At 38.4% G+C, this 72,089-nt stretch overlaps 1 long non-coding RNA gene across 1 annotated transcript; it reads right to left on the reverse strand.

Moving 5' to 3' along the window:
• Positions 1 to 43,870: 43,870 nt before the first annotated feature.
• Positions 43,871 to 46,011, reverse strand: LOC127105673 (uncharacterized). The gene is made up of 2 exons (XR_007795102.1): positions 45,393 to 46,011; positions 43,871 to 44,181 (listed from the first exon to the last, which is right to left on the reverse strand). It is a non-coding gene; the product is annotated as an uncharacterized LOC127105673 (long non-coding RNA).
• Between the last annotated feature and the right edge of the window lie 26,078 nt (positions 46,012 to 72,089).

The raw sequence follows: 72,089 nt of genomic DNA on the forward strand, positions 1-72,089 counted from the left end.
ATGGATGGAAAAGAGATTCAAATCCTTGACCCTGGAATTGTTAATATAACTAGGACGGGAGGCATGACTCATAGTGGTCGTGTATTCACTCTAAAGTACCCTCCTAAGGTGTCTCCATCCTCCACATTTGTCCTTTCTAAGGAGAAGGTTCTTCCTACTACTCCTCTGCAAGAAGGGGCATCTGTACCCGCCACTCCGATCATGACGACTGTTCCAGCAGTAACAAAGGTTATTCCCAATAAAGCTGCAGAATTTGAAACTTTCAAAGCTAAAGGGCTGATGATTGAAGATGAACAGGTTCAAGGTCACAAGAAAGGTATCTCTGTTGAGGAAGGCTAAGAATTCCTCAAATTGATCAAGAAGAGTGACTTCAAGATTGTTGAATACTTGTGTTATACTCCTTCCAAAATCTCCATATTATCTTTACTCCTGAGTTTTGAGGCTCACCGTAAGGCATTGTTGAAAGTCCTAAATACTACTCATGTGATGCAAGATATCACGGTCGATCAATTTGATGATGTGGTTGCAAATATCACCTCCAATAAGTACTTAGGATTTAATGAAGCAAAATTACCTCCTGAGAGAAATGCTCACAATAAGGCATTGCATATTTCAGTCATGTGCACAGACTCCCTATTATCTCGAGTTCTCGTCGATATTGGTTCCTCACTTAATGTAATGCCAAAGGCTACATTGAGTCGGTTACAATTTAAGGGGCCCAAGATGAGGACTAGTGCACTGATTGGAAGAGCTTTTGATGGCTCTAGAAGGTAGGTTATTGGGGAAGTAGATTTACCCATTTGTGTGGGACCTCACCAATTTACTATCACCTTCCAAGTAATCGACGTCAATCAAACCTACAGTTGTTTGTTGGGTAGACCTTGGATTCATGTTGTTGAGGCAATCACTTCTACACTGCACCAAAGGTTGAAATTTTTGATCGATGACAAATTGGTCATAGTATGTGGTGAAGAAGACCTTTTGGTTAGTCAGCTTTCTTAGTTCAAATATGTCGATACAGATGAATGGGTCGTTGAAATTCCACTCCATTATTTAGAATTTGAGGAGGTCAGTTCATCTACTTCTAATCATGATCAGTTATCTGCCATCATTCTATCTTCAGTCAGAAGTGCCAAGTAAACTCTGGAGAAAGGTTCGTTAGCCTGTTGGAATCAAGTCGTCAATATGGTAGAGAAGCACGACATATTTGGTATTGGCTATTGTCCATCATCTCGTAAGGCAAGCCCTAGGAAGAAAAAGTTCAATCCTGTCAAGTTCAATAGTGCAGGTTTCCAAGGCGATCACACTGTGGCAGTCATTGGAGAATCTAGTGGCAGCAAGCCGAAGACTCCTAGTTTGGTACGTAGATGTTCTCCAGGATTTAAGCTCACCAACTAGACAACTTCTGTGATTCCTATAGTGTATTTGGAAAAAACATAATGCATTTTGTTTTTTTAATCCCTTGTCTTTGTCAGAGACAAGAGGATAGCTTGTAAGAGCCTCCATGTTTAAAAGTATTATGTGATTAAATAAAGAAAGTACTTTTTTGCATTCAAAATTTGTGTTCCCTTTCTTTCAGTTATTTTACTTTATCAAAAAAATGAAATGGCAAAAGTTTCTCTTTCTTTTTCACTTTATTAAAAAGCATACTAAAAATAAGCTCAAAACATGCAGAGCAAATAAAACCATTGATAACAACATGGCAAGAATCGGCTGTAAGTCTGGATTTCCAATTAACCAAGCTGAAGATGACAGTGAGGAAGGTTGTGATAGGGGTGTTCGCGGTGCGGTTTGGGCGGTTTTGACGATAAAAATCATTCGAACCGCAAGAGAAAAAAGCATGCGGTTCGGTTTGGTTCGATTGATTTTTAGAAATAAAACCAAACCAAACCAATGCGGTTTGGATTGGTTCGGTTAGTTCGGTTTTTTACAATATTTTTATTGAGTCATACATACACCTATAGAGAACAACATGACTTTGTATTTAGTCATTCATACATTACTAAATAACATAAAAACTTATCATATTTAGACAAAAACTTCGCATTCAATATACACAAAATTAGATTAGACAAAAATGGAATAAAAAACATATATATAATAGTAGAATAAAATAATATCAAAGACATTATAATAAAACATAAACATATGAGATGGGAGATTAGAGAAGATGAAAAAAGAACATATGAGATGCGGGATTGAGAAGAAATGTGCGATAAAAACGTAATTGGAAGAGAAAATAGTAACATAAAAGATAAAAAAGAAAGAACATAAGAGATGAAATATTAGACTAGAAAAAGCGAAACGTACATGGTAAAGAAGATGAGAAGAATGTGCGATACTACTAGGAGAGATTTAAGAAGGTTGAAATTGATATCCTAAGTGTGAGTAAGAGAAAATCGTTTTTAATTGTAAGGTTAAGGCATACTAAGTTTGAGTTTTGGATTGGATGTGGGATAATTGAAGTTTGAGTTGTAACATAATGCGGTTTGGTTTGGTTTAATTCGGTTTGAAAAATACAAACCGCAAACCAAATCAAACCGTGCGGTTTTGTTAGAGAATGACCCAAACGGATCCGAACCAAATGCGGTTTTTTGCGGTTTTGGTTTGGTTTGGTTTGCGGTTTTCTATTGGGTTGGTTTGGTTTTGAACACCCCTAGGTTGTGAATTACCGACTGAACTAGCACGACTCCTTGAGCACAGAGAAAAAGAGATTCAACCATACAAAGAACTAGTGGATGTCATTAATTTGGGTTCTGAAACTGATAAAAAAGAAGTAAAGATTGAGGTATCTCTTGCCAAGCATGTACACTCTGAGTTGGTTAAGTTACTACATGAATATGTTGGCGTCTTTGCCTGGTCATATCAAGATATGCCAGGGTTGGACACCAACATTGTTGAGCATCACTTGCCACTCAAGCATGAATGTCCTCTAATCAAGCAGAAGCTCAGAAGGACCAGACCTAACATGGCACTCAAGATCAGAGAAGAGGTTAAGAAGCAGTTTGATGCTGGCTTTTTAGCTATTTTTGAGTATCCACAGTGGGTTGCTAATATTATCCCAGTTCCGAAGAATGACGACAAAGTCAGAATGTGTGTAGATTACTGAGATCTCGATAAAGCGAGTCCAAAGGATGATTTCCCTTTGCCTCATATTGATGTTTTGGTTAATAATACAACTCAATTTTCCATCTTTTCCTTCATGGATAGTTTCTGGGGGTGTAATCAGATAAAGATGTCGCTAGATGATATGGAGAAGACAACCTTCATCACACCTTAGGGAACTTACTGTTACAAAGTAATGTCGTTCGGCTTGAAGAATGCAGGTGGCACACATCAACGTGCCATGGTAACCCTCTTTCATGATATAATTCATGAAGAGATCGAGGTTGACGTGGAAGACATGATTGCCAAATCCAGAATTGAAGATGATCACTTGGAACCCCTGAGGAAGTTGTTTGCCAGGCTCTGAAAGTTCAAGTTGTGTTTGAATCCAGCAAAGTACACTTTCGGGGTCCGATCTGGTAAGCTATTGGGTTTCATAGTCGCTTAGAAAGGTATTGAAGTTGATCCCAACAAAGTTAGAGCCATCCAAGATATGTTGTAGCGGGAAATTCATGATCATCAAGCTATTGACAAGCTAGAGATCAATTAACAAGAGTCGCCACCGAGCTTTTATTGTTTCCAAGGGAAAAGGGAAAAAGTATGAACAAAACCCAAAAGTAAGAAGTTTTCAAATAAAAACTAATAAAAGTCAGAGATCACAGGTAAGGGGGTTGGTTACACAGAGGGAAGGGGATGACTGAAATCACAAATTGGTCAAAGGAGGACTTTTACCAAATTAATATCATTCATTCATTTTGGGAGATGAAATGTACATTCCATCAATCCCCTAAATCCAATGATATTAACTTGACAAAGTCAAATCAACCTTGACTAAGGCCCAACAACAATAAGCAAACTCAAACAAGTCAATACAAATGGTCAACAAAATTTAATTGGCATTTATTCAATTAAAAATAATAAAATAGTGCATTTAAATCAAATATGTTTTGTCCAATTCCTAAAATCTCATCAAAACAAAAAAGAAATGGCCATGAGACTTATCATAGGTCAAACAAGGTCAAAGGACGTTGGAGAAAAAAATTCATAATTTTTGAACACTTAAAAATATTTTTAAATAATTAAAAACAAATGCAAAATCAATTAATTCATGAAAAATATTAATAATGATCCAAAAAATAATTTTAATTCAGAATATGAAAGAGAAAAATATTTGAATTTTTTTGGTGAAAGTCCCATATTTTTTGGATCAATATTGAATTTAATATGAATTATTGAAAATAATGCAATTAAAACAAAAATTCAGATAATCAAAAATATGTGGACCATCAATTCTCCCTCATTAATTGAGGTAGCAGATCTGATGGTCCCTAGCGCGCGTTCCACATGTACATTAGTCAACAACGCTGCAAATGTGGTATTCAAAACCAACGCTCAGGATTAGAACGTGAGGGATGGATCTTGTGGTTCAAAGCCTTGCCAAGTCATCGCTGGAGTCAGAGCTCCGGTCATCTTCTCCAGTGGACCTCACCGGATTGGTCCGCCATGAACCGTCACCATAAAGAAAAACAAGGACATGATCTTGAAGAAAAAATGGCATTGAGCTCGAATCTGACCTCCATTCACTCCAATTCCAAATATATTGAGAGATATGTGGAATTGAAATTTAAGGTACATGAACTGAGTTGCTTCGATTTGACCTCAAAGCAATTCAATCTTCTTGCCTACATTCGTAGGACTTCAGACAACCAAAGAATCAATAGAATTGAGCAAGAATTTGAGAGAATTAAAGAGTTTAAAATTTCTGGAAAATACCTTCAATGAAGGTCTGGATTCGATGGATCTTGATCTTTCTTTTGCTTGGTCTCACTCCCCTTGCTTGCAGAAGAAGGATTGAATGGTTAGAAAGCAATGGATTCCTGGAGAATTGAATTCCAAAACAGTGGAGATTCAAGCTCAAAAACAAACGAAATTATCAGGGTTATCCTTTGAGAAGTGAGGGTTTTCAATGGGGGATCAAAGTTGGCGCCAATATGTATCAAATTCTGAGCAATTGAAGCTCTATTTATAGCTGAATTGGTTGATAATTGCACACTCACTTTCACTTTCCAATTTTGGCAAATGGTGATGTAATCGTGCATGGCCGCGCATAGGCCCATGAAATGATTGCTTGAGGTCCAAATTTACACATCAGATGTGTTGAAGTAAGCTTGGATAGCAAGGCAAATGTACATTGATGTTTGAAGTTTGATCCTTGCCAAGTGATGTCACCTTGTTTAAGCCATGCGCAACCTATGCATTTCATGTCGAAAATGAATGAATTTGAGCTCTTTGGAAAGGTGAGATTAAGAGGAACAAATTTGATGTTGAACACTTTTTCATTTGAATCTTGGAACTTGGAGAAATTTGAGGTGTAAGTTTGGAAAATTTTGACATATCAAATTTTTTCTAAGTGTCAAGCCATATGTCTCAATATTCCACCTTGCTTAACTTTTTATAGGAGCTTCAAATGAGAAAAGTGTCTTCATAAAAGTTGTATATCTCTCAAATACCTTCAAACTGGTCACCAATTTCATTTCATTTGGATTTGAAATGATAGAGTTATGCATTTTTGAAGTTTGGAAAATCACTTGATCAATGGTATAGGTCAAAAGTGACCTATAATGTAGCCTCATATCACATGCTCAAAAAATGTTGAATTAGCTCCCACTCCAAACATCAAAGTTGAAGTAGACATATTGAATTTGATTGTTCAACTTGTAAATCTTACATCTCATAAAAATTGAGCAAGTTATGGCCTTGGGAAGTTGACTTTCAAATTAGGGTTTAGACAAAATGACCTATAATGTTTCAACATAGAAAATGATTTTCCAAGAAAAACTAGCTCTAGGTCTCAACATGAAAGTTGTTTTAATGTCATTTAGAGTAAGTTTTCTCTTGGAATAATTTTCATATGGTGAAAAGTGTAGAAGATAGGGTCTAGGGAGACCCGGTTTTGATCAGATGAATTCATCTGGCCAACCACCATCGACCAACTTGCTAACCTTCAATCCTCTTGACTTTCTTGGCTCATGGTAGATCATATATGCATAATATGATGAAACTTGAAGTGTCCCTTGATAAATTTGATCAATTGGTGAGATAGCTTATTGGAGAAGTTACTCAAGATACCTAGTCAAACTAGGGTTTCCAAGGCAAATCATCCTCAAACTCTTGAAGAAAACTTGATCAATATAACATGTAGAGAACACTGGGACTCATATATGATGCTCATAACCATTCTTGGATCAATTCTTGGTTGTGCTCTTTGTTCATGAGGGTCTCAAACCCTAGATGTGATCTTGATGAATCAATGAGATCATACCCTACCTACAAAAGAGTTAGGAAAATACAAAGACATATTTTTGGATTTTGGTTAGTAAAATGATGATATACAAGTATGATACAATCATATAGTGCTTGGTGATCTCTCCCAAAACAAACCCAATGAAAAGGGGTTAGGAGGATGCTAAGGTATGATCCCAATGCTAATGCTTATGATGGAATTACATGAGGGATCTTAGGGTCAAAATTGGGGTCTTACAACTGCCCCTCTTTAAGGACGTTCTAACTAAGGAGGCGAAGGTTAAAATCTTCATGTCGACTGAGTAGAATGGGCTTAAATAACAACATATAGAAACAAATTTTGGTCCCTAAGAGACCTCATGATGCATATGATATGAATGCAAAAGTTAATGCTTTATGGGGAAATATTGCCACAAAGGAAAAAGAAATCAGGGAGAACGAAAGTCCGCAGGAGTATAATGCATTCCGCAAGGAAAACTCACTGGGGAGATAGAGACTCTAGGGGGATAAAAAGGATTTATGCGTACGCCAGGTTACGACTTAAAACTACTAGGGGACTCGAGGAAATACATATAAAAGATGGAAAGACTCAGCCGGGGAAACAAAATATCTGCATGGGATACAAATAAGTCAGGATAAAACTGAGGTACTCGAATCATGCAGGACAAGCGATTTCACTAAGGAAATGCACACTCGACTCAATTGGGGAAAAATAAAATTTCAACACAGGAGGAGTAAAAATCTATCATCTATTACCTGCTACTGGGTAAGGAGATAATAAAGATCTAACAGAGAGAACATCCGTCATCTGTTAAGATGAACATATAAAGGATGAATCACTGAGGAAATTCCAAGAGAGAGTATTCATTATCGGTTACTGGGTAAGAATAACCTTGCTGGGGAAAACTAAAGAAAATAGGATTTACAACTACCAGTTACTGGGCAGAAGACCAAGGGTGAGAGTACCCGTCATCGGTTAGGATGAACATATCAAGGATAAACTCGATAGGGAAGAAAATTCGTCGTCCGTTAGGATGAACATATCAAGGATAGACTTGCCTGGGAATGTCAAGGAGGATACCCGTCATCGGCTAGGATGAACATATCAAGGATATACCAACTGAATAAAAAGGGTGGGAATTACATCTACCGAAAGCTGGATAGAAAATTGTTGGAGAGAGAATCCGTCACCGGTTAGGATGAACATATCAAGGATTAACTCTATGAGGGGACAAAGTAGGATTTACGACTACCGATTACTGGGTAGAAAACCAATCAAAGAGAAAATCCGTCACCGATTAAGATGAACATATCAAGGATAAACTCTAAAAAGGGGAACAAAAATAAGGATTACATCTATCAGTTACTGGATAGAATACCAAAGAAGAGAATATCCGTCACTGGTTAAAGTGAACATATCAAGGATAGACTCTGCACAGGGGAAAAGGGTAGGATTTACAACTACCGGTTACTGGGTAGAAAACCACAAGGAGAAGAAAATCTGTCATCGATTAAGATGAACATATCAAGGATTAACTCTCTGAGGAACAAAATAGGGATTACAACTACCTTTGTATTGGGTAGAATACCATAAGTAAGAATATTCGTCACTGGTTAAAGTGAACATATCAAGGATAGACTCTTGCGGGAGAAAGAAAGATATCTGTCATCAGTTAAGATGAACATATCAAGGATGTACTTTCTGAGGAATGGATCCGCTGGGGATTCTATTGAGGGAAAAAAAGGGGTACCTCTGTCGGGTATTGGGCAAGAAGTAACAAACTGCAAACTAAGAAGAATATTACCAGTTACTGGGTAATAGACTCTTAGGGGACCAAAATATCTATCTAGGTAAGAGATAGAAAGAAAACGGTCGATCAAGACTCAAACCAATGAGGACATAACTCAAGAGGAGTGATTCCATCCAGAAAATTTGCTGGAGAGGAAACTGAAATAACAATCATCCACGAGGATACAACTCAGTGGGGAAGAGGATAAAGGTTAAAGTCTTTCTGCTTAAGGGGTTGACACTCTACAATTGAAAGAGGACAAACATCAGATTTGGTATGGGGATAAAGTACCGCCATAACAAAGAATGAGAATCTCAAAAAAATCAAATATAATGATGCAGGATATGAAAATTATGAAATTATATGATTGTATATGTATGATGATTATGCTGACAACACGATCACAAAGGATACAAATGTGTCGCAAAGAAATTGAACCACCGGTACAATCCTCGGTCAATCCACAAAATATGGAGACAAACCGCCGGAGAACAGAGAGATAAACATCCCAAGGGCTCAACCCTAGCTGAGGACGAAGGAAACCTGCCGAGGATAGATCATCCAATCTGTGGGGAATTTTAGGCAACACCATAAAAATGGGAGACAACCCTACAGAGAAATAATCAACAAAAGCTGCTCAGGAACCAGGAGAAAGCTCTGACTGGGAGCAAAGATACATGGCAATTGGTGGGGACACCAAAGCGATCTACTAGAGAAGATCAAACATCTCCTGATGACGATCCACCTATTGAGGAAATACGAACTCCACTGAGAAAGTTCGAAATTCTGTTGGGGACAAGGACACACCGCCGGGTATCTGAATCAACCAACTGAGCTAGGGATAAAGAAATAAGCTCTATCGGGGATCAAACACTCCATCGAGGAACTAACGTCCAGGGATACCACAAGGGTTAACTGCTTGGGGAACCATAGATGTTTCACACTTAAGGACTTGCTTTTTACTTAAATGCTGTTGATATTCCTTTTACTTGTTTTGGAAAAAAATCTTGCTTTTATATATTAAAGAAAACTTGTTTTTGATTTAAAAATTTAATTTCAAAATGATCATAATAAAATTTAAAACTATTGGCTGAAGTAAATAAGAGTAGAAACAATTGGATAAAAGCTCAACTTTATTTAATAGAATGGTAGTCTGTAAATGACGAGACTCCATAGATTTTACAAAGTTGAAAACGGTAATTTACATGGAAAAGGGTACATTGAATACAAATGATCCTTAATCCTCTACCAAATCTTGATATCCACTGTGCTCTTGACCGCTGCTGGGATGAACCGATGTCAACCCTTGTGCTCAAATAAGTCTTCAAAATCACTGAAGATCAGCAGAATGCAGTTACTTGCCATAATCCCTAATTTTTGCATAAGTTGCCCCAAGGTGAGGTGTTCAACTTATCGGGAAATTCTTTTTGTGTTATGTCTCTAATTTTTGCTTGGATCGCCCTTTCGGGTTTTCAATCCACCGAGACACTCATTTTTGCCTAAGCCGCCCTTTCGGGTTTACAACTTAGCGAGTTGTTCTTTTATTTTTTAGGCGAAGTATTTCTTGACTGCATCTGCGTTCACAGGATGAGTGAACTCTTCACCATACATAGTTGTAAGAATCAATGCACCACCTGAAAAAGCTCTTTTAACAACATATGGGCCTTCATAATTGGTAGTCCATTTTCCTCTGGAATATGGTTTGAATGTCAAAATCTTCTTGAGCACAAGGTCACCTTCTCTGAACACTCGAAGTTTGACCTTCTTATCGAAAGCTTTCTTCATCCTTTGCTGATATAACTGACCATGACACGTGGCAGTTAATCTCTTCTCTTCAATCAAATTCAGTTGATCAAACCTGGTCTGACACCATTCAGCTTTAGTCAACTTGGGTTCCATGAGCACACGCAATGAAGGAATCTCAACCTTTAAGGGGAGTACTGCTTCCATACCATACATGAGAGAGAAAGGCGTTGCCCCTGTTGAAGTGCGGACGGATGTACGATACCCATGCGAAGCAAATGGGAGCATCTCATGCCAATCCTTATACGTGACAACCATCTTCTGGATAATCTTCTTGATGTTCTTATTCGCAGCTTCAACAGCCCCATTCATCTTGGGTCTATAGGGAGAAGAATTATGATGTGCAATCTTGAAGTCTTTGCAAAGAGCTTCCACCATATTATTATTCAAGTTCGATCCATTATCAGTGATGATCTTACTTGGCACACCATAACGGCATATGATCTGATTCTTGATAAACCTTACAACAACTTGTTTGGTTACATTTGCATACGATGTCACTTCAACCCATTTTGTGAAGTAATCAATTGCCACTAAAAGGAAACGATGTCCATTTGAAGCTTTGGGCTCAATCATCCCAATCATATCAATTCCCCATATAGAGAAGGGCCATGGGGAAGAGATAACATTCAAAAGTGTCGGAGGAACATGAATCTTATCAGCATAAATTTGACACTTGTGGCATTTCTTCACAAACTTGCAACAGTCAGATTCCATTGTCAGCCAATAGTAACCTGCTCGCAACATCTTCTTCGCCATTGCATGTCCATTGGAATGGGTACCAAAGGAACCTTCATGCACTTCAGTCATCAACATGTCTGCTTCGTGTCTATCCATGCATCTGAGCAAAACCATGTCGAAGTTTCTCTTGTACAGTATATCACCATTCAAGTAGAAATTACCGGCTAATCTTCTCAAAGTCTTCTTATCTTTCAAAGATGCCCCTGGCGGGTAAATCTGACTTTGGAGGAAACATTTGATGTCGTAATTCCACGACTTCTCGTCTTTGATCTCTTCAACAACAAACACATGAGCTGGCCTATCAAGACGCGTCACAGATAAATTAGGAACTTCATTCCAATACTTCACGACAGTCATTGATGCCAACGTTGCAAGAGCATCTGCCATCCGGTTCTCATCTCGAGGAATATGATGAAATTCAACCTTTGTAAAGAAAGTTGAAATCCTCCTCACATAATCTCTATATGGTATCAAACTGGGTTGATTTGTCTCTCATTATCCTTTGATCTGATTCATAACCAAAGCGGAATCACCAAAGACTTCCAAATACTTGATTCTGAGATTCATGGCCTCTTCAAGCCCCATAATGCAAGCTTCATATTCAGCCATGTTGTTTGTACACTTGAAAGTCAATCTAGCTGTAAATGGTAGGTGCTTTCCTTGAGGAGTAATAATCACTGCCCCAATGCCATTTCCATATTGATTAACAGCTCCATCAAATACCATGCCCCAACGGTAACCAGGTTCTGGCCCTTCTTCAAGCAATGGTTCATCACAATCTTTCATTTTCAAGTACAAAATCTCTTCATCAGGAAAATCATACTGCACTGACTGATAATCTTCAATTGGTTGGTGAGCCAAATGGTCAGCCAAGATATTGCCTTTGATTGCTTTCTGAGATCGGTATTCAATATCATACTCTGACAACAACATCTGCCAACGGGCAATCCTCCCAGTTAAAGCAGGCTTCTCAAATATATACTTGATTGGATCCATTTTGGATATCTACCAAGTGGTATGATTCAACATATACTGACGCAGACGCTTAGCAGCCCATGCCAATGTGCAACAAGTCTTCTCAAGCATAGAATACCAAGTCTCACAGTCGGTGAACTTCTTACTGAGGTAGTAAATTGCAAATTCTTTCTTTCCAGTCTCATCCTGCTGACCAAGAACACATCCCATACTATCTTCGAGCACAGTAAAATACATGATCAACGGTCTTCCTTTAACTGGCGGAGACAAAATTGGAGGTTCAAGCATATATTCTTTGATACTATCAAACACTTTTTGGAAATCTTCAGTCCAATCACAAGACCGATCTTTCCGAAGAAGCTTGAATATAGGCGCACATGTGGCAGTCATGTGGGAAGTGAATTTGGAAATATAATTCAAGCGGCCGAGAAAACCTCTGACTTGCTTTTGAGTTTTGGGCCCAAGCATCTCTTGTATTGCTTTGACCTTGGCAGGATCAACTTCAATCCCTTCTCACTGACAATAAAGCCCAACAATTTACCAAAACGAACACCAAAAGTACACTTATTGGGATTCAAGCGGAGTTTATACTTCCTCAAACGCTGGAATAGCTTCAACAAATACTCAACATGTTCCTCTTCATCAATAGATTTAGCAATCATGTCATCGACATATACTTCAATCTCTTTATGCATCATATCATGAAAAAGAGTAGTCATTGCTCTCTGGTAAGTTGCACCAACATTCTTTAGACCGAAAGGCATCACTCTATAACAGAATGTTCCTCAGGGTGTAATGAATGCGGTCTTCTCCATATCTTCGGGTTCCATCTTGATCTGGTTATATCCAGAAAATCCATCCATAAATGAAAAGACTTTGAATTTAGAAGTATTGTCTACCAACATTTCAATGTGTGGTAGAGGGAAATCATCTTTCGGGTTGGCTTTATTCAAATCTCTATAGTCAACACACATGCAAACTTTTCCATCTTTCTTAGGCACTGGAACAATATTGGCTACCCATTGCGGATACTCAGATCTCACAAGGAAACCGGCATCAATCTGCTTCTGAACTTCCTCTTTGATTTTCACAGCCATATCAGGATGCGTTCTTCTCAACTTCTGCTTGACTGGCGGGCATTCTGGCTTCAACGGCAATCTATGCTCCACAATCTCAGAATCCATACCAGGCATGTCTTGATAGGACCAAGCAAACACATCTGAATACTCTCGAAGAAGATCAACCAACCCCTTCTTAGCCTCTGGACACAGTCGAGACCCAATCTTGACTTCCTTCACATCATCTTCGAAACCTAAGTTGACTAGCTCAATCTGCTCTTTAAACGGCTGAATAACCTTCTCATCTTGCTCAAGAAAACGAGACAATTCATCACTCACTTCTACATCACTTTCCTCCTCGGCCTCAATCACAGGGAATTCAAATTTTGGAGAAGGAGAAGGATCATTATATTCAATGGGGTTAGGAACCATTCTGCATAATGATTTGATATTTTGATTTTAGAGAAGTGAATTTGTGACCAAATATTATGCAGATGGACAATTATATTATTTATTTATGTTTTTTGTGATTACCATTTTCGGAATAAAGCAAAAAGTAAAAATAAACATCAAAGATGTGGATGAATAGAATTAATTTTATTGATGATCAATTGAAAATGCCCAAACAATGTTCACTTCTCCCTTAGGAATAGTGTTGATTCTAAGTGTTGGCAGCAATTTTGGTAAAACAAAGAGTGTTCACAAGATGTTATGTGTGATGTCTTAACATGAGATATCCTATGTACCTGCTGGAGTTCAAGAACATGTTCATGCAGGATTGTTTCAGAATGCCACATACAATGCCATGGCTTCTGATATTGGATGTACCTGCTGGAGCTTAAATGAAAGACATGTTCATGCAGGATTGTTTCATATGACATACACAAGGTCATGGCATCTGATATGGTTGTACCTGCTGGAAGTTATAAAAGGAATTATTGGATTATGCAGGATTTTTCCATGATGTCAGACCCGATGTCATGACATCCTGTACACAGAACATTCAGTATGAATGTCTGGTGTTTTGTGATTGCACATTTAATGGCAATCTTTGGATGATTGAAGAAATGATTAGCTGGCGCATTCAATCATGGATTACAACCAGATTTACTTATTTTCCAAGGAGATCTAACCAGCTGTTATAAAAAGATTTGATTGGAAAATAGATTTAGGGTTTTCAAGATGTCCAAGCCCAGCTGGATGCTTCTATAAAAAGGGACTTAGAAAACCTGTTTGAACACACAACCAATACTAAGCGAAATATAGAGAGAGAGCTAGGGTTTGTGTCTGTTTAGTCTTGAGACTTGTAGGTCATTCAAGTCATCCATTGATGATTGAATTGGACTGATTTGTGGTTGTAATTTATCACTCTAAAGCTATTAAGCAAGAGTGTGTGTCTTCTTGATCAAAGTTGTGAAGCAAGATCAAGAATGTGTCTTCTTGATTGAAACTATGAAGTAAAATGAAGAGTGTGTAATTGAAAAGTATTTTCTTTTCTCAAGGGATTGTTGTTTAAAATCATTGGTGTGTGATTGTAGGGAAGTGAGTGGGTTCTCATATCTAAGAGTGCTTAGGTAGAAATTGCACGGGTAGAGATTAGGTGAGAAAGACTGTAACTTGTTGAAGTGTACGGAGAGTCTTTGAACTAATTCTATTTTAGTGAATTTCCTTCCTGGCTTGGTAGCCCCCAGACGTAGGTGAGTTGCACCAAACTGGGTTAACAATTGCTTGTGTTATTTGCTTTACCATTATGTATCTTTATCCATTATGTGTTAACAGATATTAGTGTCGTGACATTACCTTCGACATCTTATATCTGATACCAGAATTTCAATTGGTATCAGAGCAGGCATCCTGCTCTGGTTCTGGGTGAGATCTAGGGACAATACTTCCTGGTACAATGGAGAGAGATGGAGGATTATTTCATAGGCCACCAATTTTGGATGGTTCTAACTATGACTATTGGAAACCTCGAATGGTAGCGTTTCTGAAATCCCTTGATAACAAGGCTTAGAAAGTTGTGTTAACAGGTTGGGTGCATCCTGTCATTACTAAAGAAGGAGAAACCACTACTGAGAAGAAACCTGAAGAACAATGGTCCAAGGAAGAGGATGATCTTTCTCTTGGAAACTCTAAAACATTGAATGCAATATTCAATGGGGTAGACAAGAATATTTTCAGGCTGGTAAACAACTGTGAAGTGGCCAAAGATGCTTGAGACATTCTCAAGACCACTCATGAAGGCACCTCTAGGGTAAAGATGTCTAGACTTCAGCTGCTCACCTCCAAGTTTGAAAACTTAAGAATGAAAGAAGATGAAAACATTCATGAATTCTACATGAGTATCCTTGAAATTACCAATGCCTCTGGAGCCTTGGGTGAGAAGATGTCAGATGAAAAGTTAGTAAGAAAAATACTCAGATCACTCCCCAAGAGATTTGCTATGAAAGTAACAGCCATAGAAGAATCTCAAGACATCTCAAATATGAGAGTTGATGAGCTAATTGGATCCCTCCAAACATTTGAGATGGGAATATGTGATGGAGCTGAAAAGAAAGCCAAGAGCATAGCATTTATGTCAAACACTGAAGAGGAGGAAGGTGGTCAAGATATTGATGAAGACCTGGCAAATGAGATAGCAATGCTGGGAAGACAGTTCAACAGATTGATAAAAAAGGTAGATGTGAGAGCAAAGGGCAATGTCAAGAACATCACACCTGACATCAGTAAATCCAACAGCTTTGGTAAGAAACCAAAGTCTGAAGAAAAGCCCAAAGAAGTTCAGTGCTATGAGTGTAATGGGTATGGTCATTTTAAAACTGAATGTGGGACCTACCTCAAGAAACAAAAGAGGAGTCTTGTGGCCTCTTGGTCTGACGGAAGTGAAACAGAAGAAGCTACAAACCATGTGACTGCATTGACAAGAAGATGGGGGTCTGAGGAAGAGTCAATTGATGATGAAAGAACCCTTAAAGAGTTGTGCCACAGAAGTGCAGGAGTGTGCAGACAAGTTGAAAGCCAGAAGAAAGTGATAGCTCAGCTGGAAAATAAAAAGGAAGAACTTGTGGAAACCATCTCAAAATTGAAGGTGGAAGTTGTATTCTTGAATTCCAAACTAGATGAGATGACTAAGTATGTAAGAATGCTTAACAATGGATCTTCCATCTTAGACAAGATTCTCCAGACTGGCCAAATAACAGGAAACAAATCTGGTATTGGATTCAAGGCTGAGTGCAGTTACACTGGTTGCAAACCAAAATCCAAACCTAAGTGCAGCCATGTTAAAAGCAAACCTGAGATGTCACATAAGATGTCACAACAGCAAAAAGGGAAGCATCAAAGATGGAAATGCCAATACTGTGGAAAATTTGGCCACCTGAAGCCCTTCTACTATAAGCTATCTGGCTATCCTGGCCCTGTTCAGTCTCAATACCAATCAAGGCCCAAGCATCACAAGACTGTCAATAAAAAGCAATGGGCTCCTAAGACAAAGGTCACGAGTCTAATAGCTCACGCTCCCCTCAGAGTTTCAGCCAAAGAAGATTGGTATTTTGACAGTGGTTGCTCCAGACATATGACTGGGCACAAAAATTTGCTAACTGAAATTCATCCTCATGCCATGAGTTATGTTACCTTTGGTGATGGTGTAAAGGGGGAAATCAAGGGAATGGGTAGGATGGATTGCCCTGGAGTTCCTGACCTTGATGATGTCCTACTTGTTAAGGGATTAACTGCTAATCTTATAAGCATCAGTCAACTGTGTGATCAAGGCCTGAATGTAAACTTCACCAAAACTGAATGTCTGATTACTAACAAAGAAAATAAAGTAATCATGAAGGGAGTTAGGTCCAAAGACAACTGCTACATATGGAGCTCTCAAGAAACTGGATACTCTTCAATGTGTACCTTAGCCAAAGAAGAAGAAGTGAAGATATGGCATCAAAGATTGGGCCATCTGCACCTTAAAGGTATGAAAAGGATCATATCAGTTGAAGCTGTTAGAGGAATTCCCAACTTAAAGATTGATGAGGGAAAAATCTGTAGAGAATGCCAGATTGGAAAACAAACAAGGATGTCACACCAGAGGCTTAGACATGACACAACTACCAAAGTCCTGGAACTACTTAATATGGACTTGATGGGACCCATGCAAGTAGAAAGCCTTGGTGGGAAGAAATATGCATATGTGGTGGTGGATGATTTCTCCAGATACACCTGGATCAATTTTATAAGAGAAAAATCTAATGTATTTGAAGTCTTTAAGGAGCTTTGTTTGAAACTTCAAAGGGAAAAAGAAAGTCCTGTTGTCAAAATTAGAAGTGATCATGGGAAGGAGTTTGAGAATAACAAATTTGCTGAATTCTGCTCTTCAGAAGGAATTCATCATGAGTTCTCATCTCCCATCACTCCCCAGCAAAATGGTGTGATGGAAAGAAAAAATAGGACTCTTCAAGAATTAGCCAGAGCTATGATTCATGCTAAGAAATTGCCCTATCATTTTTGGGCTGAAGCCATGAACACACCCTGCTATGTTCACAACAGAGTGACATTAAAGAAAGGAACTCCCACAACCCTTTATGAAGTCTGGAAAGGAAGAAAATCCACAGTCAAATATTTCCATTTATTTGGTAGCAAATGCTATATCCTGGCTGATCGTGAGCAAAGAAGGAAGATGGATCCCAAAAGTGATGAAGGAATATTTCTGGGCTATTCAACAAACAGTAGAGCTTACAAGGTATTTAATTCCAAAACTAATGTGTTGATGGAATCCATTAATGTTGTGGTTGATGACCAATAGGCGGATGTCACAGACGATGTTGAGACATCTCTGAATGATTCTCCAGTTGACCTCTCAGACAAAAATAAGGAAGAAGAACCTCCTCAAGCTGAACCTGAAGATGACAAAATCAACAAGGGACCCTCTATCAGAATTCAGAAGGATCATCCCAAAGATCTTATCATAGGAGATCCAGATAAAGGAGTCACTACTAGATCAAGGGAAGTGATCTCACATGGCTGCTTTGTGTCAAAGATTGAACCCAGAAATATCAAGGAAGCCTTGACTGATGAGTTCTGGATGAATGCAATGTAAGAGGAGTTAGGCCAATTCAAGAGGAGTGAAGCATGGGAATTGGTTCCTAGACCTGAAGGAGTAAATGTCATAGGAACAAAGTGGGTATATAAGAATAAATCTAATGAACAAGGGGTTGTTACTAAAAACAAAGCTAGATTAATAGCTCAAGGATATACTCAAGTTGAAGGAGTAGACTTTGATGAAACATTTGCTCCTGTAGCTCGCCTTGAGTCCATTAGACTATTGCTTGGAGTGGCATGCATTCTGAAATTCAAGCTGTTTCAAATGGATGTAAAAAGTGCCTTCCTGAATGGCTACTTAAATGAAGAAGTATATGTTGAACAGCCTAAAGGATTCACATACCCAAATCTTCCATAACATGTGTATAGATTAAAGAAAGCACTCTATGGGTTGAAGCAAGCTCCCAGGGCTTGGTATGAGAGGCTCACAGTGTTCCTCACTGACAATGGATACAAGAAAGGAGGTATTGACAAAACTCTGTTTGTGAAGAATGAAGGAGGAAAGCTCATGGTGGCACAAATATATGTAGATGACATTGTTTTTGGTGGGATGTCAGAACAGATGGTTGAACATTTTGTTAGACAAATGCAATCTGAGTTTGAGATGAGCCTTGTTGGAGAACTGACCTACTTTCTTGGGCTACAAGTCAAACAGATGGAAGACTCTATCTTTCTATCTCAAAGCAAGTATGCCAAGAACATTGTGAAGAAGTTTGGAATGGAAAATGCAAGCCATAAAAGGAAACCTACTCCTACTCATGTGAAAATCTCCAAAGACGAAAATGGTGGCAGTGTAGATCAGAGTCTATACAGAAGCATGATAGGAAGTCTGCTATATCTCACAGAAAGCAGACCTGACATTGCATTTGCTGTAGGTGTTTGTGCTAGGTATCAAGCTGAACCAAAAGTTAGTCACATAAACCAAGTGAAGAGAATACTGAAACATGTCAATGGCACCAGTGACTATGGGATGTTGTATACTCATGGATCTGGATCCATGTTGACTGGTTACTGTGATGCTGACTGGGCTGGAAGTGCTGATGATACGAAAAGCACATCTGGAGGATGCTTCTTTTTGGGGAACAATCTGATTTCATGGTTTAGCAAGAAACAAAACTATGTATCTCTATCCACTGCTGAAGCTGAATACATAGCAACTGGGAGTAGTTGTTCTCAACTGGTCTGGATGAAGCAGATGTTGTTTGAATACAATGTCACACAAGAAGTCATGACATTATACTGTGATAACCTGAGTGCCATAAATATTTCCAAAAATCCTATTCAACATAGTAGGACAAAGCACATTGACATTCATCATCACTTCATCAGAGAACTTGTAGAAGAGAAGATCATAACTCTGGAGCATGTTACTACTGAAAAGCAATTAGCAGACATTTTCACTAAAGCTTTGGATGCCAATCAGTTTGAATGTTTAAGGGGGAAGTTGGGGATCCGTGTTCATGAGAACCTATAGCAAGTAAAGGAGTTTGTGGTTATCCCAGAGGATATTTCTGACTGGGTAAACTGTGATGTGGCAAGGACTAGACTGTGTGGCTGGAAGCTATTCTGATACTGGTGTTTGAAAGGTTGAAGTTTTATTTTGAAAAAGGTCACCTTTGGTCAATTTTGACTAAAAAGGGGGAGAAGTGTTGATATGGAAGCTGTTGTGGAAGTTGTGAGATGTATATAGCTGGAGGACAACTATTATTGAAGGAAGTGCACAGGTGTTAAAACAGAATGTTGTTCTGTTTACAGATGTCAAAAAGGATGTCTGATATGGTCCACAGGTGTTGATTTTGAAGCAGATGTCAGAATGACATTCTGGCTGGTACAGGTGCTGGAGTTACAGTAGCCGTTATGTTCATGGAGGTTGTTTGATGTGTGCACAGATTTAGGGGGAGAAGGAGTACCCTTGTGCATTTGTGTGTCTTACTAGTTGCATCCATAACTAGTAATTCAGATTTTGTTGCACAGATATAGGGAGGGAGAAGTACCCTTGTGCATGTGTGCATTACTAGTAGCCATAACTAGTAATTGTTTTGCTTCTGCTGCTGATTAAACTACTGTTATGTTGTTTAACTGCTGATAGTTTACCTTGTGAACAAAAAAGACATATATATGTTTTAGCCAAAATTTGCCAAAGGGGGAGTTTGTTGATTCTAAGTGTTGGCAGCAATTTTGGTAAAACAAAGAGTGTTCACAAGATGTTATGTGTGATGTCTTAACATGAGATATCCTATGTACCTGCTGGAGTTCAAGAACATGTTCATGCAGGATTGTTTCAGAATGCCACATACAATGCCATGGCTTCTGATATTGGATGTACCTGCTGGAGCTTAAATGAAAGACATGTTCATGCAGGATTATTTCAGATGACATACACAAGGTCATGGCATCTGATATGGCTGTACCTGCTGGAAGTTATAAAAGGAATTATTGGATTATGCAGGATTTTTCCAGGATGTCAGACCCGATGTCATGACATCCTATACACAGAACATTCAGTATGAATGTCTGGTGTTTTATGATTGCACAATTAATGGCAGTCTTTGGATGATTGAAGATATGTTTAGTTGGCGCATTCAATCATGGATTACAACCAGATTTACTTATTTTCCAAGGAGATCTAACCAGCTGTTATAAAAAGATTTGATTGGAAAATAGATTTAGGGTTTTCAAGATGTCCAAGCCCAACTAGATGCTTCTATAAAAAGGGACTTAGAAAACCTGTTTGAACACACAACCAATACTGAGCGAAATATAGAGAGAGAGCTAGGGTTTGTGTCTGTTTAGTCGTGAGACTTGTAGGTCATTCAAGTAATCCATTGATGATTGAATTGGACTGATTTGTGGTTGTAATTTATCACTCTAAAGCTGTTAAGAAAGAGTGTGTGTCTTCTTGATCAAAGATGTGAAGCAAGATCAAGAGTGTGTCTTCTTGATTGAAACTGTGAAGTAAAATGAGAAGTGTGTAATTGAAAAGTATTTTCTTTTCTCAAGGGATTGTTGTTTAAAATCACTGGTGTGTGATTGTAGGAAAGTGAGTGGGTTCTCATATCTAAGAGTGCTTAGGTAGAAATTGCACGGGTAGAGATTAGGTGAGAAAGACTGTAACTTGTTGAAGTGTACGGAGAGTCTTTGAACTAATTCTATTTTAGTGAATTTCCTTCCTGGCTTGGTAGCCCCCAGACGTAGGTGAGTTGCACCAAACTGGGTTAACAATTGCTTATGTTATTTGCTTTACCATTATGTATCTTTATCCATTATGTGTTAACAGATATTAGTGTCGTGACATTACCTTCGACATCTTATATCTGATACCAGAATTTCAAATAGGAGAAGGATTTTAAAATATAAAAGCAATTACTTAGATCGATGCAAAATAACAGGAATATCAACAGCAGTCTAATTGTTGCATGTTTTTCCATGCGTTACAAAGTTGGTGCAGTCTTCCTCTTCGCTATCCTCTAGCACATCAGCTAAGTGTTGTTCATTTCCATGAATGAACCCTCCACTATGGAAGCTGAGTTGCATATCTTCGTATCTAACAGTTGACGAGCCCTTCTAGAACCCCAAACTAGTTCTTCCTTTATTGTCGGAGACCTCTACCATGCGCCCCCATTGATCAAAAGAACCTTCTTCAACAATCTTCTGAGCATCTTTCAGCAAGGACATAGGTGCCCCAACTATCTTCTCAACAGCAATAGATAAGGCTTGGAATGAAGTTCCAACCTCATCCTTGATAACACTGAAATTTACAGTATTTTTGATTCCGATTTCACATGCATTCTAGTTGTTTTATTGTTATTTTGTTGTGTTATTGCTATGTTTTCCTTTGTTTTCAGGTTTTTGCTTTAACCGGAGCCCCGATCGAGAAAAGGAGTGAAAAAGAGCTAAAAACCCTAAAATTCAGCATTTTGTACTTGTGGCCTACCCCATGGCTGGCGCCATAGACCCTGCCATGACGTGTCCAAGCTCAACTTCCCTCAAATGCCATGTTCCCCACTACTTCCACTAAGGCGCCTCAGAATGGCCTTGTGGCGGGCGCCATGGCCTTGTGGCGGGCGCCACAAGAGGAAAAGTTTTCCCTCCCATTTTCAAGTTGAAGGGCATCCTTGTCATTTCCATCTTTTTACTTGCTTATAAATAGAAACTCGAAATCACTTTTACAATCATCCAAACTTAGAACAGAGGCAAACTCAGAGCAACTTTGTTTCACTTAGGCATATATTCAGTATTTTAAAGTGGTAATCGCTTCGCATTGAAGTGTTACCACAATTGTGTAATCAAGTCTGTGATAGAGTCTGTAATCGAGTTTGGAGTACTTTGGAAGGAAGATAATCCTGCCGCCATTTTCATTTTCGCTTTGAAATTTTTTCAATCCCCCGATTGGAGCAGATTTTTATTACTTGTCTTTATCTTGTTTATTTTCTCGCACTCGCTTTAAATTATTTATTTCCTCGCACTCGCTTTACTTTCGTTTATTTCCTCGCACTCGCTTTACTCTTGTTTATTTTCTCGCACTCGCTTTAAATTATTTATTTCCTCGCACTCGCTTTAAATTATTTATTTCCTCGCACTCGCTTTAAATTATTTATTTCCTTGCACTCGCTTTAAATTATTTATTTCCTCGCACTCGCTTTACTTTTATTTACTTTCCGCACTCGCATTACTTTTATTTAAATTCCGCACTCGCACTACTTTTATTTAAATTAATGCACTTTTACTTTACCATGTCTAACTAAATTTATAAGGTTAGAATGTAAGGATCGTAATTGAACCGATAATCCATACAATTGTTTGTAGAAACACTTAAGGGCTATTTTAACTTTCAACTTAAGTTTTCCCGCACTTAATTTCCGTTGGGTAAGATCGAAATCCGTCCAACGTCTTTTTAAACTTAATTGTTTTTAACTATTTCATAAACAGCGAAAGCGCTTTGTTTAGTTCATTAGGAGTTTTTAACTTAAGAAGAAAAGAGATTTTAAAACTATTTTCGGACGCGTTTATAAGTTTAGAGTCTGGTTCGTGAGAACCTCTTTTGGTTAAGAAATCCAGGTTATAATACTTTTCAACTTAGTCAAGATACTATATTTCTTAAAAATAGGTTTACTACTCTAACGCAATGCGCGCCTTTTTATAAGTGACAATAAGAGGGTTTGATTACGGAGTACAACTCGGTTCTGAATACGCGAAAGCGACAGTTCCTGTTAAATTAGTTCTTTTCAAAGTAGGAAACACTGCCCATAAGTAATTCTATTAGCAAGTACTTGGATTATTAATTGATTACGTGAATTACATTCGACACTGTCTTTATTAATTAATATTTATTCAACACTTTACTTTTATTGCACACTCCAAAAACACCTATTTTGATTGCCTTTGATAAACACCATAACAATAGATAACGATAGATTGACACTTGGTCTTTGTGGATTCGACAATCTTTTATATTACTCTGACGCACTCGTATACTTGCGAAACACCGCATCAAGTTTTTGGCGTAGTTGCCGTTCCGGAAGAAGAGGTAAATAGTATTATCGAGCATTGTCATTCTGCACCCTATGGTGGACATGAGAGCACCTCTAAGACATACGCCAAAATTCTTCAAGCTGGCCTATTCTGGCCTACCATGTGACGTGATGTCTATGCTTGCATTGTCAAGTGTGATAGATGCTAACGCACTGGAAACATTTCAAGGCGTGATGAAATGCCTCTAAGAAACATTCAGGAAGTAGAACTCTTTGACGTATGGGGTATAGATTTCATGGGACCTTTCCCACCATCCTTAGGGAACAGGTATATCTTAGTAGCTGTGGACTATGTGTCTAAGTGGATTGAAGCTATAGCTGCACCCACAAACGACACTAGGGTAGTGATTAAACTATTTAAAAACTATATATTCCCTAGATTTGGAACACCACGTTTAGTCATAAGCGATGGAGGATCACACTTTATATCGAGAATATTTGACAAACTTTTAAGAAAATATGGAGTTAGGCATAGAGTAGCAACACCATACCACCCACAAACTAGTGGCCAAGTAGAAGTATCTAATAGGGAGATAAAACAAATCCTAGAGAAAACTGTTTCTATTTCTAGGAGAGACTGGTCTCAGAAGCTTCAAGAAGCATTATGGGCCTATAGAACCGCTTTCAAAACCCCTATAGGAATTACTCCTTACCAACTAGTTTATGGAAAATCCTGTCACTTACCGTTCGAATTAGAGCATAAGGCCTATTGGGCCATTAATTCTTTGAATTTAGACTACCTAGCCACTGGAGAAAAGCGTACCCTAGACATTCATAAACTAGAAGAACTTAGGCAATCTGCCTACGAGAATGCAAAAATATATAAAGAGAGGACAAAAGCCTATCACGACAAAAGAATAGTAAAGAAAAACTTCAATATAGGCGATCATGTTCTCCTTTTCAACTCTAGGTTACGACTCTTCCATGGAAAGCTACGTTCAAGATGGACTGGTCCTTTCGAAGTATTCAAGATTCTGAGATCTGGAGCCGTAGAAATCAAGAACGAAACATGTAGTCCATTCATTGTAAATGGACAAAGACTGAAGCTCTACGAAGGAGGAGACATTCCAGCATACTACTAAAGCCACACCCTGATTGATCCACCAATTCCTACTACTACAGGTGTATAAACTCTAATCGTCAAGCTAATGACGTTAACCAAGCGCTGCGTGGGAGGCAACCCATGGTTTTTCTTTCATTTTACTTTTTCGCATTTATTTAATTTTAGTTTTATTTTATTTTATCATATTTTGCATTGAGACTAAAATTTGAATGGTTTGCACTTTCAGGATCACTTTCTTAACTTTTACAGGATGCAGGATTTCAATGACATGCACGTGGCCTATAGAGATAATGCTCAGAGAGAGCGCTACATCGCTCTGTATCAGCGCCCTATGGCACCCACACGTTATCCTGATCAGTACTGTAGGGAGGCACTGGGTATCGAGTTGAGTATCTGATTCCTTAGCCACCAGCTTCACTGGGACGAGTTTGCTGATGACTTGACTAACACCTACAGGAATCTGACATTGGAGTTCCTGAGTTCATTCGACTATGACTCATACTCTGGACCAGATGGGTATGCTGCTTTCAGGCTCTTTGGTGTTGAGTACTCTTTCATCCAGAAAGAGTTTGGCGACCTACTGGGTTTCCAGACCACTCCTGATGCTATCCTGGAGACACCTATGGGATATTTTCTGGGTAAGGAGGTTGAGAAGTTTTGGAGTAATATCTCAGGTGGCGGAAGTCAGGATCCATCTACGCAGCTATCTCATGTTATACATAACCCCACCTTTAGATACTTTCAGATGATATTGACACATTCCTTCCTGGGAAGGCCGGATGCAGAGACATTACTGAGTGAAGAGGAGATCTTCCTACTATTTTGTGCATCCCAGTCTCGCCCAGTAGCATGTGGGAACTTTTTTTTATATAGTCTCAGCGGTGTCTCCAGATCTACCAAAGAGTCATCCATGTGGGCGAAATCATCACATAGATTGCTGTCGCTTTAGGTCTGTCTCGCAAGCTATCACATCTCCGGATCTACTGTGGGTACACTACCATGGACATCGACTTCTGTTCGACCAGAGGGTGGATGAGGAGAGCCTCTTTCCACCCATGTCAGTTCCGATTGCTGGTCGACAGCGAGGCTATCCATTATTTCACACTGCCAGATCCTATGATGACCAGTGTGCATGATCCAGCGAATTGGAGTTATGCTCTAGAGGGCCAAGGAGAGACTGTCGAGGAGCCGAGATCACCACCCACTGCTGAATACACGCCTACACCACCATCTCCCAGGATCACTGTTTTCTCTAATAATCTTTCATTGCAGACCCCCGACATCCGCACTCAGATTGCTGAGTGTCGTAGAGAGATTGCAGAGCTTAGACAGGAGGTGGTTGACCTCACTTTACAGATGGGAGTGTCTGATCTCACCCATGCTACTGAACCCGACTGTCTATATCAGGAGATCGCAGAGCTCAGGCAGGAGGTAGCCATGCTCTGTGGATCCTCTCAGGAAGACGACATCCCTACTATATGATCTCACCATTTCATCTTATTTTATCTTTTTTTTTATATTTCTCGTATTTACATAACTCATCTTATATTATCGCATTTGGAATATTATATAAACTACGTCTATACATTGATATTTCTACTTTTATCTATATATGTCTTATGTTTGTTTTATGTGCATTTTTTTTATTTTCAGTTATTTATTTATTTATTAGTCTAATATTTAATTTTTGTTTCATTTTCATTTTTATTTTTACTTTTAAAAAATTATGCAAGTCAATGATGCTAGGAAAATCACAAGACAAATGTTATCCGGACCCCTCAAAGCCAAAAGACAAAGAGAAGCCCAAGCCAAAGGACCAAAATCCGGCCCAGCCAGATTTTGCCTTGTGGCGCCCGCCACATCGTCTGTGAAAGGTCGGGGCAGAACCCCTTTCTTCACCATTTTCACACCTTACAACCTTCCAAACCCATTTTTTCACCTTGGAAAAACATCCTTGAACCCACAAAAAGCTCACACCTTTCTGATCCCCACACCATACAAATCATTTTTCCGATTTCCATTTCCATTTTCATCCGTCGGATTTCGTAAAAATCCAACCTTTTCACATTCCACTTCATCTTCTTCGTCACTTTTCAAGAGCTACACAAATGGAGTTTAATGGATTCATTCTTCGAGGAGGGAAATCGGGGGATAGACAAAGAAAAATTATCGAATGGTTGCAAAATCGGGAGATCCTCCCGACAAGGTATGTTGACGAAAACTGTCTCTACACTTTAGGTATCTATCATAGCATATTTCATTTATTAGATAACTTAGGTTTGCATAATTTCTTTTCCAGTAAAGAACCCACCTATGAGCGATTGACAATTGAATTCTTGAGTTCCTTAATTTATATTGTTAACCCTAACACTGCTAGCACAGTTGGTACTGTCAGATTTAGAATGTTTGTTGTTGAATATGAATTCAGTACCGACGAACTAGCCAGCTTGTTAGGAATCCCTCATGGGGACGGTGCTATTTGTGAGGCCCCTTTGGATTCAGAGTGGTCAGTTGAGGTATTTTCCTTCTGGGAGCGTTTATCAAACACTTCCATAAACTCCTTTGAAGGAGTTCTTGCCTCAACTATCCAAAACCCGACCATCAGAGTTTTTAGATATCTGTTGGCATGCACTATTTTTGGCCGGGAGAATCCAAATAAGGTTAATGCTAGAGAGCTTCTATTTTTGCAAGGAAGCCTCACAAATAGACGAATTAATTCGGTCCCGTTCATTCTTGCTCATATGACTTTAACTTTGAATAAAGCGGGACCGATTTCTTTTGGTGGATTGATTACATCTATTGCTCAGGCGCTTAACCTGAACAATGAGATGGCTACCCTAGACCCTTTACCTCCTCGCACAATTAACCTAAAATTTCTGAGAGACATGAAATTTTTCCGTTTGAGGAGAGAAGGAGGCTATATGCTTATGGTTCATGGTGTATCCATCCCATCTGTTGTTTTACCATGCACAAGACGTACAGATGTACGAGATGAAAGGAATTGGACCTACGCTTTAGATGCTCCACCTGTTTTGGGTCCTCTTCCTCCTAACATTCCTAATGAGGCGGGACATGACACTGATGATGAATATGATCGGAGAGAGAGAGATCTCCCGTACCCCATGTGTCCCCCCATCATCCTTCACCACCACACACCGCACCATCTTCTTCTTCTGCAGGTACCACTCCTGGCTTTTATATTACAGAGGAGATTTGGCCTGACCACATGGCTAGAGAGCAAATGCGTGACGACCTACTCTCTACCATCCAACAACAGCTAGCGAATAACATGAGCTTCATGCAAGAGTCGCGGCGGAGGACAGACAGGCCCTACGACACTGTTCTACAGTCCCTGCAAACGATCACAGATACACAAGCCCGTCAGCAACACTACCACCAGAGACACATGGCACTCATTGAAGCCACTCAAGGTTCCATTATGGGTAACCTTCGAGAGGTGAGGACCGCTCAGGATGCCCTGCAAGCGAGGATGGATCAGAGAGACCGTCGTCGTACCCGATCCCGTCGTCCACCTCAGGATGGCGAGGGCACTAGTGGTCAGCAATAGGTTGTCATGTAACTCTTCCCTTATCTTATTTCGAAACATTGGGGACAACGTTCGATTTAAGTGTGGGAGGAGACTCTATCGTCTTTTCTTTATTGTTTTTCTCGTTTTTTCCTTTATCGCTTTTTCTTTGCTATTTTTAGATAGTTTATTTCCTTTTAGTTGTTTATTTTGCTTTTTAGTATAATGCATGAGTCTGAAGAGTCACCAAATATAGTAGATCTTTAGTACAATCCTACCTCCCCATACCTTTAGCCCCACCGAAAAAAAAATTGCAAAAGAAAATAGTGTTATTCCGAAAGTTTTCAGGTTTTAAAGACATGTTTTGAGTAAGGATACGGTGACTTGGGAGAACTTTGCGAAACATCAGTATTATTTTAGCACCATAGACTTCGTGAATATAGGAACCACTCCCGAAACCCCATATACCATGGCCTTAATCATCATTTTCGTATAAGTCCTCAGTAGTTTATCTCAGCAGTCAGCTCCGGCCTACGCATCCTCTACATAGGGGACCGATGCAAATAAGTGAATGATCCAGCAAAACAAAATAAAAAAACAAAAGAAAGCAAAAACGCAACTTCGGGATAGGTGACCCTCACAAAGTCATTTAAACCAAAGAATTGTAAAAATTTGCTACAAACAAAAGAAAAAAGAAAAAGAAAAGGAAAATGAAAAACTTACCCACTGTTAGTTGGTTCAGAGGTATCTGGCACTGAACTCGGTAGGGCGGATTACAATTCGATCCCCCACAACTACAGTTGGGTCTAATAAAAGGGTTTACACATATTTATGTGCCAGAAACCCCATGCTCAGATCATAGTCACTAACAGGCCACTCTACTATGAAACATGTACGGATAACAGGCTTAATGTGATTGCGCCTGAATGAAAAGGACACAAAAAGAGATGAAGAGGCAGGCCTAGGTATTGTGGGATAATATGGGTTGGTTAATATAGGAATGAAGTTTATGTCCGTATTTGTGGATTAGTGTCACCATGATACCCTTAGTTCACCGAGTTAGTACCTATCACTGCATCCCGACTTGAACTTAGAATTTTTACCTGAAGCACACGTTTACACAAAATTTTCTTTTATGGGCTTTTTAATGTTTTACTTGAGTACAAGCAAAGGTTTAAGTGTGGGAGAGTTTGATAACACTGAAATTTACCGTATTTTCGACTCCGATTTCACATGCATTCTAGTTGTTTTATTGTTATTTTGTTATGTTATTGCTATATTTTCCTTTGTTTTCAGGTTTTTGCTTTAATCGGAGCTCCAATCGAGAAAAGGAGTGAAAAAGAGCTAAAAACCCTAAAATTCAGCATTTTGTACTTGTGGCCTACCCCATGGCTGGCGCCATAGACCCTGCCATGACGTGTTCAAGCTCAACTTCCCTCAACTGCCACGTTCCCCATTACTTCCACTAAGGCGCCTCAGATTGGCCTTGTGGCGGGCGCCATGGCCTTGTGGCGGGCGCCACAAGAGGAAAAGTTTTCCTTCCCATTTTCAAGTTGAAGGGCATCCTTGTCATTTCCATCTTTTTACTTGCTTATAAATAGAAACTCGAAATCACTTTTACAATCATCCAAACTTAGAACAAAGGCAAACTCAGAGCAACTTTGTTTCACTTAGGCATATATTCAGTATTTTAAAGTGGTAATCACTTCGCATTGGAGTGTTACCACAATTGTGTAATCAAGTCTGTTGTAGAGTCTGTAGTCGAGTTTGGAGCACTTTGGAAGGAAGTTAATCCTGCCGCCATTTTCATTTCCGCTTTGCAATTTATTCAACCCTCCGATTGGAGCAGGTTTTTATTACTTGTCTTTATCTTGTTTATTTTCTCTCACTCGCTTTAAATTATTTATTTCCTCGCACTCGCTTTACTTTCGTTTATTTCCTCGCACTCGCTTTACTTTTGTTTATTTCCTCGCACTCGCTTTAAATTATTTATTTCCTCGCACTCGCTTTAAATTATTTATTTCCTCCCACTCGCTTTAAATTATTTATTTCCTAGCACTCGCTTTAAATTATTTATTTCCTCGCACTCGCTTTACTTTTATTTACTTTCCGCACTCGCACTACTTTTATTTAAATTCCGCACTCGCACTAATTTTATTTAAATTAATGCACTTTTACTTTACCATGTCTAACTAAATTTATAAGGTTAGAATATAAGGATCGTAATTGAACCGATAATCCGTACAATTGTTCGTAGAAACACTTAAGGGTTATTTTAACTTTCAACTTAAGTTTTCCCGCACTTAATTTCCGTTGGGTAAGATCGAAAGCCGTCCAACGTCTTTTTAAACTTAATTGTTTTTAACTATTTCAAAAACAGCGAAAGCGCTTTGTTTAGTTCATTAGGAGTTTTTAACTTAAGAAGAAAAGAGTTTTTAAAACTATTTTCGGACGCGTTTATAAGTTTAGAGTCTGGTTCGTGAGAACCTCTTTTGGTTAAGAAATCCAGGTTATAATACTTTCAACTTAGTCAAGATACTATATTTCTTAAAAATAGGTTTACTACTCTAACGCAATGCGCGCCTTTTTATAAGTGACAATAAGAGGGTTTGATTACGGAGTACAACTCGGTTCTGAATACGCGAAAGCGACAGTTCCTGTTAAATTAGTTCTTTTCAAAGTAGGAAACACTGCCCATAAGTAATTCTATTAGCAAGTACTTGGATTATTAATTGATTACGTGAATTACATTCGACCCTGTCTTTATTAATTAATCTTTATTCAACACTTTACTTTTCATTGCACACTCCAAAAACACCTATTTTGATTGCCTTTGATAAACACCATAACAATAGATAACGATAGATTGACACTTGGTCTCTGTGGATTCGACAATCTTTTATATTACTCTGACGCGTTCGTATACTTGCGAAACACCGCATCAATCCTTAGCTTCCACATAGGAGAAAGATGACAGATGGCTAACCAATAGCGCTTTCTCTCCTCCAACTATCACTAACTTGTCATTCTTGACAAATTTGAGCTTCTGGTGCAGAGTGGAGGTAACAGCCCCTGCCTCGTGAATCCATGGCCTTCCCAATAAACAGCTGTAGGCCGGGTGGATATCCATTACTTGAAAAGTAATCTGAAAATCACTCGTACCTATCTTGACTTGAAGGTCCACTTCTCCAATTACCGTCTTGCGCGAGCCATCAAAGGCTTTGACAATTACCCCACTATATCTCATGGGAGCTCCTTGGTAAGATAACTTTGACAAAGTTGACTTCGGAAGCATATTCAGTGACGAACCGGTGTCAACAAGCACATTTGACAAAGCATCTTCCTTACAGTTCATTGAAATAAGCAAAGCCAGATTATGATTTCTTCCCTCCTCAGGAGTTCTTCATCGCAAAAGCTCAAATTGTTGCATGAAGTGATGTTAGCCACAATATGATCAAATTTATCCACAGTAACATCCTGCTCAATATATGCCTGTTCAAGAACTCTCTGCAGTGCTTCTCTGTGCGCTTCGAAATTCAAAAGCAGAGACAACATGGAAATATTCGAGGGGGTCTGGAGCAACTGCTCAACCATATTAAATTCACTCCTTTTAATCAATCGGAGTACCTCATCATCATCGTTGGTTTTCAAGTTGCTGGATTCACCAGACTTATCTTTTGAACAACCAACTGGATTTACATTAGGCACCTCCGCCTTCTTACCAACACTTGTTTCTTATTTTTCTCCGAGAACACCGGTCCAAACACTCGACCACTGCGGGTCATCTTCATAACATCGACAATGCTCACCACTGAACTGGTCGTAGGTAACGGGACCTCTTGACCATTGTTTATCATCGTAGCATTGTATTGGTACAGTACAACCTTATCAGATGAATACGGGACTGGGCCCGCTAACCGTATTACCAACGACGATACTGATCTATTGTTGACATTACTGTTGTTGCTGCTATCATACTGAATTAGCAACCGCTCTTGCTATTTGAAAACAGGCACTATGACATTGACATCGTCATCTATATGACGGGATTGAACAATCTGGATCATGCCTTCATCCATCAGACGCTGGATGTCCCTTTTCACCACATCACACCCTATTGGGTTCACACTACACACAACGCAACCATCATGGTCATGTTCACAGTCATTCACCAAACAAATATCTTTGTGCATCTGCACCAAAGATCTTCGGATAAACTGGACATCAAAAACCTTGAATTCTCCAGGACAACCGTCCACCATATTCACTGAAGAATTCCCATGATCGGGAAAATGGTTAGCTTTCACATTCGGCGCGCGGTCCTCAATGGATACCATACCACTCTTTATAAGCTTTTGCACCTCGTACTTCAGTGGATAGCAGTTTTCAATATCATGCCCGGGTGCACCCTGATGAAAAGCACATCGGAGCTTAGGTTTATACCACCAGGGAAGTGGTTCTGGGATCTGCGGTGGGTTCCTCGGTTGAATCAAGTTCTTGAGAACTAGAGATGGCTACATCTCTGCATACGACATAGGAATTGGGTCAAAAGAGACCTTTTTCCTCTCGAAATTCTGCTGTTGATGATTGTTGTTGATATTGTTGTTGTTGTAGGTGTTTATTCTTTGTTGCGGTTGTTGTTGTTGACGTTGATGTTGTTGTTGTTGAATTGGTGTTGCTTGTTGATTAGAAAATACCGGAATTACTGATGATACTTGATGATGATGATGTTGACGGGGTGGTGAATTTCTTCTAATCTGAGGCCTCCTCTGCCTCTCACTAGAAATTGCATTTGTCTAACTGTCCTTCTTCTTGCTGAAACTACTGTCACACATCTTACTCGTTGACGCCTCATCTCTTGACAAACGTCCTTCACGGACCCCTTCTTCAAGTCTCATTCCCATATTTACCATTTCGGTAAAATCACTGGGGGCACTAGCGATCATGCGTTCATAGTAAAATGAACTCAGGGTTTCCAAGAAGATCTTTATCATCTCCTTCTCCTCCAAAGGAGGAGTGATCTGGGCGGCCAACTCCCTTCATCTCTGCGCATACTCTTTGAATGTCTCTTTATCTTTCTGAGACATGGACCTCAACTGGCCTCTATCCGGCGCCATATCCACATTATACTTGTATTGCTTCACAAAAGCCTTTTCCAAGTCGTTGAAAGTGCGGATGCTTGCACTATCCAACCCCATATACCAACGGAGTGCAGCACCAGTCAAGCTATCCTGGAAGTAGTGAATAAGAAATTGGTCATTATCTGTCTGAGTTGACATCTTGCGGGCATACATCACAAGATGACTGAGCGGACAAGAGTTCCCCTTATATTTTTCAAAGTCAGGCACTTTGAATTTCACCAGGATTTTAACATTGGGTGCCAAGCACAATTCAGCAGCACTCTTCCCAAACAAATCTTTACCTCTCAGCGTCCTCAATTCCTTGCGCAACTCAAGAAATCGATCTTTCATCTTGTCTATATTTTCATAAACATCCGGGCCCTCAGACGGGAGGTGGCACGGACATGACCGGGCTAGATGCCGGCATGGAAGCAAAAGTAGGCGCAAAGCCTTCTAGCACAAAGTTAGGCAACATTCCCCACGGGAATCCGGCAGGCAGGTTTGGTGCGAAGTGGGCGGTAGCAGCAGGCACGGTAGAGGTAACCATCTCTGAAGTAACAGTCCTCGCGGGAGGAGTTGCACGCGTTGGAGAAGCTTGACTCTGAGCAGCAAGAACTGACTCCATCATGGTAGTCAGTCAGGAGATCTCGTCCTTCAGCTCTCTGTTCTCTTGCTCTAAATGTTCCATAATTTTCTGATGATTGGCTCTGGTATTGTACCGGTGAGTCAGCTTGGCTAAAGCACAGAAGAAACACCAATCAGGCATCTGGTGAAAACCTGCTTATGCATATGATGTATGAAATGCAATGCTTGATTATTTTTTATTTTTCAAGGAACTTACTATATCATTTGCAAAAATATAATATTTAAATGGCAATTGCAACAACTTGATATGACCAAAAAAATCTCTTTTTGTTTATATAAATTGGAAGGATTACACTGAGTACAATTTTAGAAACCAAAATAAAAATACAAGAGAAAAGGAGATTAGTCATCCTAAGGATCCCTAACAACAATGTCAGAAGATCTGGATGAAGGCGCGTACTTCCTTCGAATGCGACGGATCTCGGTCTCAAAAGAAGCCTTCATCTGAGTCTTCTCAAGGACAAGTTGGTCAACAATCTTCTTCCAAGCAACGGAAGGCTGAGGCAGGCTAGAAGATGAAACCTCTGGCTCTCTCTGTCTCTTCATCACTCGATCTTCAAGTAGCTCAATCAGTGCATCTTTTTCCTTAGACTCCAACTGCAACTCTTCATGCTTCTTGCTCAAAGCATGGAAATGCTCTTCCCACATATCCTTCTCTTGCTTCATCTTGACGAGCGCGTCTTCCAACTCCTCTACATCTTGGTTAGGGAGAGTTAATGGCTCAACCATAACCATAGACACAGGTCTTTCACAAGGATAAAGCATCTTCAACTCCATAGCTCTCTTCTTCACCCAAAGAGTGTAAGCTTCCAAAGCTACACAATTGCACGGGCCAAGCTCGGATCTTCCTTTCCTATGCACATTATGCCAAGCATGCACAATCTTCTGCTTCAAATGTTGGGGATCTTTACCCTCTTGATAGAAAAGACCTTCTAACAACATGTTATTAGGTTTATCTCTCAAGGGGAACCCAAGTTGATGACGAGGCAAAGCAGGGTTGTAGTTAATTCCTCCTTGTGTACCAATGAGAGGCACATTAGAGAATTCACCATAACTATCAATAATCTCCAAACTGCTTAAAGACGGATCACACTAAACTATATCATCATTAGTGAGAGACATAAGTCTCTGAGACCACCGTAGACATTGTTTGTTCTCCATAAAGGCATGCGTCTGAGGCAAGTGCGAAATAAACCACTTGTACAGAGGAGGAATGTAACAGACAATCGTTCCACCACCCTTAGAATTCCTTAGATGCAAAGAGAAATACATATCACCCAACAAAGTAGGCACAAGATTCCCAATCAAGAAAAGTCTAATGGCGTTAACATCAACAAAACCATCAATGTTAGAGAACAAAGCTAATCCATAGATGAGCAACACAAAGATAGCTTCAAAAGCGTCCATACTACCAGCTTGAGCAAAAGTGGTAGCTTCCTTGATGAGGAAAACAGATGGCAACCCAAATACCCCCCTTTCTTCACCCAATGAGCCTCTATCTCAGACTTCTTTAAGTGAAGAGCTTCAACAATAAGATTAGATCGGGGAATCTCCTCCAATCCACTAAAGGGCACTCTACTAGAAACAGGTATCCCCGAAAGATGAGAATACTCCTCCAAGGTAGGCATAAGCTGAAAATCTGGGAAAGTGAAACAATGGTAGAGAGGATCATAGAACTACACTAGCACACTCAAAAGTCCTTCAACCACATCAGCAGACAAAATGGACAAAAGCTTCCCATGACGTTGTTTGAAGTCTAAGGGATCTAATACAAAAGATGTTAGCTTCCTTAACTCTTTCAAGTCGGGACATCTGAAACTGTACTTCTTAGTGTTCCTTCGTCCATAATCCATGGTCTGAAAATATTTGCAAATGATACCTTAGTTCCTTGAAATTTTCGTGTAATGAATGTTATGATGCACATGAATGCATGAATGAAACAATCACAAATAAGGGATCACACACAAGGCAAACAAAGGTCAAGGGATGAATCAAGTCATTGTCAAGATCAATCATCCATTTTGGTGGATTATGGTTTACACCTTATCAACACCCAAGTTCCATTGATATTGACAAGACTTGATCGGATCAACCAAGAATCAAGGGTTTGTTGCAAGTCATGAGCATGGAGTCTGGGTAAGAACCATCCCCAAAGAAGTGAACTAAGGATAAAAACCTGTAGATCATGTTCTAAAAAGTTCCCAGAGTCTTAATTCCATCTATCAGATATTACAGGTTAAGATGATTGACTCATCGACCCATAATATTCTTAAGAGAAACTCGTCTGAGTGTAGTATCGTGTAACAACTGTTATCAAGTCTACACTTGAACAGTTTTCGCACTATGTCCTAAATAGGCCAAGATGGGTTAAATGTTCTAAGGTCCTTAGCTTCTCAGACCCAATTAGAAATAGTAATGCCTAACCATAAATACTTGTGTGACATTTCCAAATCCAAAGGAGTCTCCACTGAGCAGATGGATCTCAAGCCAACTTGTTAAGGACTACTCCACACAAGTCGAACATGACTATACCATCCTCTTATCTTAATTGCACTCAAGTTCGGGTTAGAACTTATCTCACCACTCATAGATCACCAAGCACAACAAGCATATTATATCACACATACATATATACAAACATCACATATATATAAATATATTCACACAAAAAGTAGGCTAAACCCACTGGAGACTACTCCCCAGCAGAGTCGCCACTTAATTTCTGTAGCGGGAAATTCATGATCATCAAGCTATTGACAAGCTAGAGATCAATTAACAAGAGTCGCCGCCGCGCTTTTATTGTTTCCAAGGGAAAAGGGAAAAAGTACGAACAAAACCTAAAAGTAAGAAGTTTTCAAATAAAAACTAATAAAAGTCAGAGATCACAAGTAAGGGGGTTGGTTACACAGAGGGAAGGGGATGACTGAAATCACAAATTGGTCAAAGGAGGACTTTTACCAAATTAATATCATCCATTCATTTTGGGAGATGGAATGTACATTCCATCAATCCCCTAAATCCAATGATATTAACTTGACAAAGTCAAATCAACCTTGACCAAGGCCTAACAACAATAAGCAAACTCAAACAAGTCAATACAAATGGTCAACAAAATTTAATTGACATTTATTCAATTAAAAATAATAAAATAGTGCATTTAAATCAAATATGTTTTGTCCAATTCCTAAAATCTCATCAAAACACCAAAGAAATGGCCATGAGATTTATCATAGGTCAAACAAGGTCAAAGGACCTTGGAGAAAAAATTTCATAATTTTTGAACACTTAAAAATATTTTAAACAATTTAAAACAAATGCAAAATCAATTAATTCATGAAAAATATTAATAATGATCTAAAAAATAATTTTAATTCAGAATATGAAAGAGAAAAAATTTTGAATTTTTTTGGTGAAAGTCCCATATTTTTTGGATTAATATTGAATTTAATATGAATTATTGAAAATAATGCAATAAAAATAAAAATTCAGATAATCAAAAATACGTGGACCATCAGATCTCCCTCATTAATTAAGGTGGTAGATCTGATGGTCCCTAGTGCGTGTTCAACATGTACATTAGTCAACAGCGCTGCAAATATGGTATTCAAAACCAACGCTTAGGATTAGAACGTGAGGGATGGATCCTGTGGTTCAAAGCCTTGCCAAGTCATCGCCAGAGCCAGAGCTCCGGTCATAAAGAAAAACAAGGACATGATCTTGGAGAAAAAATGGCACTGAGCTCGAATCTGACCTCCATTCACTCCAATTCCAAATATATTAAGAGATATGTGGAATTGAAATTTGAGGTACATGAACTGAGTTGCTTCGATTTGACCTCAAAGCAACCCAATCTTCTTGCCTACATTGGTAGGACTTTAGACAGCCAAAGAATCAATAGAATTGAGCAAGAATTTGAGAGAATCGAAGAGTTTAAAATTTTTGGAAAATACCTTCAATGAAGGTCTAGATTCGATGGATCTTGATCTTACTTGTGCTTGGTCTCACTCCACTTGCTTACAAGAGAAGGATTGAATGGTTAGAAAGCAATGGATTCCTGGAGAATTGAATTCCAAAACAGTGGAGATTCAAGCTCAAATTTAAACGAACTTATCAGGGTTATCCTTTGAGAAGTGAGGGTTTTCAATGGGGGATCAAAGCTGGCGCCAATGTGTATCAAATTCTGAGCAATTGAAGCTCTATTTATAGCTGAATTGGTTGATAATTGCACATTCACTTTCACTTTCCAATTTTGGCAAATGGCGATGTAATGGTGCATGGGCGCGCATAGGCCCATGAAATGATTGCTTGAGGTCCAAAGTTGCATATCGGATGTGTTGAAGTAAGCTTGGATAGCAAGGAAAATGTACATTGATGTTTGAAGTTTGACCCTTGCCAAGTGATGTCACCTTGTTTAAGCCATGCGCAACCTATGCATTTCATGTCCAAAATGAATGAATTTGAGCTCTTTGGAAAGGTGAGATCAAGAGGAACAAGTTTTATGTTGAACACTTTTTCATTTGGAGCTTGGAACTTGGAGAAATTTAGGTGTAAGTTTGGAAAAATTTGACATATCAAAAATTTTCTAAGTGTCAAGCCATATGTCTCAATATTCCACCTTACTTAACTTTTTTATAGGAGCTTCAAATGATAATTGTGTCTTCATCAAAGTTGTAGCTATCTCAAATACCTTAAAAGTGGTCACCAATTTCATTTCATTTGTATTTGAAATGATAGAGTTATGCATTTTTGAAGTTTGGAAAAATCACTTGATCAATGGTATAGGTCAAAAGTGACCTATAATGTAGCCTCATATCACATGCTCAAAAAAGTTGAATTAGATCCCACTCCAAACATAAAAGTTTAAGTAGACACATTTAATTTGATTGTTCAACTTGTAAATATTCCATCTCACAAAAATTGAGCAAGTTATGGCCTTGGGAAGTTGACTTTCAAATTAGGGTTTAGACAAAATGACCTATAATGTTTCAACATAGAAAATGATTTTCCAAGCAAAACTAGCTCTAGATCTCAACATGAAAGTTGTTTGGAATGTCATTTAGAGTAATTTTTATCTTGGAATAATTTTCATATGGTGAAAATTGTAGGAGATATGATCTAGGGAGACCCAGTTTTGATTAGATGAATTCATCTGGCCAACCACCATCAACCAACTTGATAACCTTCAATCCTCTTGACTTTATTGGCTCATGGTAGATCATATATGCATAAGATGATGAAATATGAAGTGTCCCTTGAGAAATTTGATCAATTGGTGAGATAGCTTGTTGGAGAAGTTACTCAAGATACCCAGTCAAACTAGGATTTCCAAGACAAATCACCCTCAAACTCTTGAAGAAACCTTGATCAATATAACATGTAGAGAACATTGGGACTCATATATGATGCTCATAACCATTCTTGGATCAATTCTTGGTTGTGCTCTTTGTTCATGAGGGTCTCAAACCCTAGATGTGATCTTGATGAATCAATGAGATCACACCCTACCTACAAAAGAGTTAGGCAAATACAAAGACATATTTTTGGATTTTGGTTAGTAAAATGATGATATATAAGTATGATACAATCACATAGTGCTTGGTGATCTTTCCGAAAATAAACCCAATGAAAAGGGGTTAGGAGGATGCTAAGGTATGATCCCAATGCTAATGCTTATGATGGAATTACATGAGGGATCTTAGGGTCAAAATTGGGGTCTTACATATGCCACCTCCCCGAACAGAAAAAGAAGACCGAGGTTTCCTTGGTCGAATCAACTATACTTCCAGATTCATATCATATTTAACAACTACCTGTGACCCAATCTTCAAATTATTGAGGAAGAATCAATCAATTGTGTGGAATGATGATTGTCAAGTGGCATTTGACAAAATAAAAAAGTAATTGCAAGAACCACCAATCCTCATACCGCCAGTTCCTGGTAGGCCTCTTATTATGTACCTCACGGTACTCGACGAATCTATGGGTTGTGCTTTAGGTCAACATGATGACACGGGAAAGAAAGAACATGCAATATACTATCTCAGCAAGAAATTCACTAAATGTGGGACCAAATACTCACTTTTAGAAAAGACTTATTGTGCTTTGGCTTGGGATGCTCGACGTCTGAGACAATATATGGTTTTCCATACCACTTTATTGATATCCAAAATGGATATGATAAAGTATATATTTGAAAAGCCTACTGTCACTGGTAGAATTGCTCGGTGGCAGATGCTGTTAACCGGATATGATATCCAGTATGTGACTCTAAAAGCAATAAAGGGGAGTATTTTGTCTGACCACCTTGCATATTTACCTGTGGAGGGTTATCAACCGTTGAGGTTTGACATCATGTTTGTCAGAGATTTCCTATTCCAGACCCCGAACCAGGACCGCGATGGACGCTCGTGTTCGATGGTGCTTCCAATGCTCGTGGTTATGGAATAGGCGCAATTATTACTTCTCCAACTGGCTTCCACCTTTTGTTTACCGCTAGATTATGCTTTGATTGCACCAACAATATGGAAGAATATGAGGCATGTATATACGGTATTGAGGCGACCATTGACTTAAGGATCAAGATTCTTGAGGTATATGGAGATTCAGCTCTGGAAATCAGACAGGTAAAAGGTGATTGGGAAACTTGGGATAGAAAATTGATTCCTTATAAAGAGCACATCAGAAAACTGATACCCTACTTTAATGAAATCTCTTTTCATCATATTCCTAGGGAAGAGAATCAATTAGCTGACGCTCTAGCTATGTTGGCATCTACGTTTAAAGTTAAGTGGAAAAATGAAGCATCAATTATCCATATTGACCACATGGATGAAACAACACATTGTCTAGGAATCGAGGAAGATCCTGATGATAAGCCTTGGTTCTATGACACAAAGACATTTCTGGAGAAACATCAATATCCCAATGGTATATCTATTACTGATAAGAAAGCTTTGAGAAGACTTTCTTCCAAGTTTTTCTTAAACGATGATGAGTTAAACAAGAGGAATTATGATTATATATTGCTCAAATGCATGGATACACACGAAGTGAGCACGATCATAAAGTCCATACGTGAAGGCTACGAGGGTGTACATGCGAAAGGTCATGCCATGGCCAAGAAGATCCTTCAGGTTGGGTATTATTGGACAACAATGGAGGTTGACTGTTACAACTTTGTTAAAAGATGCCACAAGTCTCAAATATATGGTGACACGATCTTTGTGCCACCAACTCCATTGAATGTTCTGACGTCTCCATGGCCCTTTTCTATGTGGGGTATTGATATGATTGGGATGATAGAACCAAAAGCTTCCAATGGTCATCGATTCATCCTAGTTGCTATTGATTACTTCACGAAGTGGGTCGAAGCTGCTTCATATACCAATGTCACTCGACAAGTGGTTACTCGATTTATCAACAAAGAGATAATATGTCGCTACGGAATTCCTAGCGAAACCATCACTGACAATGCCAGCAATCTCAACAATAAGATGATGAAGGAGTTGTCAAAGAATTTAAGATCGAGCACTACAACTCTTGACCATACCGACCCAAGATGAATGGTGTCGTAGAAGCAGCTATTAAAAACATCAAGAGAATTGTCCATAAGATGGTTAAAACATATAAGGATTGGCATGAGACGCTCCCTTTCTCTTTGCACGATTACAGGACCTCGATTCGCACATCTACTAGGGCAACTCCATAGTCATTAGTATATGGGATGGAGGTTGTTCTACCAATTGAAGTTGAGATTCCTTCACTCAGGGTTATCTTGGAGGCTAACCTTGATGAAGCGGATTGGGTTCAATCTCGGTACGAGCAGCTTAATCAGATAGAAGAAAAGCGTCTGACGACTGTTTTCCATGGTCAGTTGTACCAAAGACGCCTCAAACAAGCTTTTGATAAGAAAGTTCTTCCATGTGAGTATCGTTCAGGGGAAATCATGCTCAAAAGGTATTTTGGTATTCACTTAGATCCTCGAGACGAAGGACCTTTTGTCATTAAGAAGGCTTTCTCAGGTGGAGCCCTAATCCTCACAACAATGGATGGGGAGGATTTGTCGTCGCCAGTGAACGCGAACATAGTCAAAAAATATTATGCCTAAAAAGAAATGATGATAAAAGCCCGCAAGATTGATCCTCACAAGATTAATCAAGGCAAAAATGGCTATCCCGATGGACCAAAAAATGAATTCTCCATGCAAAAGTTAGGGATCAAATAAAAATATAAAGCTCGCTGAGTCGAAAAACCGAAAGGGCAACTTAGGCAAAAATGAGCATCTCAGTGGATGAAAAAATAGAAAATGTCCAGGAAAAAGTTAGGGATAACAACATTGACTATGTTCCTTGAGCCTACTTCGCTGCAAGCTAGAATTTTGGGGAATAATGAGAGCTACACTAAAAGAAAACTTTATGCATTGCTGTAATCTCATGAAGAACCTAAAAAGATGATCGGTAGTTTGAAAGTTTTGCTTGAACATCTGCATTTGTCTTCATGACTGCCCGGTTAGATCATATATCTTTGTGCTCTTCGGCAAGACCAGGTGGATCCCTAGTAGCAGTTTATATACCCCTTTGTGTTCACAATATCATTTTCTTTGGTATAATTGATGACGAGTCGGAGTTCCCTCCATGCATAAAAAAACATACCCGGTGAATGACATTCGTCTAACCATATGAAACACTCATGCATCATGAAAATAAAGCATACATCATGCAACATGCATGTCATATTCTTCATCTATAATTTTCCCACATAATATCAAAAATATATGTACCTAAGCAGTATGACCACACCTAACGGGCAAGTTTTCAGTTACGTCAGTCTTTAATCCTCTTCTACCTTGAATACCCGAAAAGCTATCGCAATTCGACCATTCAGGTTCAAGAAGATTAAATAGGGGCAGCTGTTGTACCCCAAAATTTTCCCTCCCCTTTTCACATTACTTGAGAATCATTTACATACTTTCATGCTTCATGCATATGCATCAGTCATGCATTCATATCTAGGGGTTGATCATTGTGGATTCAAGGTTCTTGGCTTGTAAGGTTAGGTTTTTATAGTGGATGAAGCCCTAGAGGCTCATCTTGGATATTCATCTGGTTGTAGGGGATGCAAAACCCTAATGATTTGATATGTGAAGCTTGATCCATCATGATACTCTTTAGAAGGGTTTAAACCCTAATTTTCTAGTGATTGGGTTATAAGGCTTCATGATTTGTTTTGTGGGGCTTGTCTTGACCTCTAAACCCTAGTTGGGGATCATATTTTGAAGACTTGATTGGGAAGAATCCTAATCCACCCAAAGGCCTTGATTGCAGGGTATGTGTTATTGAAACCTAATCCCAGATGCTTGAAGATTTATGCTAGTAGAATTTGACTTGGGATCTTGGTTTGGATGAACCCCTAGTCCATTGAGGGAAGGCTCTTGCCTTACATCTTGTCAACTAAACTTACACACCCTTCTGGTTCTTTCAAGATCATGTCTCATATTCATATGGTGTGGATCATTGGTCATTGATTTTTGGATTCATGTTTGCATCAATACATTGATCTTTTGGGCTTTGGTTTGTTTTTGATCCATTAAGGTTCTTAAACCATTTTTAGGTCATCATTATGGGTCCATCTATATTTTAATCAGGGTTCATGTTCACCTACATAAGTCCATACAAACAAGAAAAACCTAGTTTAAGATCTACAGTTGGCCTTGGTCAACTATTGACTTTTTGGTCAACTACTTGACCAAAGTCAACCATTTTCCATAAGTCATTTTAAACCATTCATCTTTAGTCCATGTCCATTGCAAAGGCTATGATCCATTTCAAGCCTTGGTCACCTTTAACTACGATTCATGTTTTGTCTATTTCCAAAGCTTGTGCATAAACCATTCTAAACCATGATTGTTCTTACATAACCATGACATAAACCAAGTCATTTCTAAATCTTCAACCATTCAATTCACTTTCAAAATCTAAACATTCAATATAATCCCATTTTAATTCATTGTATTTGCCATTCAGCATTCAACTTTCATTTCTATTTTCATTTCCTCTCACATGATTTCATCATAAGCCATAAATCAACCAATTTCCAAACATTCAAGTGTCATACAAATTTCAAAATTCAATGGGACTTTCCATATAATTCCATAAACTTTCAAGACTTTCATTTAGAAAGCCATGTTCATACATAGTTTCCATGGAAAACACATTACAAATTACAAAACCATCCCAAACAAGCATGAACTAATGTCTAATCTAAGTTCCTAACATTCATATTCAACCACACTTTTCATGACCAAAAATCCAACCAGTTAAGAATTGAACCTAGTCCAAATTTCTTCATCCACCAACTTCATGATCATGCACTTCATGCTTCATGTCACCATTTCTTTCAAAGCCAAGCTTTGCTCTTCCATAAAACTCCTACAAAATAAGGCAAGGCATGAGATACAACCACAAAGTCAGAATACACATGCACACATGTTGCAAACATAGGCCATGTTAGTCTAACTCAGAATTGCATAAGTAAGGACCAAGACCTAAATCATCAACACGAATGGAATACACATACAAAACCAGGGCATGATGAAGAAAGTTAGAATGAATGCAATGGACATTAGTACTACACATATGCTGCAGAACACAACATGAAGCAACACATGCATGATACACCTGCAAAAATTCTGCAGCACCATGACTCACAACCTAACCATTCACAACCTACAACAAACAATGGCTATACATCAAGCAAGTCTAAACTACAAGTCTGCAAAACAGTACACCACAACCATCATCAATTGATCATTCAAATCCAGCGAAAAAAAGAAAGTAATATTGATAGTATGGCAGAAGCACCATTGGACAAAAAATAATTTGGAATAATAAGCCACTTCAGTTACAGTTCTATTTTGCAAACAACTCATAGTGCAGCCATTCCAACATTCCAAACAAGGACCTCATAACAGGATAATCATACACAGAATAAGGACTTATCATGACCAAGCAAAAATCAACAGTTTACATTTTGACTGGCAAATGGCATTTCAACTAACAGTTGACACTAACTGAGCTTAACTACTAACATTCCCACTAACTGGAAATCAACTAACTGTTTTTTTTTCGTTTTCTTCTCTTAACTAACTGAAACTCTAAATCTGACAAATAGTAGATCATTTCACTAAACAGCTCACGAATCTCAAGCTAACCCTAACTAACACTTCAAATCGAAACTAACACTTAACTGAATCCTATAACTAACTTCTAACGGAGCAAACTAATGGAATGGAGATCTCCAACTAACTCATGCTAATATGATTTAACATAGTTTGATCTCTGTTAAATCCAACCTCTATAAGTACCTTCATCATTCACCAGTTTCGGGGGATCGATCAGAATCACAAATCACAATCTCATAATCCCAAATCACTCTCTAATCTCTCTGCAATTTCATCTCAGAATCACTCACGATCTCTCTTCATCAACATCACAACTCTCAATCATCTCAAGCAATCACCACTTTGTCACTCACGCGCACAAATGATCGGAACAACCACACTGTGCCTACAGACTAGAGATCGGGGAAGAAGAAGAAGAAGGACCAATCGAAGTACAAGAGCTAGGGAATTGAAGCTTACTTGCAGTGTTAGTCTTCATCCGCATCTGTATCGAATTTGACTCCGACCGGAGCAAATCTCTGTTCTGTAGGTTAGTCTCGAGTCTTCCTTTTCACCTTGCCTAAGTTACTAACATGTAGTGTTTGGCTTAAGAAATTAAAACCCTAACCTGAGAAATTTAAACGCTGTGATTCTTTCGATTCCAGGAAAATTAGGTTAAGTAGAGTTCAGATTTAGGAGGTGGAGGTTGAGAGGAATAAGTTTGAAGGTTAGTTTGTTGGTTTCTGGTTAGCTCCGCTGTCGAGGTAGCCTCTGGCACGACAGAGACAATGGTTGAAAAAGGATGTGGAAGGAACGGGCGTTTTGGATTTCATTCAAACTTTTTCTTCACGTGCTTTAAACACTTAGGTCCATTAATCATCATTCACTGCAGCAGTTTTCCAAGGCCACGTGCATTTAAGACTGTGGTTGCGCATGCATGAGTCAATCACATTCACATACCCTTATCCATACTTCTTGTTGTTTGATGTTGGCTCCAGATTTGGCAGTGAGCCTTAGGCCAATTGCTGAACCATATTGTGGCAGGCTTACTCACTAAACCCCCATTGGCTGGGATAGATTTCCATGGGTCTGCAGCTCAAAGCCCATGCGCCTATGTTGTTTGGCATTCAGTTCAGGGCCTACACCCCTCTTTTTTTCCATCAAGCCCATTCTCATCTTTTTTGTTTTGGATTTTTCTTCTTCTTTGCATAGTTTAGATTGTAAGTAGCTTTTTAATTTTGATTAGTTAATAATTAGAATTTTAGTCTAATTAGGTTAATTAAGATTATTGATTTAGAGATTTTAGGATTTAGGTATTAATTAGCATTATTTGATTTTAGAAATATTAAAGATTTGATTAATTTAATAGATTTTTTAGAAATGGTTAGAAATATTGTTTTGATTAGTGATTAATTTTGATCAGAGATTAATTAGCTTAATATGTTTTTTTAGAATTAGATAATCCTTTATAATTTTAGAATAATTAGAATTGTTTAGGATTTAATTGATATTAATTAGGATTTCATGATTAGGAATTAATTCAATTTGTGAATAATGACTATTTTGCCCCTAGGTTAGAAATCGCTTGATTTGCATGCTCCCCTAGTTTTAGGATTTTTAGAGATATTTTGATTGATCAATTAACCCTTTAGGTTGTTGTGCATCCATTTCCAACTATTTTTTCCCAATTGATTCAGTTAATCAAATACGCTTTAATCAATTAAATCATTTGATTGTGCTCAATTCCCCAAGCCTATTCAAGTGATCAAAAGACCCTTGATCACTTGATAGAGAAAGTCCTTGTGTTCAAGCTATATTAGATATTGGATCTCAAAACTTCAAGCAAGATATCAAAATTCAAAGATCAAGATTCAAACACAAGTTCAAGACTTCAAATCAGTACAAGAAAAACTATACTACGATTCAAGCACATCAAAGGTGGTTCTTCCAGAGCTTGCTAATCAAGGTTAAAATTGTGTGGCATAAGCCTTAATAAATAGAAAAGGAATGAGAGTGGAGAATTCCATTAACTCATTCTGAATATCTTTGGGTACGAGACGCGTGACCCAGTTGCTCATCGTATTCACCTCTATTCATAGACTTTAGCACAATTTAAATCATATGATTGTCAAGTCTCTCCCTTCATAAAGTAGCAGTGCAACAAGCAGAAGATTCTATCAACAACTATCAATCATAATTCAAGTTGTATGCCATGAGCCTTAAGCAACAAAGAATGATGAGAGTGGAGAATTCCTATCCTTGTCTAAGGTATCCTTGGGCATGGGACGAATAACCTAGTTGCTCAAGGTATTCACCTTTGTTCATAAAATTTAATGCAACGTGAATTGAATGACTGATAAGGCATTCATCATCACATAGAGCAGCAAAGATTCTTCTCCGACAACTTGAAAGTTAGGATAAGAATTACATGCCACGAGCCTTAAGTAGTAAAGAATGGATGAGAGTGGAGAATTCCATTAACTCATTCTGGATATCTTTGGGTACCGGACGCATGACCCAGTTTCTCATCGTATTCACCTTTACTCATAGACTTTAGTATAGTTCATATCTAATGATTGTCAAGTCTTCTTCGTATTCTATTATCAATCAACCTTTATTTTGCCTCAATCATCTTGATGTCAGCCCTAGTAGGTTGAACTACGAAAGCTCTGATTTTCTCATTGCACGATGAGAATACGTAGGCAGGAGAATTCAGATTCTCCATGAGTTGCCTTATTTATTTCTATCCTATTCATGTATCATATCTTATTCATTTCTTCATTCAATCAATACCATCTTTTTGATATCATATCATTTTTCCTTGGATTACATGCACATCCTTTTAGGACGACCTAATCAAAATCCGCCTGGTGAACCAAGAGATTTTTGTGCTATCAAACCAAAAAATTTATTCCTTCCTTTTTGGTCAAAACCTTGTGAACCCAAAGTTGTTTGTGTTGTCAAACCAAACACTTTATTCCTTCTTTTTGACCAAAACACCTGTTTATTCTTCGGTTCATAGTTTATTCCTTCATGGATCCAAGATACTATTCTCCTTTGATTTCAAATTGATTGTTCCCCAACAAGTGATATATTGTTCGTTGTATCCAACAATACTTTCTTGGGACCCCATATACATCCTTTTAGGACAACCTAATCAAAGTCCACCTTTATGAACCAAAAGATGTTTGTGTTGTCAAACCAAACATTTTATTCCTCCTTTTGGGCCAAAACCTTGTGAACCAAAATATGTTTGTGTTGTCAAACCAAACGCTTTATTCCTTCTTTTTCGGCCAATATGCCTTTAGTCTTGGGTTCAAAGTCAGTTTGCCTTTATGGGTCCCCATATTACCATTCTGTTGGTGCAAGTTATCGTATTCATCACTTCAATCATACCCTTGAAGTTGTTTGACTTGTTAGTCCTAGTTGCTTAGGCAAACACTTCCTTATCTTTTCTTTGTTTTTGTAGTTCCACGAACTACGAATGCTCTAACTTTCTCATTGCACAATGAGAATACATAGGCACGAGGATGCGAATCCTTGGCGAGCATAAGCTTAATTGTTACCATATCATTCCATCCATCTCCATGATGCATTCATATTCTATCTTTATTCACTTCATGTGATATACCCTATTCTTTTATCCAAATACACTATCTCTTTGAGTTCCATCTTGTATCTCCTTGTGAACCAAGAGTTGTATGTGTTGTGAAACCAAACACTTTATTCCCTTTGTTTTCGACTATACCATATATAGTGGCAGACGCTTCCGGCTAGCCCACATATTGGTCAACGCCAGTTTTACTCTTGGGTTCATATTTCACTCTTTGTTGGAGTTCAAACAACATTATCCTTTGATTCAGACCATACCTTTATCACAATTATTTTCACCTCCCACCACTAGTTCTATGAACTATAGAGCTATGAATTCCTTATTTCACTATAAGGATATGTAGGCATGAGGTCCCCAATCCTCATCGAGCACTCTATCTATTTATTTTCCTTTTGCTCATTCTTTTGCGAGTAATATTTAGATGACACATATTCGAGCAAGAACAATCAAAATGGTTCCCATGGAGTACCATGGATGTTAAGGATGTTAATACCTTCCCCTTGCATAACCAACTTCCTTACCCATCATATCTCTTTCCCCCGGGTTTTATCGATGTTTTCCCTTTCCTATGGGAATAAATAAAGTTTGATGGAGACTCTGTTGTATGTTCGAGTGTACGATGCGTTCAGGTATATTTCCGCTAGCTTCAATACCTAACATACTATGGAAAGACTGTCCGAAGAGAGGAAGTTCCTCTCCATGCTTTCAAAAGCTTCTCAGATCAAGCCCGGGGCATCAGAAGATCTAGCTCAAGTTCACTCTCCATCAATATAAGGATGTCTAGAGGTCATGTAAGACATATCCCTTAACCTTTCAACAGGAAGCCTTGTCACCAAGCGAATCTCTCTCAGTGTTCATACTATACCACACCCAAACTTGGGGCATCCATAGACCCTCGTACCATTGCATAAACCTGTCAGGCATAATTCATATCATTCCATCATAGCATGAAGCTCTCTAACAATAAAGAAGCAAACCTGAAAATCTCTTGGCATATTCTGAAGCCCAATTCTGTTGGCACCATTCTGAAGCCCAATTCTGTTGGCAAACTTTTTTCTTCAAGCCTAGTTCCAGTCTGAAAAACCTCTCTCATAGCCCTAGTTTTTTCCTGGTAACCAATTCTCGCCCGACCTCCCATTTTTAAACCCAGTTCCTGTCTAGAAATCCATTTTAAAGCCCAGTTTCTGTCCGACAAACTTCTCAAAAGTTAAGTTCCTTTGGCACCCTTTTCTAAAGCCCAACTCGCTTGGCATCCCTTAAATCTAAGAAACCAGTTAGGCACTCGCCAGTATCTATCACTTTGTTCAATACTCATCTATATTGATATCCCTTTGTTAGTCAATGTTTGTCTTCTTTTTTCAGTACTCATCTGTATTGATATCATGTTCCCCTAATACTCATCTGTATTGGTCTCCAACACTCATCCATGTTGATCCTTCCTTTTTCAATACTAGTTTGTATTGATCCCAACACTCGTCCGTATTAATCCCCTTTTTTCAATACTTGTTTGTATTGATCCCAACACTCGTTTGTGTTGATCTCCTTTTTCCAATACTCATTTGTATTGATCCCAACACTAGTCCATGTTAATCCCCATTTTTCAATACTCGTTTGTATTGATCCCAACACTCGTTCGTGTTGACCCCCCTTTTCAATACTCATTTGTACTGATCCTAACACTCGTCCGTGTTAATCTCCCTTTTTCAATACTCGTCTATATTGATCCCAATACTCATCCGTGTTGATACCCTTTTCTTAGTACTCATTTGTATTGATCTCGACAATCGTCCATGTTAATCTTCCTTTTTTCAATACTCGTTTGTATTGATCCCAACACTCGTCCACATTGATACTTTTTTTTCAATACTAGTTTGTATTGATCCTGAAACTCGTCCGTGTTGATGCCCATTTTTTCAATACTTGTCTGTATTGATCCCAACACTTGTCCATGTTGTTAAACCCCTTTTTTTTATACTCGTCTGTATTGATTCACTCATTTGTGTTGTACCTTTTCATGATAATCGTATGTATTGGTCGCCGACACTCGTTTGTGTTACCCATTTTCTCAATACTCGTTTGTATTGATCCCCAAACTCGTTCGTGTTGTTAACCCTTTTTTTATACTCGTTTGTCATAATTCACTCATCTGTGTTATACCTTTTCCTGATACTCGTCTATATTGGTCGCCTACACTCGTTTGTGTTACCCTTTTTTTAATACTCGTTTATATTGATCTCTAGAGCTCGTCCGTGTTGATCCTTTTTCCAATACTCACCTGTGTTGAGTTCTTATGTTTGTCCAAATTAACTCTTGTGCCAATACTTATTTGTATTGAGTCCTAATATTCGTTTTTATTGATTCACTCATATGTGTTACACCTTTTTCCCAATACTCGTCTGTATTGGTCGCCAATGCTCAGTTGTGTTAAACCCTTTTTCCAATACTCGTTTGTATTTATTCAATCGTCTGTGCCATTTTTTTTAATACTCCTTTGTATTTATCCCTGGCGCTCGTCCATGTTAATTCTCCTTTATTTTCAATACTCGTCTGTATCGACCTCTGTGTAAGACCATAATTTTGACCCTAAGACCCCTCATGTTATCCCATCAATTGCATTGGCTTTGGAATCACACCTTGACATCCTCCTCACCCCTCATTCATTGGGTTTGCATGGGGAGAGATCACCAAGAACTTTTGATTGTATCATACTTTATTTTCTTTTGTTTACTTCCAAAAATAAGTCTATGTATATCTTTGTTTCTTTTGTAGGTGTGTCTGTGTCCATATGTGCCTCCACGAAGCTCATATCTAGGGTTTGAGACCCTCAAGGAAAGAGATCAATCAAGTAAAGGTTCAAAATGGTTCTAAGTATCATATATTGATCCCCATGTTCTTTATTTGTTATTTTGATCAAGAATTCATCAAGAGTTTGAAGCTTGTTTGCCTTGGAAGCCTAATTCATCTAGGTATTTTGTGTGACTTCCTCAACAAGTTCCTTTAACAATTGGTAAAATATCTCAAGGGATACCTCATTATACATCATATCAAGCATATATAATCCTCCATGATCCCCAAAGATCAAAATAACTTCAAGTTTGCAAGTTTGTTCAAGGTGGTTAACCAGAAAAGTCAACTAGTCAAATATAGGGTTCCCTAGACCCTATCTCCTACACTTTTTGTCATATGAAAATTATTACAAGACAAACGTTACTCTATATGACATTACAAACAACTTTCATGTTAGCATCAAGATCTAATTTTGCTTGGAAAGTCATTTTGTATGGTGAAAGATTATAGGTCATTTTGTTTGTGCCCTAGACAGAAGGTCAACTTCCAAGAATCATAACTTGCTCATTTTTTATGATATGAAGGCCATCCAAGTTTCATGATCAATTTCAAGATCTATTATCCAAGAGGAAAATGTACCAAGAGGAAACATTATAGGTCATTTTGGGCCATCATCATTGAACAAGCAATTTTCTCAACTTATAAAATCCATAACTCCCTCATGCAAGATTCAAATTGTGTAAAATTTGTGACCAAATTGAAGAGGAATGAAATATATACAACTTTGAAGAAGGAACCATTTTCATTTGAAGCTCATAGCAAAAGTTATTCAAGGTGGAAAAAGTGATCATTTGACTTTATACTTAGAAATTATCAACTATATTTGATTTCTCCAACTTACACCTCAAAATTAATCATGATCCAAGCTCCAAATGGGAAATGTTTCAACAGAAAAGTTGCTTCCCTTTATGTTAGCTTTCCAAAGAGTCTAAAATCATGGCATTTTGAGCATTTTTGAGTGACTTGCGCATGGGTGTAATGCATGGCTTCATTTGGCAAGTTCCGTGATCAATTTCCATTTCACTAATGCATGACTTCATGCTATTGTTTCAGGTTGGTTTGCACATAATTTTGGACCAATTCCAATCATTCTTTGGGCCTAGCACACGCCCATGCAAGCATGCAACCTCACATTGCTATTTTTGGAAGAAAATTAAAAGGTTTGGAAAGAAATTGGATTGCTATATATACATGTCCCTTGAGCTTAAAAATGGATCCCTCTTGCCCAAGATTTGACGTGCTTCTTCCCTAACCTCCATTAAAGGATAATCTTGAGGATTTCTTCTTGAAATCGAGTTTCAATTCTCATTCTGTTTTGGAATTAAAACTCCAAGAATCCAAGCCTTTTAATAATCAATATCACTTCCTGCAAGTTGGTAGAAGGAAGCCCAAGCAAATTGAGATCAAGATCAAGCTTCCTCACTACAAACATAAGGTGAATTTTGTGAAACTTTTCTTCTTTGATTCTCCATCATTTCACTTGGTTTTTGGTTGACTGAAGTCCTACCAATGTAGGCAACAAGATTGAGTTGCTTTGAGGTCAAATCGAAGCAACTTAGTTCATACTCCTCAATTTTCAATTCCATGTATCTATCAATATACTTGGAAATGGATAATTTTGAGGTCAGATTTAGATTCTTGGGGATTTTTCTTTAAAATAGTGTACTCACTTTTCATTTTTATGGAAGTTGGTGGTGGACCATTTTGGTGAGGTCCACCGAAGAAGATGACCGGAGCCCTAGCTCTGGTGGTGTGGTGGCAAGGTCATATCCATCATATCATCTCTCCATGTTTTAATCTCATCTGTTGCTTCTGATTACTCATGTTCCAACATGCTGACTAAGGTCCTTGGTAGGCTCCACGCGCGTGGCCATCAGATCTACCACCTCAATTAATGAGGGAGTTCTGATGGCCCTTGTTTTTTCTCATTTTATTGTATTTTCTAATTTTATGTTTAATCTATTTATTTTTATTAATTCATATTAAATTCATTTTTAATCCAAAAAAATGGGACTTTCACCAAAAATCTTTAAATATTTTCCACTTCTATATTTTGAATTAAAATCATTTTTTGGTTTAATTTTGATATTTTTTGTGAATTAATTGATTTTGGACTTGTTTTTAAATATTTTAAAATACTTTTGACTTTCCAAAAATCATGAATTTTTTTTCTAAGGTCCTTTGACCTTGCTTGACCTATGATAAATCCCATGGCCATTTATTTGGTGATTTAAAGGGATTTGAGGTTTTATACCTTTTAAAATGCATTTTATTCCATTTTTAATTTGATTTTTAATTGTGTAATTGTTTAAAAATATTGTTGAGCCATTAGATTGACTTTGTGATGTTTGACTTTCTGTTTTGCCTTGATCATGGTTGATTTGAACTTCCATTTGATCAATACTATTGGATTTAGGGTGTTGATGAAATGTACATTTCATCCCTCAAAATGAATGGATAATACTGATCAGATGAAATTCCTCCTATGATAAATTTGGGTTTCTATTCCCCCTTACCTCTTCATCTTCATCCATATTCTTATCCAATCCATCATTGACCAATGAGTTCTCTTCATGTCTAATGCTAGTTGATTCATCAATGACTTTGTGTCAGATGAATCAACATGAGCCAGACTGAGATAGGTCATTCTCACTTTATTTTTGTGTTTGGTATGTTTTAGGGGTTTGGTTCTTTGTACCAAGTCTCTAACATGCATTGACACCCATATCTTTATTGCCCGACCTCAGATAGGTGTGACTTCTACATAAGTACAATTACGATTACTTAACATAGAGCTAAATCTGTCCCAAAAGGCATAGAATTCTTATAAGTGAGATTGTAAGTCTCCCATTCTTCATGGTATTGTGTGAATACTTGACCTTTTTTCCATTCATGAGAGCTAGTGGCATACTTGTTGATTTATCCAAGTTGGAGTCCTTCTCATGGATGAGGTCATGGTTCATGTATTCATACTTATGAATGGATGGTTGAGTGTTCTACAAATAATGACTTAAACAATTAAAATTCCTCACTAACATTTGACTAAATTCTTATTAATATTGCTTTACTTTCAAGTCATTACTTAATACAATTTAAATTTCAGTACCTTTATCATTCATTGCCATTTACATTTCATGCAATTTGTTTATGTTTCAGTCATTTTTACTTTGCTCACTTGAGTCATACCTTGTAATTGTATACATTGTGTGCTTGTGATTTTGTTATGTTTGTGGTCTTAGGACCTTAAAATACTTAATAACCACAAAAAACTTTAAAAAAAATCTTGGTGGACTATTGGACTTGATTTGAACTTTTGGACTTAAGATAAGCAACCTTCCTATGCTTTGAGGACTTGGCCAATGCCACAATCTGAGACTGAGTTATCCTTGGTTGTACTTTTCATCTGATGCAAACCTTGAGTTCCCTTGGTTCATGTGTCACTTTGTCTATGTACTTGTTTGTTATACTGTTATTATTGTTGATGTCTGATGATTATCTCTGAGATTTTTGTCAAGGAATATTTTCATCTGGTATATTGAAAGACATTGAAGACTGATAGCTATTGGAGTGCTTTCTTGGATATTATGGCTATCTTTATTTGATTCCTTGGTATTCATATGGTTTGCTTGGATATTGCTTATGCTAGTTGCTTGCTCAAAAGTCCAAAGGAAATGGGTTTCTATCTGACATTCTTGTCTTGTGGATTGCATCCCATTGGTCAAACCTTTTCAATTCTGAACTCATAATTTTTGTCTAGGATAGTCTCTTCATCTCCTCCCACTTCTTTAATTTCAAAATCTCTCCCTCTTTTCAAAACCTTCTTTGCTTGTGTTTTCAAACCTAGACATGTTTTAATGATTAGAAACTTTGGCCTTATGCCAATGAATTTTCAAACCTTTTCTTAAATCAAACTTGTAAATAAACTTAACCATATTGAATTTAATTTCAAAAGACAAAACGAACTAAAAACCCCATTCAAATCTTTGGCCTTTTTGTGCCCTTTCCTGTTAAAATTTTGTTAAAACCAATTCACCAACTTCTTTGAAAATTTTACCATGAACTACGGGGTTTTGATCCCTCATTTTTATATTGGTACGTGTCGCATCTCGAAAAATACGATTCCTCGCGATGGTCGCGGAAAAGATTATGTTCGAACAGAGTTGCCACCGAACTTTATTTATCCCAATGAAGAAATAGGAAAATATTGATAAAACCCTTAGAAAATGGAATAATGGTCGTCGCAACCATATTTGGGTTCGGGAGTGGATTACGTAAGGGGAAGGTATTAGCACCCCTTACGTCCGTTGTACTCAACGGGAACCTTTTAGTTCTAATGTGCGTTTCGAGTGTTAATTTATGTTTGTTTGTTATCTTTAGGTCATAAAATTATTAAAAATAGAAATGGATGAGAACCTCAGAAAGGGAAAGGGGATGTTTTTTATTAGTGTGCTTGCGAATTAACAACAATCTCCTGCCTACGTATCCTTATGGTGTAATAAGGAAGTCAGAGCATTCGTAGTTCGGGGACTACAGTTGATCGATGTTTTTTAATGAATAACTGTTTGGATCACATCCTAAAGGCTAAACGTTGGCTTGTCTACTCTCGGCGGAGGCTTAAGCACTAGTTTGTTGTGCGCATTAGAAAGGATTAAATGGTGTTCTTTTTGAAAAGATTTTCAGTCACACGGGGGTGACAAGTTGGATTAATATGTTGGATGTTTTGATTGGTTGAGATGTATTTGGTTGGATGACGATTACTCGGATAGTCGAGTAAGACAACTTGTATCCCAATAGTCGGGAAAGGTAATAGAAGACTCTAATCCACTTTCTTTTTCATCCTTAATTATAGAAAGGGTTTGATAATAATTAAGGTATTTTGAATGGATGACGAATACTCGGATAATTGAGTAAGACAACTCGTATCCTATTAATCGAGAAAGGGAATAGAAGACTCTAAACCACTCTCTGTTTCATCTGAGTATTTATGAAAATAAGTTTGTATAAGATTGACGTATTTTAGTATGAACGACAAATACTCGAATGAATGAGTAAAACAACTCATATCCAAGCATTTGAGGAGAGGAATCGAAGACTCAAGACCATCTCCCTTTTCGCATAATTTGTTATGAAAGTGGTATGATTAAGTTGTATGTTTGTGAAGAAATGACAATTGTTCGACTGACCGAGTAAGAAAACTCGTATTCATCCAATTGAGGAGTGAAATTGAAAACTCAAAGTCGATTCCCTTTTCATTTACCTTTTTTTGATTTAATCGGGGTATTTCAATTGAGTTTGAGAGAAAATACTCGACGTTGGATCGAGGTTTTAGATTTGTGTTTTGAATGAAGTGGATTTATTTAGTGTATTGCTCTTCTACTCGATAAAAACCGAATAGGTCTCATTGTAAGAAAGCCCAAGAGTAAGCTATGTGAGGTTGATGGCGATGCTTAAAAAGTGATTGGCTTACAAGGGTGTTTTGAATTGATTTGGAAAAGGCGCACTCGATATTGACCGAGGTTTGTATTTACATGTGCATATGAATTGAATTATGAAAACGGTCTCAAAATGAGATTACTTATAAATTTTAGCTTATGCAACGTGAATGTGAAATAACCAACAAGAAAATGAAGAGTCTCATTGTAAGGTAGCCCAAGAGAAAGCCTTTTGTGTGCTAAAGTGACCTAAGCTAAACAAAAGATAATGGTCTTACAAACATGCATGTAAGTTACGGGTGAGAATCCAAGTGTTTACAAAGTGTCACAAAGAGTAAAGGAAGGTTTCCAAGCAAATGTCCTAAGATGAAATCCTCTAAGTCCAAGTTGCTTAAGAGTTGAGTGAATATTTTTGGTCTTATCATTTTATCATGTTTTTGTTGTTTTTAATGTTTGATGACAATAAAATAAATAATAAGTAAATAAACATGCATGATGAGTTTGTACAATGATAATGATAATGAGTACTTGAATGTAAATGAACAAAAAAATAAATTGCAAGGAAGTAAATTGCAATAATATAAATGTTAGAAGTTAGTAGTTAATGGTTAGTGGTTAGTGACAATAAAATAAATTGTAAGGAACTAAAGTGCAATAATATAAATGTTAGGAGTTAGTAGTTAGTAGAATAAAAATAAGCAAATGGATTAGCAAGTTAATGTAGAGGATATGGTTTCATCTATGCATCAAATGACTCAAATATGGTTGGAATAGAGGCAATCTATCAATACCTCAAAGTATCATGAATGATCTATTGATCAACCATTAATAGGTTTGAGACATTGAAGATTTAATCAACTCTAAACAACCATGGCCATGATCTAATAGAACTCATCAACCAAATAAATATAATAACAAGTCAAGAATAAATATTAAATGATAACAAGAAACAAGGTTTAGGAAATGGTTTCATCTATGTATCAAATGACCCAAACATGGTTGAAATATAGGCAACCTATCAATGCCTCAAAGTATCATGAAGGATTTATTGATCAATCATTAATAGGTTTGAAACGTTGAAGGTTTTATCAACCCTAAACAACCATAGCTATGATCTAATAGATCTCATCAACCAAATAAATGTGAACAACAAGTCAACAATAAATAGCAAATGAAACAAAATACTAAGTTTGATTAAAGATAGTGGATAAAAGTAGCAAGAGCAAGAAATCCCCAAAAAAAAGGGGTGTAAACCAAAGTTAATCATTTTTACAATCTTGAGTCTAAAACCTCTCAAAAGATCAACCAAGAATGAACAAAAATTTTCAACACAAAAACAGAACCAAAAAGTTAACAAAGATTAAGCTTAAATCATTAACCAAAAATGTTGAAAAAGGGTAGGTTGAAGTGGTGTTGAGCTTGGATATAGAGCAAGGAGTTTGGGATGAAAGTGTTTATGGTGGAAGTATAGTGAAGGAGCTAAGTTATGAGTGTTAGAGAGTAAGAAGTTTTGAAGAAAATATGAAAGTGGACAAAAAAGTTGGTAGGGTGACTTTTCTAAGAGAGAAAGATTTTTTGTTTTAGCTTAGGTTTAGAGAGGTGAGTAAATGGTACTTGGAAAGAACTTTTGAGGGCTAGGAAGCATGAAAAATAAGGGGAAATAGTACCTCTATTTATAGGGAAAGTTGGTGGAAAAAGGGGGTGATCCAAAAAGTACACTATGTAAAAAACAGACCTATTACAGCTGCCTGCGCAGGTGTAATCGGTTACCCTAATTAGGGTAACCAGTTACACAGTCCAAAATGGCCAAAAAATAAATTTTGGGTCTGTGTAACCGGTTACCCAATTTATTTATTTTTGAAATAATGAATGTATGCATGTGCAGTAGGGTCATGGATCAGATGAAAGTTGTATCGGGGTAGGGACAAAATTGGGGTATGACAGCTGCCCCTATTTAATTACCTCAAACCAGAAAGTATGAATGACAGCAGTCTTCGTACATTCGCGGTGGAAGATAATTAAATACTTAAAAGACCCGAATTTTGTCCTTTAAAATGTAAGGAAGAAATGCGGAAACCAAAGGCATTGAGAAATATAGTAAGAAAATGTTATTAGAAGGTAAAATAATCAAGACTCTCTGGGAATTATCAGAACAACATCTTGGATGCCATGATCGAGATATTCCGACAATAGAACGATACTTCAATGGTATCTAAGACTTTTTTGAAAATTAGCAGAACATTATTTTGAACAGAAACACAATATTCTCTGGGGATCAACGGAGTAGTTCCTTATATGATATAATCGAGATATTCCAACAAGGGAATGATACCTCAATCGTATCTAAGATTCTCCGAGGATACTAGAGCAGTATCCTGAAAACAAATGAGATTCTTCAAATGAATGAAACAGTGTTTCAAACAGACAAATGAGATTCTTCAGATAAATGAAGCAGTATCTCAAACAGGCAAATGAGATTCTTCGGATAAATGAAGCAGTATCTCAAACAGATAAATGAGATTCTTCAGATAAATGAAGTAGTATCTCCAACAGTAAAAATGAGATTCTCTGTATCGAGTCGAAGCAACATCTTATATGATGGAATTAAGATATTCTTGCAAGGGAAAAAATACCTTAACCGAATCTAAGACTCTCCAAGGATATTAGAGCAATATCTCTAAAAGAATCTGAAATGAGACTCTTCATATTGATGAAGCAATATCTCAAACAGTAAAAATGAGATTCTCTGTATCGAGTTGAAGCAGCATCTTATATGATAGAATTAAGATATTCCGACCATGGGAATGATACCTTAATTGAATCTAAAACTCTCCGAGGATACTTAGAGCAGTATCTCTAAAAAATCTGAAATGAGACTCTTCATATTGATGAAGCAGTATCTCAAACAGTAAAAACGAGATTCTCTGTATCGAGTCGAAGCAGCATCTTATATGATAGAATTAAGATATTCCGAACAAGGGAATGATACCTTAATTGAATCTAAGACTCTCCGAGGATACTTAGAGCAGTATCTCTAAAAAATCTGAATGAGACTCTTCATATTGATGATGCATTATCTCAAACAGTAAAAACGAGATTCTTTGTATCGAGTCGAAGCATCATCTTATATGATAGAATTAATATATTCCAAACAAGGGAATGATACCTTAATTGTATCTAAGACTCTCTGAGGATACTTAGAGCAGTATCCTAAAAAATCTGAAATGAGACTCTTCATATTGATGAAGCAATATCTCAAACAGTAAAAACGAGATTCTCTGTATCGAGTCGAAGCAGCATCTTATATGATAGAAATAATATATTCCAAACAAGGGAATGATACCTTAATTGAATCTAAGACTCTCCGAGGATACTTAGAGCGGTACCTCTAAAAAATCTGAAATGAGACTCTTCATATTGATGAAGCAGTATCTCAAACAGTAAAAATGAGATTCTTCAGATAAATGAAGCAGTATCTCGAATATTCGTCTGTTGGGGGAATTTTAAGAAAAGACTCCTTTTGAGGGAGATTTACTAGAAATGCTCTGCAGGGGAAAAAGCTCATAAGATACTTTTTAGGGTAACCTCTGCTTGGGGAGCGATGATTGTAAAGAAAATTGCTGGGAATATCATTATTAATCGTAAAGTCAAAAAAATAATTTACTGAGATATAATCCCATGAGCATATGCAGGGTAGTAACTTCATTTGGAATGAGGAATGCCCAAGATATACATGAAGGACCTTGGATCCTGACATTTTATATTTGATTTTTGTATGATGTCCCACTTTAGGTGGGATTTCCATGCATGGGATGATGCATGGGATGTATGCAAATATGCAATTTGCTGGGGGTATTTAGCTGTGCATGCGAATGACTGTTGTGTTTTTTGAAATTCCCGTTTTTGTGGGGAGTGTTATGCATGAGTATGTTGATGACTGGTATGACTATTTCTTTTAATTTTCTGTTTGGTAGGAAAACCACTTATGAATGATTTATATGATGCATGTTAGAATGCAAATGGGTAATCGGATATGCCTCGGTTATGACGTTTTTGCTTTGGGGTATGATGCCAATAGTATGGACTTTTTTTATTGGGATGATTAATGGAGATCAAGTTTTAATGCCCCTACTAGGTGGTTCTGGGAATATATTTGGGTTGCTCTAAGTTACTGAAAGGTTCAAACTTCTCAACACGCGATATTCCATCCATGATTTATCAAGGTTTCTGTCGGAAATGTGATGGAGCCTTACCCCGGTCTGGCTATACTATGAGTACATTTATGAGAGGTATGAATCAGTAGTTGAAAGGAACATAACCGTCTGCAATCAGTCCTACACCTTTATGAAAGACAAGAATGAATCTTGGGGACTAAAGGATTCGTCCGCTTACTGTTTCAAAAGCAATTTTACCACTTTATTCAAACATGCGTTTTATTCTCTCCAATAGTTTTTAAAAGTGATGTTTATCAAAAATAAAAGGTGCTTTACAAACAAACAGATAAAATAAAAAATTATTTGGGCACACTTTTGTTGAGAAAAATTCTCTTTTATTGGTTTGACCCTTAAATGGGTGATTGTACATAAAGACGCAATTCCTTAATGAGGTAATTGTTGTGTATAAAAATAAAATGGCAATGAAAATTGAGTTCTTATTGAGTTTCCACACTGCTATGATCCTCATGTCCTTGATAGCCCGAGCACTTTGCTTTTGAAAAGTGAGGTAGACTGATTCTTTGTCTTCGAGGGTATGTCAGATGTCTGTAAGTACAACTCTTTGCCTTGGAATTAATCCCTAACTTTTGCCTGGACCGCCCTTTCGGGTTTTCGATCCACCGGGATACCCATTTTCGCCTGAATCGCCCTTACGAGTTTTCAATTTAATTCTTTTATTTTTATCCCTAATTTTTTCTTGGATCGCCCTTTCGGGTTTTCAATCCACCGGGATAGCCATTTTTTTGTGTGCCTAAATCTCCCTTTCAGGTTTTCGATTTAGCGAATTTTATTATTCCACTTTTTTAGGCGAAGTACTTTTTAACAACATCAGTGTTGGTGGGAAGCGACAACTCATCACCATCCATAGTAGCTAGAATCAGAGCGCCTCCGGAGAAGGCTCTAACCACCACAAATGGCCCCTCATAATTTGGTGTCCATTTCCCTCTAGAGTCTTTGTCAATAGGCAAGATTTTCTTCAGCACTAAATCTCCTTCTTGAAACACCCTGGGACGAACTTTCTTGTCGAATGCCTTTTTAAGACGCCTCTGATAGAGTTGACCGTGACCTAACGCTTTCAAGCATTTCTCCTCAATAAGGTTGAGCTCGTCATACCTTGATTGAACCCATTCTGCCTCGTCTAGCTTAGCCTCCATTAGGACTCTCATCGAGGGGATCTCTACTTCTATAGGGAGAACTGCTTCCATACCGTATACCAAGGAATAAGGGGTTGCCCATGTTGAAGTTCGTACCGACGTGCGATAACCATGTAATGCAAAAGGTAACATCTCGTGCCAATCCTTGTACGTGACAACCATCTTCTGGATGATTTTCTTGATATTTTTATTTGCAGCTTCAACAACCCCATTCATCTTAGGTCGATAAGGTGATGAGTTATGGTGCTCGATCTTGAATGTTGTGCATAACTCCTCCATGGTCTTGTTGTTGAGATTGGACCCATTATCAATGATGATTTTGTTGGGAATCCCATATCGACATATGATGTTATTTTTCAAGAAACGGGCGACTACGTGCTTTGTGACATTCGCATAAGACGCGACTTCCACCCATTTGGTAAAATAATCTATGGCCACCAAGATAAATCTGTGTCCATTTGACGCTTTGGGTTCTATCATTCCAATCATGTCGATGCCCCACATAGAGAAAGGCCAAGGTGATGCTATGACATTCAGAGGGGTAGGCGGTACATGTATTTTGTCAGCATAAATTTGGCACTTGTGCCATGTTCTGGTGTAATGATAACAGTCGGTTTCCATCGTCAACCAGTAGTAACCTGCCCTTAGAATTTTCTTTGCCATGGCATGCCCATTGGCATGCATACCGAAAGACCCTTCGTGTATGTCCCTCATAAGCTGATCTGCTTCGTTTTTGTCCACACACATCAACAAAACCATGTCATAGTTTTGCTTGTACAATACCTCTCCATTCAAAAGGAATTTTGATGCCAACCTCCGGAGGGTCCTTTTGTCAAGGCTGGAAGCCTCTGCTGGATATTCCCTTTTCTCCAGATACTATTTGATATCAAAGAACTAGGGTTTACCATCTGGCTCTTCTACTGTCGTCAGGAAATGAGCAGGTTCATCAAAACGCCTAATTTCAATATGAGGCTGATGGTTGGGCCATATCAATTTGTACATGGAGGCCAGAGTTGCTAAGGCATCTGCCATCTGATTCTCTTCTCGAGGAATATGAGAGAAAGTGATTTCGTCGAACTTTGGGAGTAGCTTCAGCACATAATCCCGGTATGGAATTAGGTTAGCATGTCTTGTTTCCCAATCACCTCTGATTTGATGTATGACTAGAGCGGAGTCCCCGAATACTTCTAGTATCTTGATCTTCAACTCAATAGCTTCTTTCAACCCTAGTATGCAAGCTTCATACTCGGCCATGTTCTTTGTGCAGGTAAAACAGAGCTTTGTGGTGAATGGCAGATGGAAATTCTTGGGAGACATCAGCAGTGCCCCAATTCCATGGCCTAATGCATTTGAGGCACCATCAAACATGAGCGTCCAACCTGCTCTTGGCTTCAGACTTTCCTCTAGTTCAGAGTCTTCAACATCCTTAACAGCCATGATGTTCTCATCTGGGAAGTCGAACTTCAAAGATTGGTAATCCTCCAGTTGTTGGTGAGCCAGATGATCTACTAATATGCTTCCTTTGATCGCCTTTTGCGCAACATATTGGATATCATATTCTGACAACAACATCTGCCACCGGGCAATTCTACCAGTGAGAGCTGGTTTCTCAAATATGTACTTGATGGGATCCATTTTAGATACCAACCAAGTCGTGTGAGTTAGCATGTATTGCTTGAGACGCTTAGCGGCCCATGCGAGTGCACAACAAGTCTTTTCGAGTAATGAATATCTGGTCTCACAATCGTTAAATTTCTTGCTCAGATAATATATGGCATACTCTTTTCTACCGGTCTCATCTTGTTGTCCCAACACACAACCCATGGACTCGTCGAGCACGGTTAGATACATGATGAGAGGTATCCCTTCGGCAAGGGGTATTAGAATTGGTGGCTCTTGCAAGTATTCTTTGATTTTATCGAAGGCTATTTGACAGTCATCATTCCACTCCACACCTTGATTCTTCCTCAGAAGTTTGAATATTGGTTTACATGTCGCAGTAAGGTGAGAGATAAACCTGGCGATGTAATTTAGTCTCCCCAAAAAACCACGAACCTCTTTTTCAGTCTTTGGTGCAGGCATGTTCTGAATGGCTCGAACCTTGTCAGGATCTACTTTAATTCCCTTTTGGCTTACAATAAATCCTAAAAGCTTCCCAGGTCAAACCCCAAATGTGCATTTATTAGGATTAAGTCTCAACCTAAACTTCCTCAAATGAGCGAATAGTTTCTCCAGGTTGGTGATGTGCTCTTCTTCTGTCTGGGATTTGGCAATCATGTCATCGACATACACCTCAATCTCTTCATGAATCATGTCGTGAAAGAGAGTCACCATGGCACGTTGATATGTTGCCCCAGCGTTCTTTAATCCAAACGGTATTACTTTGTAACAAAAGGTGCCCCAAGGGGTAATGAACGTCGTCTTCTCCATGTCCTCGGGATCCATTTTAATTTGGTTGTATCTAGAGAAACCATCCATAAAGGAAAACCCGGAGAAATGAGTTGTGTTATCCACCAATACATCAATGTGAGGTAATGGGAAATCGTCTTTAGGACTAGCTCTATTTAATTATCGGTAGTCTACGCACATGCGAACTTTTCCATCTTTCTTCGGTACTGGTACAATGTTAGCAACCCATTGTGGGTACTTTGAGACTTCCAGGAAACCAGCATCAAACTGCTTTCTCACCTCTTCTCTGATCTTGAGGGCCATATCAGGTCGCGTCCTTCATAGCTTTTGTTTGACAACAATGCATTCTTCTTTAAGGGGAAGCTTGTGGGTCACGATATCAGTGTCTAATTCGGGCATGTCTTGGTATGACCAAGCAAACACATCATCATATTCGTGGAGGAGCTCTGTCATTCTTGTCTTCACCGTATCTTGAAGCGCTGCGGCTACCCTTACTTCTCTCTTATCTTCTTCTGTTCCCAGATTGATAACTTCAACGTCTTCTTGGTGTGGTTGAATGACCTTTTCTTCTTGTCTGAGTAATCTGGCCAACTCTTCAGGGAGTTCACAATCTTCCCCCACTTCGTCTTCAGCTTGGTAGATTGGAAAATCAAAGTCATATTGGACCATAGCAGTGTCGTTATCAACGGTCTCGGTGGTGTGTTTGCATGTTATGATTTATGCAGTTTATTTAGAAAGTGCGTGCATAAAAATTGATTTCCATTTTCATAAATAGATCAAAACGAAAGAAAAGGAACAAAAATTTGAATGCAAAATGTCATTTCATTAATGATAAAAACTCTTGAAAAAGATAAAGGAGGCCCTACAACATGCCACTGTGCCTTGGGCAGAGCACAGGGTTTTGTCTAAAAATGATAAAATTACTTTTGAAATATTTGGGGAACTTCCACAGCCTTCCAGTTTGTTAGTTCTTCATTAGGTGCGGCTTGACGCATCCAACTAGGCACCCCCTCCTTGCGGTCTTCTTCACTGATCATTGCCACCTGCTTGCCAAAGATGTGGCCAGCGCTGGTGAACGTTTTCTCCAAAGAAGGAATCTTCTCTTTGTCAGATTGGTTATCGGCTTTGCGTGATGATGGGTCATACCCCAGGCCAAGCTTATCTCGTTTCTCTTTCACTTCCACCATTTTTCCCCAATCTTGAGCATCTTCACTTTCCATAATAACTTTAGCTCCTTGCCACGAGGCCATGGATGGTCCTGATTTCGGGACTTCCAAGGTATGTTGGATGGCCATCATGTTTACCACTTCCAAGGATTGGAATGGTGTCTCAGTGATTTCGCCATCCACCTCGATATATCGAAAAGATGTCAAGTGACTAACCAAGATATCTTCTTCTCCTCCAACCACAATCATCTTGTCTTTTGTAATGAATTTTAGTTTTTGATGCAAAGTGGAGGTGACAGCACCTGCAGAGTGAATCCAGGGTCTCCCAAGTAGGAAACTGTAACCAGGATGTATATCCATGACCTGGAACGTGATATTGAAAATAGTTGGACTTATCTTGGTTGGTAAGTCAACCTCTCCTATCACTGCTCGCCTTAAGCCATCAAATGCTTTTACGATTAGGGTGCTGGGCTTCATACTTATCCCTTCCACTGGCAGCTTTATCAAAGTCGTCTTTGGCATGACGTTCAATGAGGAACCTGTGTCTACCAACACCCTTGACAGTATAATATCTATGCATTTCAAAGAGATATGGAGAGCCTTGTTATGGTTCTTTCCCTCAATCGGTAGTTCGTCATCAATAAAACCCAAGAAATTCCCAGTAGTCACACAAGCTATCACGTCATCAAACTGTTCTATTGTTATGTCCTTTGTGATATGAGCGGCGCTCAATACCTTCAGCAGCGAATTCCTGTGCGCTTCTGAGTTGAGCAGTAGAGATAACATGGAAATTTTGGAAGGTGTTTAGTTTAGCTGATCCACCACCTTATAATCGCTCTTCTTGATTATTCTCAAAAACTCCTCAGCCTTCTCACGAGTGACGACAGCTTTAGGAGACAGGTGCATGTCTTGCATTCCTTGATTAGGGGTGGGGATCTGGACAACAACCTCCTTCCCTTTAGCTCTTTCATAAGTATCAGCGGTTCTTGGTGCGAACACTCGGCCACTACGCGTCATTCCTGCTGGCCCCACAATTGAAGTCACATTTGGTTCGTTGATCATTAAAGGTTGATCTTCCTGCCCTGCTTAAAAGCTCTGGGTTGATATATCCATGGGACTGCCTTCTCATCTTTATATTCGAACGATGCTTGGAACTCTATCACCAACGGGCTTATAGGTATTTCTACTTTAACTTCATCATAGGGGATGTCCACCACGGCTATCTCTTCCTGACGCTTGCCCTTAACATGGTAATTTATCTATAACTCGCCTCGATCCAACATTTGTTGTATAAAACTCCTCAACTCTTCATTGTTCTCTTTCTCAACCAACTCTTCCGGGATCAGATCACTCTTCAGCAATTGTGCTCCTATCATGGTGATAGGGGTTTGAATCTCTTCAACCTTACGGATCAATTTTCCTTGATCACTCTCCTCAATGGCACTGACGGAAGCATCCTTATTCTGAAAGAAACGACTTTGGCTTCGATCAAGTCTTCTACCCTATTCTGAAATGCGAAACAGTTTTCCAAGGTATGACCAGGTTCTCCCATGTGAAATTCGCAATGGGCATTAGCGTCGTATCCAGGTGGATATGGAAAAACAGCTAGTTTTAACTCCCTAAATGTTAGAAGGCCCTTCTTTTGCAGATATGGGAATATCTGACTATAAGGTACTGGTAGGGGCGCTTTTTGCTTCAGTGGCTATATTCTCGAGTCGGCGCTCCTGATCTACTTCAGCCTTTGCATGACGAACAGAATTGGTGAGCTCTTTTATCTGATCCCCAAGTGTATTCCTTATCGTCTTGTTTTCCTTCGTGACTAGATGCCACCAACGCTCATTGTCTTGACATTCTTTCTGAGCTTGTCGTAGTTGACCTTTAAGAGTATCTAAACAATGGTCAGCTTGTTCTAATCCCATTTTGATCTTTTTCCTCTTATGCTCTTGTTGAACTTTTCCACATGTGCTTGAAGTTGTGCCTCTTTTCTCTCAAGCTCCCACTTCATATTGTTTTTCTCATTGATGGTTTGTTGGAGTTTTATCTGCAGCTCTTCATTCTCTTTTTCTAGCTTTGCCATGGTGGTCTTGAGTTCCTCCATTTCTTCAATAGGGACATGGGTGAGCTTAGGTTCAGGAAGAGGTATAGGTGTCCGAATGACAAATGGAATTTTAATCATCTGCACCCTTTCCTTTACCCACTGAAAATATGGTTCTTTTGTAATCCCGTTTGCTCTCCCTAACTCAGCTTTCCCTTTTCAATTGACATTCTTCCAAGCTTCTTTGATTTTCTGGAATAATCTAGGATTCTCAACCCCAAAGTCAAGTAACAAGAAAGCTTCCAAAGAATTTGCCTCTGGAGGGCCTTCCATTGGGTAATCAAGTTGTCTGAGTGGTAGAACTGGATTAGCATTCACACATCCTTGAGTTCCAATAAGCGGTAGATTTGGGAAATATCCACAACTGAATATGATATCCATGTTGATGTATTGTTTGGAGTACCAAGAGAGATCTTCAGATTGGAGTGATCCCAATCTTTGAGGCCAACTAACATCTGTCTATTCAACCCAAGCACCTGTCTTCGAAAGATGTTCTAGAAACCACTGATACAATAAAGGAGCACAACAAGCAATCAATCCCTTCTTCTTAGTATACCTATGACTTATGTAATAATAGACATCGGCTAACAAAGTGGGTACTGAGTTCCCAGTAAGGAAGACACAAATGGCAGTCATGTCTACGAAACCATCCATATTCGGGAACAGGACAACGCCATAGATGGCCAATGCAATAGCAGAGTAACAAGCATCCCAACTTTCTGCCTTCAATAGGGTATGAGCTCTTTCCAAAAGAAAACTTAGTGAAAATCCTTTGGTCTCTAAGTTAGCCTCTGCTTCCTTTTCATCCATGTGAAGCGTACTAGCAATGACCTCAAGGGGCAAAGATTCATCTGTCCCTTCAAATAGTGGCTTGTTCTTCATAGGAATCCTAACAAGACGATCGAATTCTTCCAACATTGGTGCTAGCTGGAAGTCTTGGAATGTGAAGCATCTTAAAGGTAGGTCATAGAATTGGGCTAAAGTGATTAAGGCTGTATAGTCCACTTGTTGATTGAGGATGCTGAGTAGATTGCCATAATTCTTTCCAAAGTTAATTCTGTATACTGGGTGCATCTGAGAGACCAAGTCACGTAAGCTTCTTAGATCGGGATCTTTGAACTTGAATGAGTAAATATTTCTTTTGCTTGATTCCATGTTTCTTGAATTCCTGCAACTCATGATACTCAGATTCCTTGGAAATAAAATAGTATGAATGTTATGCTATGAATGATATTATGCGTACCACATGTAGGTTAATATACAGGCCGTGAGAGCGGGTATTCTTGGTTACTAAACAAAACCCTTTTGGGAGGATGCTAAAGTTAAAAGGTTCCCAAAGTCATCAATCGATATTTAGGAAAGTTATTATCATGATGAAAACTCATCTGCAAATAATAGCCCTAAACAAAGTCTCGTTTGGGTGAGGCCTTCGTATGGTCCCAAAGAGGAAGACTCCTAGTGGGTCCATACTACACAACTCTCGAGTCCAAGGTTCTAATAAGGTTCTCAGAGTCATAGATCGAGGTTGGGAATACCACTGTAAGGTAATAATACGCCCAAGGGATCTGATGTGATTGGGGATTTGGTATTTGTAACACCCTTCTAAAATACCCCAATAATTAATTAAAACAACATAATATAAATCAGAGTAGATATGCAATTAAGGGTGTCACACTTGACACTTCACACCATTCACCAAAATAACTTGTCATGCTCATTTATTCATCAAAATAAAACATTGCACAATTCGCAGCGGATAGAAATCCAACAACATGCAAACCATGTAACACATTACATGTAAAGTTGTTCAACAACCACAAATGAAAACAAAGTAAACATCCCGTCCCGATGTTACATATACCAGAGCATGACCCACTAAGGAACTACACTAGACTCCAAGCACTAGCTTCTACTCAATCTCTGCTCGTTACGTGAAACATAGTTGTAAGGGTGAGTTCCTCAATCGATATAATAAGCATTATAAAATATCATGTAATGCTAAGTAAATTAACACATTTCATCACCCTAATCATATCATACATTCAGCAACGGCAACATCAACTCATAATCATACTCAACACAACACAACACAAAACACACGTATAAGATTGGAATACATCCATTCATATTATACGTCATACATACATTATGCAATGAGACTCCATGCATGCGGTACCGACTATTCGTGAACACATAGTTCAACCTCACCGATCAAATCCAGATACGGCTACCAAGCTCACTAGTCCCACTCATTTGAGACCTAGTGACTCACTCACTAATTCCTCACCATGGGAATTAGCTACCACCCCAAGGGCTATGTTATGCACGCTAAATCACCTAGCATGCAAACATCAACAACAATCCACAATAACTCACTCACTAATTCCTCACCATGGGAATTAGCTACCACCATAAAGGCCATACTATGCACGCTAAATCACCTAGCATGCAACCATCAACAAAAATCCACAATGGACATATGCTCACACTCTAAGCCATAAACAGTCCATCCACAATTGCATACATAATAGATATATTCACAGCATTATGCATACCATCATACATTATCAGCATATTTACCACAGAATCATATCATGTCATGCCAAATAATAAATTACAGTATTAGCACACTCTACTAATACCCCTACTGCTCAAAACAACGGGAAATGATCCCTACTATATCATACACCAATATAGGCCAATCATCAACTATGTACACAATATTTGAATATCAAATTTTCACTTTTCCAACAGTGTTAACCGGTTAACGCCCTGGGTTAACCGGTTAACGCAAAACAAAACACGCTTCCTGGCACATTTTATTAGTGTTAACCGGTTAACGCCCTGGGTTAACCGGTTAACGCAAGACAGACAGCAATTTCTCATAATTCATAACAGTGTTAACCGGTTAACACTCTGGGTTAACCGGTTAACGCAAGACAGAAAGCTGTTCCTGCGCTAACACGAACAGAATGCAGAATCCCCCGCATTTTTCGCCGTCGGAGGACTTCCGGACCTCCGATTTCGATTCCGTAAAAAGCTACACGTCCAGAAAACTACGACTCACCCAACTATAGATTCAATCACAGTTTTTAACATAATTTGGTCATCACAATTTGCAACATTCATCATCCAAATTAGGGTCAATTCAATGGCTTATTACTACCCATTACATGTTAACCCATAATACCCATTAAACGACGATAAACCCCCCTTACCTGAGTTAATCCGGCAAATCCTTTAACTTCAAGCTTTTCCCTTCTTCAACCCTTGTTCTCTTGCTCTTCCTCTTTGCCCTTTTCTCACTTTCTGTCGCTTATCTGGTTTTCACGTGAAAAACCCTTTTTACCAAATGGAACTCTTTATATATATTCCAACTTTATTATTCCAATAATAATAATCCAATAATATTCCAATTATTTAATTAAATTAATAAATATACTATTAACTTAAATTAAATAATTATCATATTTTATCGGGGTGTTACAACTCTCCCCCACTAAAAGAGTTTTCGTCCTCGAAAACATACCTCAAGCGAATAACTCTGGATAAGACTCCTTCATCTGACTCTCAAGTTCCCAAGTCACATTGCCACCTGCTGGTCCTCCCCAAGCTACCTTTACCAAAGCAATCTCTTTACCCCGCAACTGCTTCAACTCTCGATCCTCGATCCTCATAGGTGATGTTTCAACAGTCAGGTTATCTCTCACCTGTACATCATCTACTTTGACCACATGCGACGGATCAGGAATGTACCTCCTCAACTGAGACACATGAAAAACCTCATGCAAATTCGCAAGTGACGGCGGTAAAGCGATACGATAGGCTACCTCCCCTATCCTCTCCAAAATCTGATAAGGACCAATAAATCGAGGTGTCATCTTCTTCGACTTCAAAGCTCGACCAACCCCAGTTATCGGAGTAACACGAAGAAACACATGATCTCCCTCTTGGAACTCAAGTGACTTCCTCCTCTTGTCGTGATAACTCTTCTGACGACTCTTGTAACACCCTTCTAAAATACCCCAATTATTTAATTAAAATAATAAACATATATCAGAGTAATTATGCAGTTAAGGGTGTCACACAATCATTCACACCATGTTCCAAAATAACTGTCATGCTCTTTATTTAATCAATTAAACATTTGCATAAATCGCAGCGGATATAAATCAGTTCAATCAAAACATGTAACATACTACATGTAAACTGGTTCAACAATCATTAACAACATAATTAAAAGGCTC

Source organism: Lathyrus oleraceus, chromosome 7, assembly GCF_024323335.1.
Source record: "Lathyrus oleraceus cultivar Zhongwan6 chromosome 7, CAAS_Psat_ZW6_1.0, whole genome shotgun sequence".
Lineage (NCBI taxonomy): Eukaryota > Viridiplantae > Streptophyta > Magnoliopsida > Fabales > Fabaceae > Lathyrus > Lathyrus oleraceus.